The following is a 72,089-nucleotide window of genomic DNA, read 5'->3' as shown; positions in this document are numbered from 1 at the left end:
ATATCCTTTCTTAGGCTGGTAGAGTTTATTGATTTTGACTCTTAGCGCTTTCTCTCCACAATCTGTAATTTTACCTTCTAGATATTTTCTGCTCTAAAATGTCTTTCAGGTTCAAACTTTCCTGGGGGAAAAACTAAGAAGTTTAAACATAGCTAGTAAGAGGGTTTAAAAAGACTCTAGGGAACATCAGTTACGGTTAAACATCCCACTCCCGGTTTCAGCTCAGGTTAATATCTCATAGTTCGTAAAATCTAGCCCCACATTCAGCTCCCCACTAACAGCACAGAGACTGCTTGGGATTCTCTCTGTCCCTCCCCCACTGGCATGCACATTCTCTCAAAATAAATAAATAAACTTAAAAAAAAATAAAAAGGCCGTATGCGTTGAAGGCACATATGCCTCCTGATGGAATTAAAACTTAAAGGGGACTAGTAAAGTTGATCCGTTACTAGCTAGCACTTATGAGGACCTGCTATTATAATATTCTGTTAAAAAAATACCCAAGTACTGCAATCAGGACTTGTCCAGTAGTAAAGACTATGTGTTTTCAATATATGCTCACATATATTAACAAAATCCTAAAGAAAACCTATTCTATTACAAATCTCAAGAAAAGCAAATGCTTTAAAACTTAAAGCTTCTGAGTGTGAAATTTATTATCAAGGGAAAGGCATAATTTAGTAAGAATCTTACTAAATAAAATTTAGAGTGTCAAATGGTGATCCATGCTGATATTACTTAAAAGTAAGATCTTTCTGTCTCTGTCATTAGAGCATTTACTCTATCCTGGGTGACAGGGTATAAACTGACTTACAACACTGCCAAAAACTGAGATTTATACAGAAGAACTTGAAGAGAGAAAACAGAATGCGGTCAGAAAATCTCAGGAAGAACAGTGAAGTGAAGTATACCTTGGGACTTTACATCTCAGAGCTCATAAAATGAAAAATGTACATTTATGTTTTCTCTTAGCTCACCTAGAAAATGCAATATAAAAATTTCTAAAAGTAGAACATTTCATTGGTTCTATCATATTAAACTGGGAATAAAACAGTACTGTAGTAAGATTGTTGTAAAAGTCATCAAGGTTGTTGCTGAGAGAACTGAAAAAAAATCATAAAACTCCCCAAATTATTAACTATATTAACTACAATTAACATGTTGAAAGGCAACTTGGTAAACAGCTAAGGTTTGCCATTCAAATCTAAGGATACTACATCCTATGGCAAAGAGATTAATCCTATGTCTAAGGACAAATAAAAGTTCTGCCATATTAAAATGGAAAACCAAACCTTCAAAATGTCATTATGATCAACCAGTAATGCATTTTCCAGACAAAATGAAGATAACACTTCAAAGAAGATAACTAAATCCAAACTCACTGAAATGTATAAGATATATACAAGAGAGCTAGTATATAATAACTTAAAATAGAGATGCCAAAGACGAACAAAATGTGACTCATTATTAGAACACGCACAGTCAATAGAAAAAGATATTGAGATTAACTCAGTGTTGGAATTAGAAAACAAAGACTTAAAATACACATTTTAAGTAAGTCCAAGAGCTTAAAGGCAATAGGGGCACTTGGGTGGCTCAGATCGTTAAGTGTCCGACTCTTGATTTCAGGTCAGGTCATGACCTCACAGTTCGTAGGATCGAGCCCCCATCAGAACCTGTGTCACCATGGAGCCTCTTGGGATTCTCTCTCTCCTTCTCTTTCTGTGTCTTCCCCACTTGTGCACGCATGGTCCCTCTCTACCTCTCTTTCTCTCTCTCTCCCTCAAAATAAATAAATGAAAGTTAAAAAAACCTTAAATACACTACTACTAATAATAATAATCACCACAAGATACATGGACTTAATTTAGAATCAACAAAAAACAAATCAATTAGAAAAACCCAAATATCTGGAAATTAAATAAACACACACACATACAACATACTGTTATGATCTGAATGTTTGTGCCCCACCAAAATTCAAAGGCTGAAAGCCTAATCCTCAAGGTGATGATAGTAAGAGGTGGAGCTTTTGGGGATATTATTTTTAATTATAAAATAATAAACACTTTCCACCTTCCCCGCAAGATAGAGAAAAAGTTTCCGCTCTCATCAGTTATATTAAGTAATCCTCTGAATGTCCTAGCAGCCAGTAACAAATTTAAAAATGGGAGACATATACCATAGACGTAGACTGAAATATTAAAATGTTCATTTTCTCAAAATTCATGTATAAATGAAATGTAACCCCAATTAATTCTTCAATATGCTTTATTTTGAGAATTGGATGGTATATCCTAAAATTTATATGGAAATAAAGATAAAACCAGCCCAAACAATCTTTAAGTAGAAAAACAAATCTAGAAGATGTACACAACTTGATTTCGAGACTTTATATAAAACTACAGATATTGAGACAGTGTAGGAGTATGGAATTGGCAAAAGAATAGGTATAGATTTAATGGAATAAAATAGAGAATCCAGAAATAGGGCCATATATTAAAATGATTTGGCAAAGGCATCAAAACAATTCAATTGAGAATGGACAGCCATTTCTACAAATAGTGCTGAAACAATTAAGTGAACAAATAAAAAAGAACCTTAACATCTATCTCATATTACACAATAAAAATTAATTATAGGGACATTTGGCTGGCTCACTCGGCTAAGCATCCAATTCTTGGTTTAAGCTCAGGTCATAATCATGCTGTTCGTGAGTTTGAGCCCCATGTCAGGCTCTGTGCTGACAGTGTTTGGGATTCTCTCTCTCTCCCTCTCTCTCTGTGCTTCCCCACTTTCTCTCTCTCTCTCCCTTTCTCTCAAAATAAATACATAAACCAAAAAAAAATTAATTCTAGATGGATCAGCAGCCTATCCTTAAAACCTTGTCTGTCTGGAATCACGTGATAACTTCAACATCTCTTAAGCTTTGCACATTCAGACTTGTTCAGCAACAAGAACATCTCACAACCCAGCAAAGGAATAAACCATTTATTTAGCATCAGTCAGATTCTGTCAGACACTGAAGGCAAGATTGATAAGAATTTTCTTCATGCTAGATAGAGCTCCAATAAAACAAGACTGCAAGATCCATATCCTATTTGAAACTGAGACATAATGTTATCGATGTTATTCCAACTGTATTTTATCTAATATTTTAAAACAAAAACATATAAAGGGATACTGAAGTATGGTCAGAGATTATAGTTTAATTGCAAAAATATGAGCAGTTGCTGGGTGACAGAGGGGAGTTCTCTAAAAAATAATCTAAAGGCTTTCAACAGAATGAGTTATCAGAACAGAACTTTGGATAGAGCTCTTGGTGTCTTCATCTCCAACCGAGAGCATGAAAATATCTGGTTCCCCTGGTGTCTAGCATAGTTAGGTAAAGGAGTACAAGGCTGGTAAAGCAAATAAGCTTGGGAGCTTGGAAAGCAAAAGCAAGTACAATGAAATAATTATGGAGAACGCAATGCCTCATGTCCAATGCCAACAAAGACGAAACTCACAAAATGAATGAAATGTGAGAAATTTAGACAAAATAATAAAAAAAAATTAAACTGGAGCTTATCTTCTCCCAGGCACAGTTGTTTTTGTAAAGTGAGGAGCAGTGGATGTGAGACAATTGTGTACAGCAAGGGAAGAAAAGACGCTGAGAAGAAGGGTGGCTCCCAGTGGAATTTTACAAGAAAACAAATTCTGGCAACACTGTCGATGCAAATGTTTGAAACTATTTGGCTAGTTTTCTTTCCTATTCTTTCCCCATCTCTATGGCCACCCATTTCACCTCTCATAAAAACATCTTTATCAGCTTTTGTTTTCGTTATGGGCAACAAAAGCTGGGAAAAAGCAGTAGGAATGATTATGTGAATGAAAAAAGAATACATTTTGACCACGTGTGACAACACTCTCCGTATTCCATGGGGTATGATTCAGAAGGCAGAGGAAGAATGGGGAGAAATGAGACTTCATTGAAATATAAAATGAAGAAGGGGTATAGCTTGTGTCGTTTCCGTGAAGCAGGGACTGAAGGTAGAAAAATAATCATAACACGGGAAGAATTTTCTTAAACAAGCCATTTCTGGTTTTGCCCAAGCATCATGAATAGCAATGTACAGCTGAAGTTGTTTTTTTGCATGTAATGTGATAGATCAGAATATATTACAAATCTAAAAGCATATACTTAACTGTTATATAGACCTACAGATATGGAGTTGGTATTTTGAGATCTCTCCCTTTGCCACTCTACAACTAACATTGACTCAGAATTTTCTTACATCCATAAATTAAATGCTTGTTCTCAAATGAGTCAACTTCTAATGCGTCATTAATTCTAACAAGTCATAAGAAAACCTGTCTTTCCAATTGCAAGTTTTGGAAGCAGTAGTGGTGGTGTTTAATGGAGTTAGGGACAACTGAATTTGTACCTGACTCTCACACTGCTTACTAATTTGAACACACCTAATGCCACTGATTCCTTATCTGTTAGAAGAGGAAGCTGCCTATGTGAACAAAATGGCATATGAGTCAGGCACTGTTCCAAACGCCTAGCATGTTGTGGTCAACAAGACAGGCAACATCTTTATACTAAAAACCTAGGGGCGCCTGGGTGGCTCAGTCGATTAGGCTTCCAACTTCGGCTCAGGTCATCATCTCATGGCTCATGGGTTTGAGCCCCACATCTGGCTCTGAGCTGACAGCTCAGAACCGGGAGCCTGCTTCAGATTCTGTGTTTCCCTCTCTCTCTAACCCTCCCCACTCACGCCCTGTCTCTCTCTCTCTCTCTCTCTCTCTTTCTCTCTGTCTTTCTCTCTCAAAAAGTAAATAAACATTAAAAAAGTTAAAAGAAACCTAAATTATTGTAAATGAATAAGGCAGAAAATAAATAAACAAGGCAAGAAAAGACCCGTTCTGATAGATGGAACATAATGTAAAGAGGCCTGAAGAGGTACATTTGTTTCATTGGTAAGAAAAAAAAAAAAAAAAAGAAAGAAAGAAAAGAAAAGAAGCCTGTGATGGACAGAGGAAAGTAAGTAATGCGGAAAGTGATAGGAAATGGCGTGTCATAGAAATGGTCTGATCACACCAGGCCTTGTAGACAGTGATGGATGCCGTACGTTTGCCCCTCCCGACCCATTCTCTTCCCTCTTTCGTCTGTTGTGTGCATCCAGAAATCTTAACTGTGTAAATTGCCGTAGTGAGTTGATTTATTCTCTCCAGCTGTGTTTGTCCAGTTGGTCACTCTGGAAGGCGATCCAGAAGACAAGAAGAAATAAAGGTTCTGGTATTCATTCACCACCTCAGTTACTTCCCTAATGAGTCAGCTGCATCACTGTATGGAAAGTCCCAATCTCTGTGAGGTTGCCCTTGCATATAGTTACTCTTTCCAGATTCCCATAACTCCAATCCTTCAAGTCCAGGCTTGATGAGGCCCCCCTGCTGTTTCTAGTCTTAGAGCACTGTGCTATCCCCTGCTGGTTTACCTGAACTCTGACTATACTTATAACAATAATGCCATTATTCAATTATCTTTTAAATGCCAACGTTGAATGAGCTCTTTGTTTCCTGCTGGGACCCTATCTGGTACAAATATAGTAAAGATTTGGTTTTAATTATAAAATGTACATTGTGGGCCAAATGCACAAAATGAGAAAAATATGATTATTCATCATCGGAAAACACAAGGCACTCTTACTTCCAATACAGAAAATGGAGTCATCAACATAGCTTCTTTTCCTTTCTCCCTCAGCTGATGCCCAACCAGTGACCTGGCCAGGAGGTTGTATGTGTAGCCTTAAACAGCACAAATCTGAATATTTTCAAATAAATATCTTGGCTCTTTTCTCTTTCAACTTCCTGACTTGAAGAGGCATAATGACATATCAAAAGAACCACGAACAATAAAAGACAAGTTGCAGAGATTCTTAAGCGAGGTTTCACTTCCACACACACACAAATGCAAGACAACGAGAAAAATGATCTGTGGAATTAATTCTGCTCTATAAGTGTCCCCTTGCAAAGCTATACACACAAACAAACAAACGAAAAGCATTGATTGTCTGGAATACTAGAAGGCATTTGCAAAATGGACTACTAGAATACTTGAATTTATTACACCTAAAGGGTTTCTTGCTGCAAAGCATTGTTAAATCATCATTTCTTCTCCTAAAGAAAGGGAATATTGAATTTTGTAAGACAAAACATCACACATAAGTAGACGCCATTCATTTGAGAAATATACAACTTCTCTTGAGACAGCTCAGATTTGCTGGTTTCTTTAGTAAAAGCTATAAATAGGAAGATTCTCAATCAGAGTCTAGGTTTGTGCAAACACAGATAAAATGCTTGAGCTGTTCTCTGAAGCTGTATGAATTCCTCCTCCTAAAACTGCCTCCAAGTTAATACATTGTATTTACACAGGAAAACTGAAGCAGAGATTTGAAGAAGAATATGATGATGTTGATCCGAATAGACACTGAGTAATTGGATTATCTGAATACTTAAGATAAAAATTTAACTCTTCCTTTCGAGTCCATTTTGTATTTATTTATACTATTTTGTGAATGACTGATGTGAGGAAAGAGAGGTTTGGCAATCTCCTTTTTTTCTTTTCTTTTCTTTTCTTTTTTCCTGTAACTGTTTATTTATTTATTTTGAGAGAGAGAGGGAGACCATAAGTGGGGGAGGCGTAGAAAGAGAGAATCCCAAGCAGCCTCTACCCTGACAGTGCAGAGCTTGTCTTGGGTCTCCATCCCACATGACCTCAGGAAGTCATGCCCTGAGCCAAATCAAAGTTAATCAAGCTTAAACGATGGAGTCACTCAGGCACCCTGGCCATTTTCTTTTCAAATTAATTTGTGCAGAGAAGATAGATGAGGACAGGAAATTTGTTAACTTTCTATTAAAATGCAGCGTTTAGTCATGACTTTAAGAAAAGTCAGTCAAATTTACATATTACAAAGGAGAAATTCAAAAACTATATAAGAAAATTAAACCATACATCTTCATCAAGTCCAAATGCCCAAGAACTGTCCTTTTCTCTATTTATTGGAAGGTCATACAATTACTCCTTATAAAACAAATGATCTTTTGTCAATGAATTCACTGAAGCTATGAGCAAGGCCAATGGAAGCACATGTTAGATGCTGAGTCATTGACAGGTAAGATCTTTGTTGTTGAAGATGGTAGGTGATGGTGATTTAAGTAGGGTTGGGGGAAATGAAAAAGTTTAATCTTATTCTTTTGGCTGTTCAAGGGCACCTGGGTCTAGATATTCCAGTGAATCACATCAGTATACCTTACGCTGTATTGAATGCTAATGAAAATCATGGACAGTAAAGAAATTAACAAGAACAAAAACAGCAACAAAACACTCTCTTCATATTTCTAACAGGTTCTGGATATACTGGATTTCCTTGTCTATAAATCTTCCCTCTTTGGCCAAACAATCGAATCTTCATTTTTCAGACTTTACTCATTCATGATTAATTCAGATGAATAGCTGCTGTACAGATATTTTTATAAGAATAAAACCTCCCTAAAAGTAAAATTCATCAACTGAAAAAGCGAACAGTGCTCCAAAGTTTATCAAAAACTTTTGTGTCTCACTTCAGAGAAAAAGAAATATTATCCGAGTCACTAAACCAATAATTCATTTTAATATAAAGGGATTTTTGTAGCAGCTGTTACAATTTTAAGCAGGAAACACAGCAGAAAGCTAAAAAAAATAAAGCAAAGGAACTAAATGCCCTCACAGTAGAAGCATTGTACTATTAATAGCAAGGCTCAGTTTACAAAAATTAGGGCTTTGATAAATCCACTGCTAAGTTGTTTGTATGAATAACTACTCTGTTTTGACAACTAACATAAGTCATTTGAAAAGCTCATTCTGCTTACACCAATTGTGGATTTTTTCCCCCCTGTCATTTTGGGTTGTTGACAGGAAAAAAAATATGGCTACTAACAAATTCATCACGTAGGAATTTTGAGCCTTGGGCATATTCTGATCTCTTTCTTTTTTGCTTCCATGTTTTGGATACTGGTTGCAAAAACAGCCTCTATTCATCACCTGTCCCTACACATATGCCACTTGGACATGACATTGCAACTCTGCTCATCTAGAAGTGGACTTCCTTGCTCTACCCCTTGATTTGGACGAGAGAATGCAGGATAGCCATGAGATGTCCTTCTAAGCCTAGGCCTCTGGAGGCCTTTCAGGCTGCCACTCTCTCGGGATTTTGCTCACTTACCAAGGGGATAACACAGACCGGCCAGCTATAGGGTGGGAGACAACCATAGACAGCGCTGGTCCTCCCCGCCAAGGTCATCTGAGACCAGCCAGCCCCAGTTGGTTCATCCCCTGAATGTGTCAGAATCAGCCAGGTAAGACCTACATGTGCTGAAACTTCCAAAGACTCTTGAGTCTCTTGAGGAAGGATAAAATGTAGTTTTACAATTCTAAGTTTCACGTTGGTGAGACGTAAATAGCTAACAAATAAAGAATCTTAAATAAGCCGCTGACTTTGATAGTGCTAAGTCTCTCATTTTTATATAACAAATATTTGTTCAAATCCACCAGTGCCCAGCACTCTGCAAGGTACTCTAGAGGAAATAAAAAATTGTGTGAGAACAAGCCTTTGACCCAAATTAACATAATTCTTTGAGGAAGACAAAACTGAATGCCTTAGGTATGCTTTAATCTTTATGCAGACTTCAACTTTTTCTGAACCATGGCAATTCCCTCATGGTGATTCTGAGAACTCCACCAAGACTTTCTGACTTCCAATGATCTTTAGAAATATGCACATTAGAACAATCTCCTCATGGAAGGCTAATCTTAGAAAACAATATATGTCCTTATATTAAGACTAAGCTAAAGTCATTGAATTAATTGATAAACATAACTAAAGTCTGTTTTTTTTTATTTTTTTTTCAACGTTTTTTATTTATTTTTGGGACAGAGAGAGACAGAGCATGAACGGGGGAGGGGCAGAGAGAGAGGGAGACACAGAATCGGTAACAGGCTCCAGGCTCTGAGCCATCAGCCCAGAGCCCGACGCGGGGCTCGAACTCACGGACCGCAAGATCGTGACCTGGCTGAAGTCAGACGCTTAACCGACTGTGCCACCTAGGCGCCCCTAAAGTCTGTTTTAAAGTTACTGATCGGAAGTAAAACTTTATTACATTTCTTTTGCATTAAATATAAAAAATTAAATAAATTACTGTAGGTTATTTTATTATTCAAACACTTTAATCTTTATGTTACTGTTATTTAAATGTTAAATATGTTGCCATTCTTTTGGTTATCATTGCATCGGGGACTATAGTTCTCAGCATTAAAAGAATGTTGAGAGGGTAAAGTAAGACTTTTTCCAGGAAACTTTTCACACAACCAGAATTTGTAGATAAGCCTCTATGCCTGCCTACACAGATGCAAAGAGACCCACATCACGAGACTCTGGGTCATTCCACAACACTTTTGGTAGAACTGGAGACCTTCCAACCACCTTAAGAGTAAAAGAGTTAGTCTTACAAAAGCACTAACCCGCCCCACTAGAAAATATCCATGATAGAAACTACCTACCTTAAGTTATGCTACTTTCAACCAGTAAGAAGAGTACAAGGGAAATAACACAATGCTAAGGAAGGAGGGAAATGGGCATGTGTCACAGAGGATAGACATCTGAACCAGGAATAAAAAATCCTCAGTTTAGCCCAGCTCTCGTTTTCACCTACTGCGGAGCAAACTACAGAACGTCTCTAGCCTTCAATGTGCCCAATTTTTTGAGTTTTCTATAAGAAGCACATGCAACAAAATCTAAAAGATTCCTAAGATTCATAGGAAAGGACACAGATTATATAAACTCTTCTGAGGTAGACGCTTAAATTTCTGTACCATCCATCACCCAAATCACAAAATGCTACATACAACACAGCAGAGTTTAAACTAATTAACTGAAACGTATTCCAAGTGAAATTTTTTTATCTTTTGGTTTCATTTAAAGTTGAGTATCATTTGTACACCCCCCTCCCCCCCACCCATATATATCTTGCTATATAACTAATCAGGCACAGGTGCTTGTTCTAAGGCCTAGGTTTAATCAGAAAAATGAACTGTTTTTTTTGGTTTTTTTCTCATATGTATATTGCCTTTAACAATGCAACTGATTGTCTCACTCTCTTCAATATGCATTAAAACAGTCCAGATCAGGGGCGCCTGGGTGGCTCAGTCAGTTAAGCGTCCAACTTCGGCTCAGGTCATGATCTCACGGCCTGTGAGTTCCAGCCCCGCTTCGGGCTCTGTGCTGACAGCTCGGAGCCTGGAGCCTGCTTCCGATTCTGTGTCTCCCTCTCTTTCTGACCCTCCTCCATTCGCACTCTGTCTCTCTCTGTCTCAAAAATAAATAAACCTTAAAAAAAATGATCTTAGGAAAATTCTGCACATTCCTAGAATGGTTGATTACTATGGCTATTTGAATATACGCATAGCTTTTTTTTCCTCCAAATTATTCAGAATACCTTCTTTGCCCTTAGAGTTGTATTAAACTGCATAGGGATTTATTAAGAAAATAGTGTTAATTAAGTGAAGGATAGATAAGTGAGCAGAAACCTGGTTATACAGCATATATCGAACTTCTAGCATCTACTTCAGTATTATAACACGTAGTTCCTAACAAAAGAGTCATTGTGGGATCATAAGGAATTTATTTTACTGAGTAGATTTTGTCTATGTAAAAGAAGAAAATTCTGATCTAATCACTCTATCATTTAAGGGACACAGTCTTTAAACCTTGGGAAAGAGCCCTGGATTTTATCCCTCAGAACTGAGAAAGTCACCCATACAGTAGGTGTCCCGGAAGGAACCACACTTCTGTAGTTTCCAACTATTAGAGTCACTCAAAGGTGCCCTAATAACCAGGGACTCTAAAGCGTAGGATAAAATAGTTATTAATGTAGTCAACTCTACATAACTATTTTCTAAAATGACTTCTGTACAGCACGCGATTCCTCTGGCTGCAGACATTTCAGGTATTGTGTGTGGTACATAGGAAGGACCTTTTCCTGAGTGCCATCTGCATTCTGGCAATTTTGAGGTCTTAACAAGAGCTTTTACAATGCAGGGGTGTGGTAAATTGACAGATTTTGTGCATTTCAGTGCTTTTTTTCACAATGTTTGCGGTGTTCATTGCAATATAAGCTTTCAGGTTTAAAATGTGAGCTAAAATTCATCTTGCTGTGCAAATTAAACAAGCCTAGCAGAAAAGTCTGAGGGGTAAACAGAAAACCTGACAGAGGTTTTCTATCCAAAGTAATGGGAAACAGGACTTAAATAATGATTTGACCTAACGGTAGGAGTCAGACAGTAAGAAGTACAGAAAAATGTCCTGAAAATGTCCATATGCTCGTTCAATAAATCATGACAAGTGAAAGAATGCAATCAAAAAATCAAATTAAAAATATTGTGTTAATATTGTGTTAAAGACATGTCAGTACAGGCTAAGTGGCTGTAACAAATAGACCCATGAAGGTCTTACATTTCTTTCTGCCTTAACAGTCCAGGCAGCTGTTCCTGGATGGTGAGCAGCTCTCCTTCACGCAGGGACCCAGAGTCCCCGGCTATCCTTCCATGTCACCATTCATGTCACGAAGGCTGGTCTATTGTGCCCAAGGCTTGGTGGCAGGGGAGAGACGAGGGTATAGGAAGGCACAAGCATTCAGTTATAAGTTCAAGCAGAAAAGCAGCACACACTTTCTACTCTCATGCCATTAAGGACCCAGGCAAATGACTACACTGACTGCAAGAGAGGCTGGAAAATGTAGTCTTGTCGCGTGTCCAGGAAGAGGTTTCACGTCTTTGATCATCTCTGCCACACACGTCAACAAATTAATATCGATGCAATCATGATAAAATGAGTGTTTCTAAAAAAAAAAATGTTAGTCCATCAAAAAGAAGCCAAGACAACGATGAGCCCTAATTAGCACAATTTAACACTTATTGTCAGTCATTTGGCTGTCATCAAATATGCCAGGTGATGGACAAGGGAAGCAGCCATTTTAGAAACTTGGAGAGTATTTATGAATACTGCACCAGCGTGAACCAGAAGAGAAGGATTCTGCAGAGAAATGGGAGGAGAAGAAAATTCATGTCTTTAAGTCCCTGTACTTAGGCGTGTGCTTGAGTGCGTGACCTCTCCCAACCTCAGATTTCTCTTCTGTAAAATGGAACAGAACACAGTGAATCTAAAATTGGTTCCAAGAGTGCTTTGTTTATCAAAATTGAAGCAAGAAAAAGTGTGTGAAAGCACTCTGCAATGTCAACAAGCTGCATAAACTCATATAAGGCAGTGCATAAAAATCTGATATTTTAAATGATTATTATTAAAATTTTGAAAAAATAGTTGAATTGCCTCTGGTATTATTGATTACATGATTTAAAATTTTAACACAATCCCTTCCACACATATCCACCTCATAATAAATAGCTCTTTCTCTTTTGTTTTAAAAGTTACTAAAAGAAAATAAAATATTGGTATTTGCACTGATTTATTATTCACAGATCCTTTGAAAAAACAGTACATTAAATTTTTACTCCTAGCATTACAGCAACATTTTTAAACATTTTTGTTAATGCATCTGTCAGTAAAAAATTTTAAGTTTATAGTATGTGTGTGGACACATTACTATATATATCATACTATATGATATTATCTATCATAGTATATTTCATATGTAATAAGAAATACAATTTTTAAACTGGTGAGGTATAAATTAGAAAAAATATTGTAAAAGTTTATTTTATTTATTAGGAATAGAGGAAATGAATATGTTTGTTCTCCCCAACATATTGTTAGCAGTTTTTATTATTTATATAATAGGAGAATTATGGTTAATATATATCATATATGACTAATAACATATTAGTATACTATATATAATTGATGTATGTAGATTATTAATTAGCACTTAACTATTGTATATGAGACTAGGTATGTTCTTAAGTTTTATATTAAGAAAAAAAGAGTAAAGAAACAAAATATTGTATTAAGAAGCTTTTAACCTCTTCTTTTTACTTCACAATGAATAATCTTGTATATACTAGAAATATCAACCTATGCATGTTGTTACCTATAATTTTATATCCACATTATTAATATATTTTAATAAATACTACTTATATATATATTATTAGAATATATAATAAGTAGTATGCATTATTAATAATAATATTGGGGATTATGTTATTGAGTTTAATTCCTTCCTAAAATATTGGCTTAACCCTATAGGATACAGATATTCAAAAATCTGGCTCTAAAGTTTTACTGTTTTATTGTTTTATTGTTAGTGGATGTGAAAAATTAAAAAGATAAAGTTACAATATATATTACACAATGATACACACAAAAACATATACACACACACTTCGGAGATGCTCCATTGTTATGGTAGTAGATATAAATCCATTAAATTAAATTCATTATCCATTATTCAATAAGATGATAATTTTCAACTAACATCACATCTCATTAGTCATCGTTGCTTTTCTCTCACAATGGTACTTCGAAAGACCTTCTACCAGTAATAGGAAAAAGTTAGTCATGTTTTTACTGTTCACTTTTTGCATTTCAGTATGATTTTTAAATGACAATTTCTTTTTTAAGACTGTTGTTCATTTTGGGAAGAATATCTTACGTTGAACTAGCCATTTTCACTTAAATAGGTGAAGACAAATTGTAGTTTGTGGCAATACTTTGAAAACAAATGAAAAGCAAAAGCAATTCTGTGGAATTCTGTAATAATTAAGAATATCTTGACCATTCATCAGACAGATTTTAGTATCCTGGGCACCACGTCACTGCTGCATATAGGATATTGGACCAGGGAAGATCTTATATTTTACATTAAAAATCTTCAGCTTTTTTTTTTTTTTTTTTAGTTTTAGAGTAAATAATTAGAAGTTTCATGTTTTTCTTCCTATATCATAATGGATGATTTTGCACATACTTGAGTCTGTCACTCTCACATTAAGTTACCAATAATTTTAATTCCCTCAGAAGAATGCTCAGATATCTTATTCTAGTATAAATTTGGACCACATATTGTAATAAAAAAGGAAAATCTTTATTAACTCTCAAATATTGCATGAAATAGAAAATCCATAAATTCAAGGTAAGTACTGTTTTATATGTATCATAAAAGTACATGACTACTTAAACTCTGGATTTATTATGTTTGCTGAAAAATAGCTAACCTTGTAGAGAAACTTTTAACATTTTCTGCAGGATTCCAGAAAGAAATGAAAACTAAACAGACAATTTTATTTTAAAGTTGAGTGCTTGCCTGGGGAAAGAGAAGACATGGAAGAAACATATATGCATATTGAGATGTCTGAACTGCATGAAAACTTTTGATCTCTTCCTTGCCAAAAAAATCAGGATTCAAAATTACATTATGTATGAAAACCTGGAAAATATGCATTCATTCATTTGACTGTATTTTCATAAATCTGCAATCACAAGTGTTTAAATGATACACGTTTTCTACATCATATTTGTAGGAAATCCTAGCCAGGATATTTTACTCTTTATTTGGAAGAGAAAAATGGCTAGACTTACCTCACTAAAAGAGCTAAATATGGATGCCATGTTAAAAAAAAAAAAAACACTTGGTAGAATATCCTGAGGTCTATTTAAATGTATAGAATTTCTATCTTATCTTTCAGATAGATAGATAGATAGATAGATGATAGATGATTGATAAATGATAGATAGATAGATGATAGATGATAGATAATATAGATATGCATGTCCTTTTTATTCAAGAAAATTACTTTAAAAATCAAAATTGTTTTATAAAATATATTTTCAGGTGAAATATTAAACATTTAGAAATAAATACCTTAGCACAAAGGGCTTGCTCATTGCAATGACTAAGCAAGACTAGAATTATTTGGTTTTTGAGCAAAAACAGTAAGATGGGATTCTGCACAACTAGTCCAGGGTTTCTCCATCTCAGAGCTATTGACATTTTGGACCTGATACTTCTTCACCGTAGGCTTCTGTCCTGGGCACTGTAGAATGTTTAGCAACATCTCTGTCTTCTTTTAACTAGATGCCAATATTGCACCCTACTCAACCCAATTCTAACAAATTAAAAATTTCTCTTGACATGGTGAAGTATTCTCAATGGGGCAAACTTTGCCCCTGGTTGAGACCCCTGGAACAGTAGAATAGTATGTCAGAGTACTTCACCCTCCATATTCGTTTGTCTACCACACGTGTACATAGACAGAGACAAAAAAGGACATAGATCAAAGAGAACAACAATCTAATGGTTAACAACATAACAAAAACAAACCAAAAAAATAGCACATGAACCTACCTGCATACTCATGAAACACTACTCACAATAAAATTTCTCCTGTGAGAGTGATAGAAACTTCTGATTTCCATCAGAAGAGGAAATAAAGCAAACAAACAAAGAAACCTTCAAACATTATCTCCTGGAAAGATCTATTGCTACCACAATAAATTGTTTTCATATCTCAAAATGTCCACTAGTTATATAGGGAGAAAACATAATTTTGCAGTGGACATAAAGGGGTGATGATACACATGCTTTCAAATGCCATGTAGCTGAATCTAGAATAAACTAAGTATTACCCATCTACTAAATAATTCATCCAAGGTATATCTAAGCAAAAGCATTTCGCATCATTCCTCCTGGGTAAACTAACAAATAATAAATGTTTTGCAATATACGTTATAATAATCTGTTAACAACTGGCTAATTTTGAACCCCATTTGGTGACAGGCTACCTCCTCCGGAAAGTTCAAGATTCTGCACACCCAGTTACTTCTCAACCACAACAGCTTCTTTCCTCACACCTTACTTGAGAAGAAAAATCTGTAGTCTGAATCAAGGGCAAAAAAAGAGTTCTCAAGGGGTTAGAGCGAGACCACTATAGTAGGATATAACACTTAGACGAGTAAATGGGAGTCAAAAGTTCACTTTCTCTGTGGGTTTATTTCTCTTTCCCTCACTTCAGCTACAAAATGAGCAGGAAAGGTTTTAAAGGGAAGCCCTGCTTTCAGCATCTTTAAGGGGAAGAGGACAAAGGGATCAAGCCCCCATGAGGTCCCGACCACACACCAGCTACCCCTTTATTGCTGACTCTCGCACAGATTCATGAAGACTGCACACTCCCAAATGTCAATCTGTGATCAATAATTCTAATGTTGGCTCTTAATTTTCAAAATCGTGACAAAACAAATGCTTGTGGACACTGGATCTATCTTTCAGAACACAGGAAGAACTCAGCTGTTAAATGAGGCAGGACAGAAAGACACTGTCATCTTCTACATGCAATTGTATTTATTTGCTTGTTTGTTTGTTTATTTATTTATTTATTATTTATTTATTTATTTACTAAATGTTTATTTATGTTTGAGAGATAGAGACAGAGCGTGAGCAGGGGAGCAGAGAGGGAGACGTAGAATCTGAAGCAAGTTTCTGGCTCCGAGCTGTCAGCACAGATCCTGATCCGATGTTGGACTCAAATTCACCAGCCATGAGATCATGACCTGAGCCAAAGTCGGACGCTCAACAGACTGAGCCACCCAGGCGCCCCTACATGCAATTTTAAAATTATGCCTCTGTATATTTCTTCATGCCTTCTCTTCTGTATCTTTCCCTTCCAATGCCATTTATCTTACACATACTCTCTTTCACTTAACTAATCAAACTGTGGAGCTGAAGGAATTTTTTTAACAAAGGCTGCTCCTTTTTTGATCCATGTTTTTATCTCCCTATAGAACGTCCATTTTCCCTTAGCTGCCACCTCGATCAAAGGCTTTGCCTTCACCCTGAGTAACGTGGTCATTCCTGGTAACTTGAACATTTCCACGGAAGTTTTATTTCAAATAATGGCCTCTCAGTCCTTTTATCTCATTACCTCTAATGACCCTCTTGGCCACTCCACCTGAGCCGACGTCAGGAATGGTCATAACGGTTCCTCCTCCACAATAACTCTCAAGCTTCCTTAGATCCTATGGTTCATGATTGCAGTAGCATTCCTGAAAACACACAGTGAGCTAGTGCTTACTTAATGATCTGTGATAAAAGACATTGTGGTTCTTGATGATGAAGATGATGGCATCTATAATCCACTGTGGACCAATACTTCTATGAAATAAAATGAATTGTTAAAAACAAAGTTTAAAAATCTGCAAAGACAGTGTACAAGATAGCAATTTGTACTGTTAGTTTCAACAGATTATCAATGTGCTATAACGTTTGTAAACCTTCACTCCCATTTTCTGTGTTTTTTCTTGCCGTAACTGGTAACAAACAATTTGAAAACCAGAAACCAGTTTCTGTACTCCAGTTTGGATAAAATTACATTAACTCATCTTCCCTCTCCATCTTTTCTTTGCACTGATCTGGCAAATTCCGATTCCAGATGACCTGCCTTTTTTTCTATGATTCCAAAGACAATTGGAAATTGGAAGTTATCCCTCCCACTCCGAAAGACTTAACTTGTATTTTGGATCCTATTTGAATTTATCTTCTAAGAAATATTACACTATCATTTTCTTTTCCTTTCTGATTGTTCAACTTGTTATAATTATCTAGATCCTTCCCACTGTTTTTTTTTTGACATGTTCCCAACATTGTCCATCTTAAAAAAATGGTTTCCTCCCTCTCTCTCTTCCCTTCATGATCAAACTTCTTTAAAAATTTGGCTTCCTCTATTTCTATGACTTCAGTACCCTAATTCCTAAAGTCATTCCATTTGATTCCATTTCCACCGCTCAACCAAAATAGATATTTCTAAGGTAACCGAAAATTTCCATTCTGACACTACCTATAAAGATTTCAGTAGTGTATGGTAATACTAATTTATTCTTTCTAAGAACTTTTTTCTTTGGGATTCTCTGCAAAACTACTGACCTGCTGATCTAGCTCTTTTAAATTTATTTCTTTGTAGAATAATTCACTTCTATCCAGATCATTAAATGCCAGGTTTTCTTCTGCCATTTTCCAAGCTATTTTTTTTATGCTTTATCTATACTTCCTAGCTATCTCATCAGTGTATATGGCTATTTGGCTAATAATACCCCCAAATGCTTGTGAATTCCAAATTTACTTTGTACTTAATCAATTCTAAAGCAAACCTTAGTGTCACATTTTAATATATCTGATAACAAAATGTGTCTTACAATAGATGGGGTTTCATACATTAATTGGCAGTCCATTTTTTCTCAGTGACATGAATAGTGTGCATCTTAAAATCCATGTTTTTTTTTAGAGTTGCTATAATACACTTATATCCCCCTTCTGAAATCCAGACCCATATAACTACTCATTATTTCCACTTGAATGTCTAGGGTAGTCTTCAATAAAAACCCTATTGTTGGAACACATTATATTCCATATGAGTGATTAACCCTGGAGTTATATGACCTGGTGATCTAAGTAAATGTACTCAAAGTCAACATGTTCAAAACTGATCGAATGATTTACTCTTTCTTCCATGTTCATCCACCTCCCAACTGCCTCCAAATATATGTATTTATCCAGTGTTCATTTGTTCAGCAAATGTAAACTTCACCTGTCCATTTACATAAACCAGAAACCTAGATGCCAGTCTATATTTCTATCTCCTCAAATCAGGCACCAAGTCCTTCTGAAATCATCACCTAAATATTTCTCTAATTATTTTACCTTTATCCAATTCCTCTAATCTTTTGTGGTGCAGATGACCATCATCCTACCTGGAACTCTGACGACCCTCCAAGTGCTTTGGCCACAGCTCTTTGACCTCCTTTCACATCTTTTCTCCTTCCTGTGGTCAGAGTATTATCCCGCGGTCAGAGTATCACCCATGTTTAAAACACATTGGTGTCTTCCCATTGCTGGCGTCTTCCTGGCAGGCTTTGTGTTTTCTGGCTATTTTCTTTTGATCAAGCCCCATTTTGCCTTTCACTCATCCTTTTTCTCTAGATTTTATTCATTATATCCCCTGTATATAGTCCAGTTCCCAGCATATTGTAAATTCTAAGTAAGTATCTACTAAATACTTGTCTCAAAATGGCATTGGTCTAGAAAGTGCTCCCAATCTAAAAAAATGTGTGATTTTAAGACTGCCTTTAAAAAATACATATTGCATATTGTATTTATCAAATGGTATAGACCTCCTTTAGAAGACATTTTTTACTCATTTTATTTACTTGTTAAATTGTTGTATCTGTGCCTTGATTTTTTTTAAAGTTTCCAATCCTTCATGATAGAAAATAAATACACAATTATTTTAATAACATTATATTTGTTTTAAATTAATTAATTTATGATATGCTACCCTTTTGGAATAATAGCTTTAATTCTATAAATAGTTAAGTTATATTAAGACTTTACTGGTTTAATGGCGACTAGCAAGTGTTGCCCTGCCATATCTATATCCTCAGGTTTGTTTCCATTAGCATAACATTCTCACTAAATTAAGACCTATGTTAAGACTGAAGCAGTAAATTGACAGAAAGATAACTCGGATGGGTTCATTGGAATCATTTATTAAATGTAGTTTTCTATAAGAGAATGCAAGAGAATGCTATTATTAACAGAGGTATGGCCTAAAATAAAATATGGATTTTATGCTTTACACACTGAGTATATTTTCAATTGACAACTTGTCATAGAAGAAAAGTTGAGCTTTCAAGATATTCAGTGTACTTTATTTATGTACACAGAGAGCAATTTACCAGTTGGCACAATATTCAAGAGTGTCTGTTTACCTGGGTCAGTATGTAACAAGGCATGGGAACAAGTTGGTAGAAACGTGATAAATGCCATGTGCCACTGCATGCTTCAGTCTTACTTTATATAAAATAGAAACTAACTTCATAAAAGATTTTAAGCCTTTTTTTTCATCTATGAAAGTAGTCCTACTTATGATCTCCATATTAGAATTACCTGAAGGATTTGAAAATACGAAGTTGTTCTAGTAATAAACTAAATGACCTCTTCAGCCTACCTTTTGGCTAATGTCCATGATCATACTATTTTTCCTGAGGTGAAATCATCTATATAATGAAATTCCCTAGGTCCCTTGGACATAGGGTAATAATGAGAAGTATTTCTATACTTTTCAAATGCATCATGTTCACAAAGAGCATTAGCATTTAATCCTATGAAATTTTTCAATTTGTACACTTGTAACACACTAAAATAATTCAAATTGTTTTATCCTCATAGCAACTTACATGAATTATATTTCAGAACGTACTATAAACTACATTTTGAGTTTTTTTAACTATAAATTTGATTAATTTTAACTGTTATTCATCAAGATCATCTATAAACTCTAATTATACCTATATCTTGCTGATCACATATGTATGAATATATTATTGAATAATCTATTTATTTCACTCCCCAAGTACTTTCACATGAAATATACCTGAAAACAGACATATCTGTATTCCACTTTAATATAATATATGATTACTTCTATTTGATTTCCAAGAATAGATTAATAATTGGGACCTCACCTCTATATTTCTATATGCATTTATTTTTATAAGTCCTAAGTATTCATACAATAACTGACAGCTTCTGGAAGAGAAAGTCAAAATGGAAGAAAACGAAGGAAAGTAGCAAACTTTGTTACTATTCTATTTGGAGGTTGGGGAGAAAGAGTTGAATGCCTCATTTTGGCTTTAGAATAAATCATTTATTTTTCTCTTATATTTACAGAAAATTGCCTGGTTTCCAATGCTAGAATGCTGATACTGTAATTCAATCAACATGTGATTCTAGGTCTCTTTCCCTTACTAGTTAGAATCTAAAAAACAAGCATAATGATATTATAGATCATAATATTCCATATTGTATGTTATAAAAGATTATATCACTTTAAAGGTATAACTAATAGAAGTATATTGAGGAAATTATTACTATTAGAAACAAAATATATTATTACTCCAGACCTAAACATCAACTTCATGGATACTGCATATAAGTGCAGAAAACTTTATGATATTAACAAGAACCTTTGAAAGACTACATTTTCTATTTATGTATATATATACATATATATGGAAGGTGAAAATTAATAAATAATGAGGGATTTCAAATTTATCTGAAGCATGTTATTATTTTATTTATCAAAAGATCACAAGCTGAGTATTTAAAACTAGAAAACTAGGGTTTATGCAATGTTCATCAGACAATGCAAATCAGGTTTGAACGCATTTCTCTTTAACAATCAACCAGCTATTAATGTTATTCCTGATCCAACTTTTAGAAACTAATTTTTAATTGAAAATTTATAAGCAAAAAGAACAAACGTATTGGATGTGAGGACAATCCAGCCATGACTTCCATCACCCCATTGATAACCAGGGTTGATTTGACTGATCTGACTGGCTATGTGGGTGTCCCCTTCCTGCCTCAACACTCCGTGGGCACCTCTCCCAAAGCTGCATGCTAATTGGAAGAGAATGACCTTCTCTGACAGAGGAGGGCTGTTCTTTGATCAAGAATCTATGAGTAGCTGCGTTCCCTGCTATAATCTCCAAAAAAAACACCCTCTCAAATCCATTTATAGAACATAAGGTGGTCAAGTATCGAGGACCCCTGACACATCCAAACATCCAAATGAGGTGCTGTGTGCGGCAGTCTGCCTTTCTTAACAAAAGGAGAGACAGACAGACAGACAGACAGAGATAGAGAAAACAAATGTCTTGTACAGCATGGCAATATGTGAAAAATGTCTTTTATGCTTCTCTTGGTTTCTATTTCTTCTGAGAATATAGGCACTAATCCGAACTAGTGCAAAGGGTAATGAAGTGTTTTCTTATTATAGCCTTTGAAAATCTTTTTTATGCTCTTAAAAGAGTGAATTTTCATTTTCTGAGCCAGACAGTATTACTGCTACAAATTCTTACTAGTTAGATGTAAATTAAAGAAAATGGGCTCTGTAGAATGAAACCAATGACCTTGGCAAGGCCATTCCCATGAGCCACAAGGCTGTGTCTTTGACCCCTCTGTTTCACTTCAGAGAAGGCTTGCATTCAAACTGAGTTGTTTCTCTCAGACAGAGATTGGGAGTAGAGCCAGTTTCTGCCTCTGACATAGCACAGCCAGGCCATATGTAAGAACATGGCAGGAATTTCATTTCTAGATACTCTATCTCAAGGGGGAAGTTAGGCAATTGAAACAATATTGGTCTTCATCAAAGAAACTTATTTTACCTGCTTCATTTTTGGAAACAAAACACACTTTATATTGACGTATTGTGCCAATCTTTCATAAAGCCTATCATGTATCCCATAGCTAACCACAGAACTTAAGCCCATCGCACTTGAAGTAGGGTCATGTACTTTTTTCTTTTCCTCTGACATCGTCTTAACAGGCTCTGTCAGCATAGACAATGCAGCAATGTTACTACAAAACCCTTCTAAATCTTCTAAATCCTGAAAAGTTACCTTTTAACATAACTTATTCACCATCTCAATTTTACTTCATTCTTTATCCTCTGACAGTTAATTGTTCTTTATAATGCATTTTGGAATTATCTATTAACCAAGCTCTAAAGACTACTTTTCAAAATAGTTAATGCACTTAAGATGCCTATATTGTGACTGATTAGGGCTCATGAACCTGAGAGCCACCACGGACCAAAAGATTCTTCCACACCTCCTGCCAATCAGCTTTTATGGATAATGAACCAAGCTCTGGGTATAGTAATATGGTCTTCAATTTAATCATATTGTTTCTATTTTCTATTGTATATCTTGTAGATTTCGAGGGAAAAGGTCCATAAAACTCTTATATAACAACTTCTTTAACTTGCAAACACTGGATGAATGTTAAAGTAGTATTGATAAACACTTCTGCCTACAGTCATCTTTTTATAGAAACTTCACTGTATACAGTAAAATAGACTAATCTGCATTCTTACTGATGGAAATGGGTCATCCTCCTAAGCGACAAGGACCACTGCAATTACAAGCTTGCTTACCCATCCCTTCACCTTATATGGTAAATATTTAGATTGCATGGATCAATTAAGTCCCACATATATATTACCTTATAGTATATGCCCAGGATGAAGGAAGGAACACATTTAGAGAGGGGAGCACCCGCTCATTTTTAGATCCTGAATGACAGGTTAGTTAGGTTTGCTTGAAAGAGGCTTAAAAGGTCCAGCTCTAATATTCACCCATTGCAGAGTGACAAAGGCCATACTGCATCTCTAAGGTGTCTTCCTGGATTAAGCATGCAGCATTCTTGGGGATGTTGTTCCCCCAAGCAAGCAAGCTCCAAATCCCATTGGTATTGTTGCATCAGACAGCGTTTCCAAAACTGGTATGAAGCTCAGAGAAACACCAGGTAGAACGGGTGATAAAAGCAGAGTTGAAAAGTCAGAGGCTCTTGGGGAGAAGCAAGCTAGCATTTGTAGAGCCCCTACTATGGTGCCACAAACTTTCCAAATATCTCCTGCGGGACTTGGAATCAGTTATTTTGGGAAATATTTCTTTCTGTATTTTGCAGTGCCTTTCAACCAAAAATGTGTATTTTTTTTTTTTTGGCAAGCATTTACCGTACGACTCACTGAAAGTTGGCCACTCGAAATGCAAACATGGAAAGGTAACTTACCCATAAGCAGTTTATAGAAAAAAAGGAAAAGAGACATCTTTTTTACATTTTTTAAAAAATTGACTGATTGATTTGAGAGAGAGAGAGACAGGATGTGAGCAGGCAAGGGGCAGAGAGAGAGGGAGACACAGAGCCTGAAGCAGGCTCCACGCTCCAAGCTGTCAGCACAGAGCTCGACTCTGGGACTTGAACTCACAGATGGCAAGATCATGATCTGAGTCGTGGTCTGGCACTTAACTGACTGAGCCATCCAGGTGCCCCAGGAAAAGAGACATCTAAGGAGGCAATGAGGGATATGAAACATAGGGCAGGTGACTCTACTATGCAGTAAATATCTCAATCAATGTGTGTCCCCCAGACCAGTGCCATTTATAAACTGTTAACCTATCCATAAATTAAGCGCAGACATTGGAATGAAGCATGAATAAGTTTATTTTAACTTTTAATGTTTATTCATTTTTGAGACAGAAAGACACACAGAAAGTGGGTGGGGAAGGGGCAGAGAGAGGGGGAGTCACAGAATCTGAAGCGGGCTCCAGGCTCTGAGCTGTTAGCACAGAGCATAAAGCAGGGCTTGAACTTGTGGACCATGAGATCATGACCTGAGCTGAATTCGGATGCCTAACCAACTGAGCCACTCAGGTGCCTCTGAAGCAAAAGGAAGGCAAAAGTAGTTCAAACAGGGAAATAAATCGTCGTGTGAAAATGACATAGGAACCCAAAGTTTAATCCCCTTTCAAAATTATGACAATTTGTAAACATTCGAGTCAGGATTCAAACCCACCTTTAACAATCAAGTTTGTGCTTGCCCCACTTTGGTCAAAGTAGCCTACTGAAATTGATGGGCCAATGGATCAATGATTCCCTCCCATCCTGTAGAAGTGAGTTTAGAGTAGGTTCTGAACTGCTTTGTTTCTCTAGAACATAACTTAGTAGTCATGCTGCTTCTGTTGGGTAAAAATACAGTTTGAAAGGAAAAGATATGTTCAGGGGAAAAAAAATCTCCAGAAAAAAGGAAAAAACAAAAAAGACCTTTGCAACTGCTGAATTTCCCTGAAAGGCAGTTTCTGACATACTTGAAGAGCTTGTAAGGGGTTGTGTTGGTCACAGTACTTTTGACCACTCGAAGTATACATAAAGCAGAGAAACATTTCAGTTAATATGGCATAATAATGTATTTTTATGAATATAGTACTAATTCTTTGGGTCCAAAGGTTAATTTTCAATGTTGTTTTCAATCTCATGAAATTATACATGTTTTAAGGGAAAGTTGCCTGATCGTTTAGCTAGTGAAAATCATTATTTTAGACTCATAGGATGCTGTGTGTTTCAGAGTGTCACCTAAGCATTTTTTTTTTCCAGTGGGGTGGCAAGATGCCATTCAGATATAAAATCAACAAACTTGTAATAAACAAAATGTAACCTAATCACTGATTTCACTTGGTCACACATTCAATAGCAAAGTCCTTGTCAGAACCACATCGAACGGTGCATAATTAATCCTGACTCCTGAAAGGCATGAAGCCATCATTAGCTGGGTATAGAAATATTCTACATCTGTAATCTCAGTCCCTGAATCAAGACAGAGACAGTTGTCTTCATTGTAGGGCAAGAGATTCCGTGTGAAGTAGAGTGAGGGCAACCAGGGAAAAATCCAGGCCTGGAATCAGGATCATAGCTCAGGACTGGGTATTGAAGGAAGGAAGAACTGAAGCCCTTCTTGAGGTTATCATAAGAAAGAAGGGTTCCAGAGCTTCCGATGTCCATGGGGTTTGAGACTCAGGATCAGAGTAAGGACTTGGGTGAACTCGGAGTCGCCACGGAATGTGATCAAAATGGTTAGACTTGGATGCAATGCAACTTTATGTGATGTGGCTGGAGGAAGGACCCAGCCTGGCGATGGAAGTTCAGAATTCTGAACTGAATTCTGCAGAATGAAGAGACCAGAGCCTCTGCCCCCAATTTCTGTGGATGGGCTTTGCAAGGAGGACTGTCCAGTGTACTGGTTCTCAAACTTGTGCCTGTGCCAGAATGAATAGATGTGCTTGTTGAAAATGCACTTCCCTGGCCAACGCTAGAGAACCTAATTCATTCTGTCTGGAGGGAGCCCAGGAGCCTTTACTTTACCAAGACTCCAGAGTAATTCTGAAGGAAATTTCTGACGAGAAAGCATGGCTTAGAAGGTAAAAATGAGCTAAAAGAAGTCGTAGAGGCCATCTCCAAATTGGTGGCTCCCAAAGCTGTAACAAATATAGAATCGAATACAATTTTTCTTGAGGGCATATATGGGAAGACAAAGTTTACCATTCATTAGCACCTCCCCTTATTTAGGTTATAACACAGAGACACCACATTATGATGCCTCTGAGTTTTAGAAGCTATTAAAAATTGCTAAAATTTATTTGACTTTTTTCAACTCAATTAACTGTAAATAACAAATTATGTATGTGACAGAGAGTAAGGGAAAGGGAAGTTAATTTTAAAGTAAAAAAAAGGGGGGGGGAGCCTGGGTGATGCAGTCAGTTCAGCCTCCAACTTAGGCTCAGGTAACAATCTCACAGTTTGTGGGTTCGAGCCTCGCATTGGGCTCTGTGTTGACAGTTCAGAGCATGGAGCCTGCATCAGATTCTGCGTCTCCCTCTCTCTCTGCCCCTCCCTAGCTTGCACTCTGTCTCTCTCTCTCTCTCTCTCTCTCTCAAAAATAAATGAACATTGAAAAATTTAAAGTGAAAATAAATGGGGGGTTCAAATCCCATTTTTTTCCTTAGAGAGCGTATCATGATTTACATGCTATTTAACTGCTCTACATGTCAGATTCCTTGGAAAATGGAAATATTGTACCTCTTGAAAATAATTAATGTTAAAAATTGGTAGCACAGGCATAAGCTTCTATTGCTATATATGGTACATAAAAGCATTCCAAAATTTTTTTAATGGATTGATGAATGCAAGAAAAAAAAAACATTAGGATGGGAGAGATGCCTTTTATGGAAACAAATGAAAGATTGACTAATATGGTGTGTTAACTTTCAGTTTAGTGGCACGCATGATGGACCATTATTATTTTGGATTACCATTTTTTCCCTTTTCTTCCATTTTTATTTTTCCCTAGCAGAGTCACCAGTGTAACTTGTCTCCATTTTGTCCTGCTTTGCTTTCATCCCCCACGTAAACTGGGTGTAAATCCTTGAACGTACAATTTAAACATCACCAGAGTCACGTATCCTCTACGTCCAGTGCTGTTTAACAGGAAAGAAAACTTAATCCTTTTATGTGTCTTGAATTTTGAATATCTTTGCCATGTTCTTCGGGCCTGTTGCGAATCTCCAGAGTACGGACTGCAAGTAGTCCCAGTGAAGTTCCCAATTACTGGGGCTGTCTTCCATGTTAACCCTTCATTTGGCCTCATTTACAGGCATCGCTGGCTCATCTTGATTTCGCTGGGAGGGAGGCAGAACTGGCATTTTTCTTGTCACATTCCATTTATTTCCCAGCACATATTGCAGCATACATTAAGTTCATTTTCTGCAGAGTTGTTATTGAGGTGTACAACCACGCACAGTTGGATGGCCTTGTGCTCTGCAAATGGGACAGAGATGAATAAGGCAGACAAAAGGACGGCCATAGAAAAGGTGACTTTTCTAATCTGTAATACATATTTCACCCTGTTCAGATCCCCCAAGTTTTCCCCAGAACTAGAAAACACACTGTGACTGGTGGGTGGATGGCACTTTTTTTTATTTATAAGCGATTTCACATATATGATTTAATATTCATAACAACACTTGGACATAGGTAGGGATCCAATGTTCACTTTAGAGAGGCTGAAAACCCAGGCTCAGAAAGGTTATATAAATTGCACAAAGTCAACACAGCTAGTAAACCGCATGCAGAACCTATGTGAAATCTTAAGAGTATTATCTATCTCCCTCCCAACAGCAGGGTCGAAAGTAGATAAATAAAGAAAAGGAAATATTGCTTGGGTCTTCCATCACAGATTGCCTAATCAAAGATTGGTTGAAGGAAAGTAACAAGTTGAAAGTTCAAAATTAATGGAATGGCACTTTGCTTCCCTTTTGGCTATCAATTCTTGACTTCACAGTTACCTCAGATAACAGCTGTAGGCAGTCTCTGGCCTTGAAATCAATACCATTGACGTACCATGAGGCCAAATCTCGGGTCTTTAACACATTTTGTATACTTAGCTCTCAGTCATGTTGCTGAACTAATGTTTAATGGTGAAATTCCAAAAAGTTGTGTTTGGATTTGGTAGGTGTCTTAGTTTCTAGCTATGTGTTTGGAATTGTTAGGTGTCTTAGTTTCTAGTGTTCTACTCTGTCCTCTGAGGATATTTTCCTTCAGTGTGACTTTTAGGACCACCCCTGAGTGGAGCTGGGGTGTGGCAGCCCTAGATTTATGGCTAGCTGTGACCCAGGCCCAGGTTTTTCCTTTGTCCATCATTCAGTCATAGGAACCTTCCGGGAAGCCATAGGTATGAATTGATGGAGAGGGATCAGTAGAAAAAGGAAGATTCTATTGTAATCTTGGCCCCTGTAGATGTAAAATACTCATATTTTTTGATGTTCTTAGGCCTGATTATGAATCCATAGTACAATGGATTGCTGCACCCTACCCGTCACAAAAGTACGACTTGTTGAGAATCTAAGGTCCCACACTTCCTTGTTGTCCCATGTCTGGGCATTCTGTCTCAACAAAGACCCAATTGAAATGGAGAATAGTTTAAGCTGTAAAAGACATAGCTTTGTTCCAGAACCCTACAGATCTCTGTTTTGGCTCCTGTATTAAAACTTGCAAGAGATTCCATACGGTATCCTTATCCGCTGCATTGTATGTGTTATATGGTCTAATCAACACAGCAACTTGTGCCACAGTCTAGACGCAAAAGTAGTACTCATCTAAGTTGTGAAAAAGGGATAAGAACAATGTTACCAAATGCAATGTGGCATGTAGTATCTTCAAAATCCAAACGTGCCTCTTTAGTTGTAGAAGGTAAACAAGGAGCAACTTGTTTTTTCTCTTAGAAAGAATGCCTTCACGTGCCTGGAAGTACTGTAACCCTCTAAACTTACCTTTAAATCTTTACAGATTTTATCTCCTATGCTTTGGCATGCATTTGTCTTATTAGGTAGCTAGACTGCATATCAGTTATTACTCACCATGTCTGGTTAGTAAGATGTCATCAATGGAGTTGATGCTGCATAGAATTTTAAGATGTTAAAATTCATTTTGGACCATAGTTTGACAAAGCGCAAGGATGTTAATATGGCCCCAGAGCAGGACAGAAAAATGGATTACTGTATTCCTATGTAAATTCAAACTGCTTTGTGGATATACAAGAATGTTTTTAGTAGACCAGTTACCAAGTGCCAGAGGTTATACTGATCACCATGAGATCATGACCTGAGCTAAAACTAAGAGTAAAACACTTAACCAACTGAGCCACTCAGGAACCCCAAGACCAAATGTTTTTAAAAGTATTCTACTTTTGGAACACTTGCATAAACCAAATTTCACTTAGAAATTTAATGTACAGAGCAGGCAAAGGTGGAGCTTCTCAAGCCAAATTAGAGATAGGGCTGGCTTCACCCTGGCAGTTCCTTGATGAAAACCTAAGGCTCTGAGAAATAGAATTAGAAACCATGTCCTTGAAGGAACAAAGAAACAAAGATCCCTAATATAAGAAGGTCAAGAATAGCCAGCTACCCAGTATATGAATCTTAAGAATTTCTTCTACCACATACCCTCTGGGTATTTATCTAGCCTCTGCATAAACAATTCTAGAAAGCTAATGTTCCTACATGGTTAAATTCCCTAACAATCCTTCATTCCAATGAGCCAATATTTAGATCAACACAATTTTCAACCTTAAGCAATGGTCCGAGAATGTTACTATGATACGGTACATGGAGTTGGTCCTTGCTATCTTTCAAAGTGATAAGGATACAAGTATTATGGATGCGATTTATAGTTTTGGAAGGTATGTATTAAATTGTGTCCTCTCCCCACAAAAAATTAAATTGAAGTCCTAACCCCCAGTACCTGTGAATTTTGACCTTATATGAACATATGGTCTTTGCAGATTTAATCAAGATGAAGCCATACTGTAGTCAGAGGGCCCCTAATACAATATACCTGTTTCTTTATCGGAAGACTGCTCTGTAAGGGCATAGAGATAAAGGGAGAATACTGTGTGAAGATGAAGCAGAGATTAGAGCAAGGCATCCAAACACCAAGGGACACCATGTGTCTCTGACCATTACCAGAAGATAGGAGAAAGGCATGGGAGAGATTCTCCCTCACAGTCCTTAGAAGGCATCCACATTACTGACCTTGGTTTTGAACTTTCAGCCTCTAGAACTGACTCAATTTGTGGTACTTTGTTATGGCAGCCTTAGGAAACTAATACAGAAAGTTAGTCTTTCTTTCTACCTTGGTATTTAAAAAAGTCAATTGAGGAATTATATCAAAGTGATTGAGACAGATTTGGAGCTTAAAAAAATTTGGCTGAAATAGTATTTTTTTTACCTGTTAACTGCTGGATTTTGGACAAATACCTTAACTCTAAAAATCTCAAAATATGGATTATATTAATTTAGAATTATAATAATAGTGCCCACTTTTTAGAGCTCTGTGAGATTAAATGATTTAATGCATGTAATACAGTTAACATATAGTTAGTACTCAATAAATATCAGTTATTACTATTATGGTGATTATTATTATTACTATAAAACCTTTGTATTTCAAAGAAAGAATGGAGACATTTTATCTGGCATTGACTCACTACTCCATAAATATTTATTTAGCATCTTTTATGTTATCCAGGAACTACATTAGGAGTTTAAAGCACAAGATACAATGACATCATATAACTGACATTAATAGAGATGATATTCTATTGAGAGAAACAGCAAATTTTAAGCCAATAAGTCGAAGGAAGAATTTCAGAAAATTTCAGATACTAAAATCTGTGACAAAATAAAACCTCTGTGGGGTGACAGGGACAGACTGGGAATATGGAGAAGGCAACTATGGACTTTGAAGTGGAGAGAAAGTGGACTTTGAAGAATTGTCTGTCCTGAGAAAACTTTTTAAATTCATTAATGTCAATTTCTTTAAAAAAAATGGTTTTGTGTATTTTTGAAAAACATGATTTGGGTAGTCATAGGCCCCAAATAGAAATAGGTCCTATTTGAAGCAAAGAAATGTAACCAGAAGAAGTAAATTTAAGGTGTAGGTAAGAAGGGGTGCATTAGGATGAGACAATAGGTAATAGAAGACAAAAATAAGTACATCAGCGGGGCTTCGAGTCCTTTCTTTCCCTCTGAGTAGGGAAACTGGCTTTGGTTTTGCTCGCTGAGTCTTTTCCATCCCACTGAGAAGAGTGCTGCTGTTTTTAGAATAGGAGGATTTGGCACCATTAAATCCAGAGATTGAGGAAGTGGCCAAAACAAAAAATCCATGTAGGTTTTGTCCATGAGAAAAAGAGTCAGAGAGGGTTAATGAGACTGCTGAGACTCTTTCCAAAGGTGGGAGTCACAGGGGCATGGATGTCACAGGTGCGCATGGGAGAGTGGTACGTCAATGAGGTGAGGTGAAGGTAGATGCAGAGTGAAAGGGTAAGGAAACTGGAATTTTTTTTTCCCCAGGAGTATGAGCATTTAGAGAATGGGAAAGAAGGCAGATTTTAATAAGATTTGCAGTGAACTAAGTACTTCAACGTGTTTTGGACTTTTAAGAAAAGTAAGTAAAACCATGATTTATTTTGGGGGGTGTGTTTCTTTAAAGGCATCATAAACTTTGGGCAGGGGCCTCGAGGACCATAGCATCCCCAGGGTTACAAAAGCGTTATCAGTGCTTCCTCCAAAGACCCCATTCCCATCCATCCGTTCAGTTGATGGTCTGAGTTCTCTGGATGCTCCAACGCTTCTGTTGGTGCAAATAAATAAATAGATAGATAAATAAATAAATAAGTAAATAAAAGCCCCTTAGAATTTAAGAAATTTTATAGTTCGTCAAGTAAGTTTGGAATAAAATCTGTTTTCTTTGCGTTGCAGCATAGATGAATCAGTTACCTTTGAGCTGCTTCTGGCAATCTATCGCACTTTAGGAGTTTCCAGTTTGTCCCATGAAACCCTTGTTTGAGTCTCTTGGATATCTGGCATCCAGATAATCCTTTTCTTAGCCATGACTCCTATTTTTGCAGGGGAGTAGTTTCATCCTATACTCCAGACTATCCTGCACTCTAAGCCTGGGGCTGCCTTGGACTTGGCTGTTCATTTCAAAACTTTGGCTCAATATCTTTTCATCAATCTTCATTTTGGCTTGCCCTTGCTCATATGAAACTTCTAGAAAAACCTAAAATCATCTGAGACTCCACGCAAAACTTATACCTTCCCTGAGCTACATATTTGAAGCCCCATGCCTGATGTGCCCACCATTTTCCAGAGTTGCTGACCATTGATCCTTGACATCTAGACTGAATATGCTGACTTCTTCCGGAACTTGGTCTCTAACTGCTGGCCGTCTCAAAGGGTCTCCAGCCTTATATACTTTTCCCTGCGTCCTCAAAACTGTTCTCTTAGCCTTAACACTTAAGTATCAGTCCCATTTTCTTTACATATTCCATGCCAATGGCTCTGTCACGTGGTCTCCCCCAGCCCAAAGTGCTTGACGAATACCGACTATGTATCGAAACACAATTGTACTAAATTAGAAATATGGAATGGAAAATAAAAAGTGATTTTTTTCACACCCTTATTGATATCCAAAGAGCTTTAAAGATGAAAAAATAGACACTGTTATTTGTAAGTACTAAATCAACTTTAATGGAAAGCTGATATTTCTTATGCATGTCTATACCTTTATCACCCTACAAAAATTTCTATACTTAGAAAGTGATTGGCTATCGGGGAATGGAACTCATCGACTGGGATTAAAAAGCCCTCAAATTCTCAAGTCTGTTGGCTTACTGAACCAACTGAACGATTAACCATTAAATTATGCTTGAAATCCTCCTATGGTTTCCTACTCATAAGAACAAAGATTTTCATTGTAAAATATACTTACAAGTAAAGCATATATATCAGCAACACTGTCTTTTAACTCACACAGACAGCTCTTCAACATAGTCTCTGATTACTTTGCTTTTTCCACCCTATTCCCTTTTACCTTTGTAAAACAGATTTCTCTTCTGAGCAAGATATACCTTGTCTCGATATTTTTTTTCTGCATGAATCTCATGTACGAATGATATGCATGGCTTTACTACAATATTCATTTATCCTTATTCTGATCTATTCCCATCCCAGGCCCACCAGGTTTTTTGTTTGTTTGTTTGTTTGTTTTTTACATTTCTTTGTTGTGTTTCAATGGATTTCTTTGCTGAAATCAGAGGTAAGATGAATGTGAAGCCATTGAAGTGTTCACGTATTGCAACATCTGTGTCCCTAGCCTTTGTCCAGAGCACACATCCATTGAGCTTCCTGTCATATAGGTAACCTTATTCCTTCTTGGTGCACTGATAGTAATTTGTACCTAATCTCATCAAATTTCCTACCTGGATCCAAGTTGGGAAGCGTAGACTCAGCGTCCGTCTTAACGCTGTCTGCAGAGGAATATGGTGAGAAACAGCTTGTGCTTTGACCTTGCTAGCCCTTTAGTAAATTACATGCAAGGGTAAAGAGGATGATTTTCTTGCTGATAAAACACATTCTTTAATCTCCTTTTTCCAACAATATATTTAATGACACCAGAGGGCATAAGCCCTCTGTTGCCTAATATAGTAAATGCATAATTAAACACATAAAATTAAAAAAAATAGCCTTTACAAAGAACATTATGTTTTATACAGGAAGAGGAGACTTCAGAATGGTATACAAATCTTTCTGTCCTGCAGGGAAATGCACCTGCAGCAGCGTTACAAAACTATGGATGTCAGGAGGGACTTGTTCCCACTACTGTATGTGAGATGCTTTACTTGTAATGCTGTTATAACAAACCCTACGCTAATGGTATAATTATTCCCATTTTACAGCGGGAACTCAGAACCGGGAAATGACTCACCAAGTTAGAAGTGGAATCTGGATTCGAAAAAAGTCTGGTTAGTCTAATAGCTCTTGTGTGGTTAAACTGCAGCCCACTATGAAATTCCTGCAAATAAAATGGCTATTACGGTTTTCATCTCTTTGAAAGCAAAGATACAGTGTCCCTTAGGGGTTTTAGATAAATAGGCAGGGTCTCTTAAAGTTACAATCATAGGGCATGAATTAGACATACTATTAAATATATGTGTACATATGTGTCTACACATTTATTACATATTCCACTATATATTTTAATATTATTTTATATATGTTTATATATATTTATAGTTTTATATATGTATATATATTTATAATATAACTATATTATATTAACATATGTTAATATTATGTCTTTGAAACCTATGCCTTATAATTGCAACTTTCGGAACGTTATTATACACTAAAATGTATTGTTCTTGTAGCTTCCTGACCTCATGACGTCGAGTCCTATTCAACAGACCCATTTTTCCTCAACCTAAACACAAGATATATATTAATGGGATTCATTTTTAAAAGTTTACTCCTATGATTCTCTGGGTGTGTTTCTTTGCTCTTTGTTTCTTCTTGCCTTTTTTATCTATTCATACGTTATCATCTTCACTTAAGCCTCTTGAGGCATACGTATTTCAAAATTAACAGAACATTAAAGTTCTGTTTCACAAGGAAATGGGGGGATAAAAATAAGGAAAGTATAAGGAAACCTACATATATGTGGCACTCCTCCCATCTTGTGGGTTTCCTGTGTTATCTATAGACCTCATTTACTTTTTCTTTTCATTTTTTAATCTAGGGTAGGGGTGATTTTTGACGGAGTATTTTGAATATTTTGGCTCAGCTCCTATACTGCCAATTATTTAAACCTAACATACTCAATAATAAACAAACAGAAAACAAAATGTAATTTATTCTCAAGTAGTTCAGAAAAATTATATCTACACCTGTGTCTATAATCTATAGCTATACTGGGGCACCTGGGTGACTCAGTTGGTTAAACGCCTCTTGGTTTCTGCTCAGGTCGTGATCTCTCAGTTTCCGGAGTTCAAGCCCCACGTCAGGCTCTGCACTGTCACTACAGGACCTGCTTAGGATTCTCTTTCTCCCTCTCTCTCTGCCCCTCCTCCACTCACGCTGTCTCTGTCTCTCTCAAAGAAATAAATAGACTTTAAAAATAATACTCTATAGCTATACATACACCTGTATCTTATGCCAATACCTTTTCAAGAAAAAGAAGAAAGCTAATGGCAAATGAATGGGCCAAAATGATAACAATAGATAAATTTGGGTAATATTCTATCCTTATTCTTGCAATTTTTCTTTGTTTCAAATTACTTGCCAATACACAATGTATCTCTCTTCTCTCTTTCTCTCTCTCTCTCTCTCTCTCTCTCTCTCTCTCTTTCTGTCTCTCTCTCTCGTCTTCATAGATACTAGTCCAGCAGTTACCCCTTCTCCCACTGTATTATCAGTCTTTCTTCCTGTACTGAATTAGTTTGAAAAACCTCTCAATGCCCCCCATCCCCTTCTTCTCAGCTATTGCATACTTTCTTATGGACCTTGCCAGAAAAAAATTCTTCTAGAGGAGAGTCTGTACTTGTTCCCATTTATTTCCCCCTCATTCTATCTTAGAACATTAGCTTTAACATAATATAATTAATAATTAAAACCCAGCTCCTGATGTTCCTTTCTAACCTATCTTTCCAACTGTCTTCCCATCGAATTAATGGTAATTCCATTATCCCATTTGGCCAAGATCCTCTGCACATGTATTGTCTTCCTCTTTTTCTCACAAAGCACATTAATCTATCAGCAGACTTTATAAGTTCTAAAATCATATATCTATATCTATATCTGTATCTATATCATCTATATCTATCTATATCTATCTAAAACCTTGACCATTCAACTCCTCCACTACAACCTGATTCAACCACCGACCCCTTGGGTTACTTCCATAGCCTTCTAATGGGTCAGCTAAGCGTGGGTGGTTCAGTCAGTTGAGTGTACAACTTTGGTTCAGGTCATGATCTCAAGGCTCGTGAGTTCGAGTCTCACGTTGGGCTCTGTGCTGAGACCTCAGAGCCTGGAGTCTGCTTCAGATTCTGTGTCTTCCTCTCTCTCTTTGCCCCTTCCCCTCTCCTGTTCTGTCTTTCTCTCTCAAAAATAAATAAACATTAAAAAAATTAATGGGTCAACCCATCTCAATTCTTGATTCTCTGGAATGTGATCTCAGTACCGTATCCTGAACAATTATTTTAAATAAGTAAGACCAAGTCATCACTCTATTCAATACCTATAATATCTTCAATTTTGAGGTCCCAAAGTCCTTACAAAAGCCTAGGAAGCCCTTTAGAATCTGTCCGCCCCTCTAGCACTCTTCCCTGGGCACACCCTGACCCACACCTCTTACCTGATGACTTTAACTCTTGTACAGAGACTCCTTTCTTCCAGCCTCCCTAGCTGCCTCACTGTCCTTCAATCATACCAGCATGCCCCTGCCTTGGTACCTTTGGACTTCCTTTATTTTCCTTCAATTTTTCTTTCCTAAAGATTTGCACACATGAACATTTTTCATAATTTCGTAAAAATTTATTTTGCGAGAGAGAGAGAGAGAACAGGGGAGGGGGAGAGAGAGAGGGAGAGAGAAAATCCCAAGCAGTTTCCACACATCAGCACTGAGCCTGACTCGGGGGTTGAACTCAGGAACCATAAGATCATGACCTGAGCTGAGACCAAGAGTTGGACGCTTCACCACTGAGCCACCCAGGCGCTCCTACAGATGAACGTTTTTTAAACTTTACTCAAATATCACCTTTGTGGTGGTCAAGTTCAAATTCATGACACTGCATCATACACTCCACGTGCTCCTTGTTTCCCCTCCTTTTTTCCCATCATAATATTCCAATACAGGCTATATGTTTGTTTATATCTATTTGCCCACTGAGGATATATCCTTTCTGTGTGCCAGGACTTTGTCTTTCTGGTTAGCCCAGAACTGTGGCTGGCTCATTGAAAGTGATCGATAAATATATCCACAAAGAGTAACTGAATCCTTTTTAAAGACAATCGTCCAAGTTGCTTTTTCTGATGATTGAAATTAAAATAAGTAACTGTACAAACTGTACATTTGTATAGTTGATTAAAAGGAGATCCATATGCTGAAAAAAAAGATGTAACAAATACATGTGTTTGTGTTATTTTTCTCACAAAACTTAAACTTATCAATTCTTCTCTCTTTGAGGTATGAAGCCTCTAGAAGCCTCTTGGCTACTTTTACAACCCAGGACTGTCCTTTTCAAAGGACCTGGGGGTCATGCTTTTGAAATACAATCATCAAGGAAGATAGAGCCTCTATTTGCCAGTCTGTAAGAGGGTAGAAACTTAACTTCAAAGAGTAACCTACTCCAAGTTGTAAAAAGATACCTTGTAAAGATGGAAGAAAGTTTACTTTATTTTGGGTAAAGCCAGTTAGTAAACTAAGATGCCCTAATATCCCGCCTGCAACCCAGGCTTTGTCTCATAAGAGCTGATTATCAGGACTTGATCTTTCCTCTGTCTCAGGTTGCTGGCGATAGTGTTGGAATGAAATCAATTTCTTTATTCATCTTATTACAGTCTTTGGAAAAGGGTGGCTCACCAGAAGACACTCCTGGGATCTACTTAACAAATGTTAATTTAACAAAGTTATAGCACGGGTCCATTAAAGAAAACTCACTTAAAATATTTTTTTCTGAAACTGATATAAAAACTCATTTTTCATAGAAATGAAAATCATTTAGCCCCATATTCCATAACCAATATATGAAATCTGGAAAGTGCTAAATTATATGTAGCTATGTTGGAGAAAGGTTTTTCCAAGCCTTTCATTTTTAAATTTGGCACTTAATGAATTTGGTCCTACAGAAATGAATTTTCTAACTCATTCTCATCAAATTATTGGTGAAGGTTTTGTGAAGGCAGAAAGTACATGGATTGTGTATGAAACTTCACTGACAGTCGGAAAATTGAGTAGTTCAGACACTGTTATCCCACTTTTTTGCTCTCTCTCCTACTTTTTCATCCATCTTCAATATAAACTCCACTGGGACTCTTTTAAAGATTTTTTTCAATTACGTATTTATCTCAGAGACTATCCCTCTAGCCCTGTAATCTCCACTTCCTTTTATATCACATTCACTTTCATTCAACTATTTGATTTTCATGCTCAAATTCTCTGAAGTGAATGGTTTCTTCATATTTCATGATGTGATGCTATACCAGTGCATTCACAACCTAAAATTAAATTTTCCATTTTAACTCTATAACACTGTAAGTGCCCAGATAATCTTCCGTCTATTATTCTTTCTTATTCCCTTAAGGTATTAATCATTTTCAACTGTCCACTCCTCCCAGCTTTCTCTATTAGATTTTTATTGTGATTTATTTATTAACTTGCTATTGGCCAGGAATTAATTTAATATTGCTTTCACAGGAAGAGACAAGAAGGGACAAAGATGTAGCATTTAAAATCAGTAGACTTAGTTTGTTACTGATGTGGCTACAAAAAGAATATACAGGAAAAAAAATGTTTTCTACTTATTTTGTGCTATTATGTTTAGACCTGAAAGTGAGTGTTTTCACTCATGTAACTTATTACCTATCACCTTGGAGATCTGACTCCACCAGCTTTTCGTTATTTCTGCCACTTGCAGATTTGAAGTGGAAGGAGGTCTTTAAAACGGACCAGAGGATTTTAAAAAAAAGATTAATTGGTGTTTCGTGTCACACAGCCAGGTTATTTGTGCTTTCTGTGTCTTTGGGCTATTTTACAACTCTGTAAATTGTAAAAAACTGCTAATAATACAAATGAGTTTTGTCCACAGAAATGCTAAGCATTTGTGTCCAGTAGAATGCAATTGATTATTGCTTTGTGGATAGACCATTTTTTGCATACATTTGCAAATCTATTTAAGCATTCTCTCACTGAATACAAATGTGTGAATTTTTAAATTTTGTTTGAACTAATTTGTAACCTCTTACTGATTTCCTTATTAACTCATGAATTGAATTAAATCACTGGCAGGTTCATTTCATATTTGTATGATATTCATCATTATGCCCTCTTTTTAAACTTATTCTTGAAACAACAGTAAAGAAAAGCAGTTCATTGCCTAATGTTAAGTCACGTGGCTTTGACCTAAGAAACATGCTAGCCAAGCACTAGGTTTATAACCTCCTCCATGATTCAAGTATTAAGGTTCCCTTCTCCTACTGTTCTCTGGGCCAAAAGGTAAGGAGATGTCAACCCTATTACTGTTATGAGGAATAATTCCAATAACGTTCAATATTTAGAGTGTGTATGTGTGTACATGTACACATGCTTTAAGACGATATTGGAAATCAGCCTTCTTTATGTAGCTGCAATGTTCAGCCAGAAAATTTGGAGCCAGCCCAATCTCCAGACTTTGGAGGCTGCTTGAATCCCATTGAGAGCTAATGTAAGCGTCTTCCAACAAAAATGCAATGTTACTGACAGTGCTAGAATTCATTATAGCTTGCTTTACAGCAATTAACATTATACAGATTCATCCTTAGTTTTTATAACATTAATTCCATTATTCATGTTGATAATGTCTATTGCAGAAGCTATACAAATGCATACCACTCCCCCAGACTTAAAAAAAAAAAAAGACCTAACTTACCAAAGCAACAGAATGGTTGTCAAACTAACATTTAACATTTTTATTTTTCATAAAGATATTTACTTTGACTCTTTTTCTTGTATTCTTTTTTTAAAAATTTACATCCAAATTAATTAGCATATATTACAATAATGTTTTCAGGAGTAGATTCTGGTGATTCATCCCCTGTGTATAACACCCAGTGCTCAACCCAACACATTTCTTCCTTACACATTGATTCTTTTTATAGAGTTAATAAAATACTTTCATTTTGCAGGTGAAGAATGTTATCAAGAAACCATCCTGTCCTTTTTCTTTTGCTCTATGACCTCTCCCACTACGTTAAATCTCTGTTTTTCAATTCTGCCTTATAAACATCTCATAAAAACTACACATTCTCTCCATTCCCTGCCACTGGAATAAATCTGGCCACCTGGACTTTATTATCTGGTTTCCTATAAACACCTCTCTTACTCTTCATCTCCTCTTTCTGATGATTTTATAGGTTCTAGTCTTCTAAAACACATGGTCCAGACTCTTCATGTTACATATAAGATCTTTCTTGTCCTCTCCTCCAACTATTTTCTAAATTTCATCAAATGTACCCATTAGATTTTAGAGCATCTCTCACCCAATTCACATTGCAGCCACTTTCAGAACAACCAGATCAAGACATGATGCTCATCTTATACTGCAATCTTCATACACTGATAAACTAAACAGTCTCAATGTTTACTTCAAGTATCTCCAATTTTTATTTTTTTTCTTATCTTATTACTTTACTTACCCTTCCCCAGAGGTTCTCACACCTGATGTGTCACCTTGGTCCTCTAGGAAGCAAATGTTAAAAAGAAGTTAGAAGTAAAACCTTGTAAGGGGTCCCTGGGTGGCTCAGTTGGTTAAGTGTCTGACTTCGGCTCAGGTCATGATCTTACGGTTTGCGAGCTTGAGCCCTGCATCGGGCTGTGTGCTGACAGCTCGGAGCCTGGAGCCTGCTTCAGATTCCGTGCCTCCCTCTCTCTCTGCCCCTCCCCTGCTCATGCTCTGTCTCTCTCTGTCTCTCAGTAATAAATAAACGTTAAAAATTAAAAAAAAAAAAAAACAACAGAAGGAACACCCGTGAAAGCTAAAAGGAGCAGGAAGCAGAACAGGCCATATCAAGGCACCAGAACGCAATGGAGATCAGAAACCTGTGAGAGGGAAGGAGAAGGAAGATGATTGTACAAGGGAATCTCAGACTGTGATCCAGACCTGACAGCATATGAGACAACCCTTTGAGAAACTGCAGAGCAAAGATTACCCATTGTAGAATTTCTGTATTGAATAAAAATGGCCAACCCATACCTCCACCACACCTAGTCTGGACTTGGGCTGCTCAGGTGAAGTGTGGTTGGCTTAAAAACTGAGGTACGTCCCAAGGCTGTCAACGTTGTCAATGTTGAAGCTGAAGAGCAAATTCTTTGTTGAAAAAAGACTCCACCAGCACACGTCCTGAGACCATACCCGGCCAGCCTAAGACTTCTGTACTGTGTGATTTGGTACATTAAAAAAAATGTTCTCCCATATTGATCTGGCATGGCATTTTGTCTGGCTCATTCTAGAGACATATCTCTTAAGTCTGTAGATAGGTTACACTCATACTATCCCTACAAATTGGAGGCTCTCTCAATTTCATAGTTTTTATTCACTTGAATGGTTACCTGTTTAACCCTGACAAACCAAAAATCAACCTTTGGGATGATCACATGAACACTTTGGTGTGCAACTAAGTCGAACTATCCGCTGGTCACCTTCCACGAGAAACTGAAATTAATTCAATGAAAAATACATCTCTGGTAGCCCTATGTGGTAGAGTGGAACAGAGTTCACACTATTCACTACCCATCACTACATATTTTTATTCCAGAGCCCCTCTGTATGGAAATATTATACCTCACATCCACTGACAAACTTAGATATATGACTTACTTTAGCAGATGAAATATGACAGGAAGTGACATGAAGTACTTCTGAAGAAATGTCTCCAAAGCTATCAAAGTTTAACTATTACTCCTTATATATTTTTCTCTTCTGCAAGACTACAATGATAGAGACTCAGATAGGGGCTGTCTAAATATAAAATTTAAGAAAAGATGGAAAAGACGAACAACAAAGAAATCATGTATAAGCGTCTCACAATACACAGAGTGTGAGGTAAAAAACAAACCTTTGTTATTTTAAAGCCATTGAATTTTTCTGAGCTGTTTGCTACTGAAGAATACCCTAGCCTAAGAAGATTGATGCACTTTGCCTTCACTGGTCAACGTTGGGGTTTCAGTATGGTGGGAGCCGGGGTTTGTATTCTGGGGCTAGTTTCTTGCTATCCCATGTCTCTTCAGTAAAACAGAATAAGAATAAGACTTACTTTGTTTGGCTCAAACTCCATGTGGTGTCATAAACAGATGAGTTCAAACATGTAAGAAGAAGAATTCCAGAAGGATCCCTGGAACATAATGGAAGCTTCCAAGATGCTATCTGTCAGGTGCCACGGTGTCCACCAATGCTATTGGTTCTATCCCTGGTCTTCCTATCACTACCACAGCCCAATCAAAAACATTGGCTCGATCCTAATTTCCCAATTCTATCACTTACTAAATTTAGCATCTGGCATAATTTCTTTAAACAATTGAGCCTCGGTTTTCCCACATAAATTACTTCATATACATAAGTGTTTTATTAAATATTTAGATGACAACGAGTATATCAGACTCCTCTGGTGACCACCAGAGTCATTTTCCAAATGGGTTCATTTTCCAAATATTTTGATAAAGCAGTGGCTTCATTTTGTTATTAATTTCTAATGATCATATCTAGTGATTTTTTTATTGTTCCCCCCCCCCCTTTACTCTTAGACTGATAAAGGCAATCTGAACACTCTCAAACCTTTCAGTTCATCTTTTTGAATATCCTAATATTTTATTTTCATACGTTTTCATGTATTTCTTGCTCTAAACAGAGGTCTAAATAAATCGTTTTAAATATCAACATATCTGGTAGAAAGGAAATTCTACAAAGTTGTATGCTAATTTGGCAAACACTTGAAAGTATCTGAATGGTCATAAGTGATGGCGCTTCAAGGAAAACTCTTTCTGGAAGCTGTTCTTTCTACTGTCATATTTTCAAGGCTGGAGAATAATACTCTGTTTCATTTCTTTTACCAGGAAGTTAAATAAAAAGACAACCTTTGTTTCTTAGGAATCCTGTAAATTTTATTTCCTTAATTTTCCGATGTCTATCTATACTTGCCACATAAAGCGTCTTTCATCATCTGTGCATGACCTTGATATTCATTGCAACCTATTTTCCTGAATTCCACACAGGTTACAAATACATTGTTACCAAAAACAAAGCGGAACAAAACAAAACCATATTTTTCAACATAACATCATTCATCAGCGAGAGAAAACAAAGTACAAAGTCTGATGTGAAGTTAGCTTTTCTGATACTCTTGTGTCTCTTCCTATCATATAAATCTTTTGCCCTTTAAGTTAGCTTCTATGCTAGGCTTTTTAGATGTTAAATGTTAAATATTTTCCCATTATTCTCTGACTTTCTGGCCTTCTTGACTTCAATTTCTCTTCAAATTCATCTACACTCTACTAATGTCAAAGTTACCTTCATAAGAATTAGAATTAATTATTACACTTTCCTGAGTTCAACCTCCATAGACCCCCTAACATTAACAGGCTAAAGGTAATAGTACTTCACAAGAGCTATTTGTGAAAAGCTTTCATGAAGTTGCTGTTTCATTTGATTCCTGTGATGCCACCTACTTCTGCTTATTCCTTAGATCCTTCTGGATTCCTTTCCTTAGACCTTTAAATATGGAAAGTGCGTTCTCCACAATTTTGTCCCTTCTGTCTGCCCTCCAACTTTTGTACTTTTCCCGTAGAAATCTCAACTGCTCACCAGCTGTTTGGGGTTAAGATCGTCTACAGCCCTAAACATTTTCCCAGGTGTCACTTCTGTGTTTTTTAATGATCGGGCCAATATCTCCTCATGAATGGTCTAAAAGTGCCTCATATTAATTGTGTTGAAAAGAAAAGTGGCAGAGCACCTGAGTGGCTCAGCATGTGACTCCTGATTTCGGTGCAGGTCATGATTTCACGACTCTGAGATCAAGCCCCACGTGGGGCTTTGTCCTGGGTGCGGAGCCTGCTTAAGATTCTCTCTCTCCTCCCTCTTCTTCCCCACAGTCTCTCTCTAAAAAAAAAAAAAAAAAAAAAAAAAAAGAAAGAAAGAAAAAGAGAAAAGAAAGAAACAAAGAAAACGTGCTTCCCATGTACCATCCTCTTCACCCATTGCCCCACCAAAAATATCATCTTCTTTTCCTGCTTTCCTTGGATCCATTATTGGCATTATTGGCACCATTAGTGTCTTACGACATAGATTTCAAATTCTTATTGAATTGTGGAATTGGAAGAAATCTTATTATCCAAGCCATCTCTCAGAATGCCTAAATTTCCTCAACAAAATTGACTTCTGTCCAAAGTATCTGTGAACTCAGCAATTATAGGTTAAATTGTGTGTTTATGTATTTTCTCAGTACATTTCAAGCTTTGCCATGAAAGAGAGTTAAAGCCAATGGACTAGAATCATCCTTTTCTTTTTTTCTTCACTATCTTTCTTTCTTTTTTTATTCAATTATTTCCAAATTCTGTCAATTCATTCTCCCCGGTATTCCTCAAATGCAAACCTTTTCCTTTTCCTTTTCCTTTTACACCATCCTCAATTTTAGCCATATTCCTGGATATTCCCTCTGTACTACTGCCACGCTAATTCGCATATAAAAGAAAGAGACCTTGAGGTGCCTGGGTGGCTCAGTTGGTTAAGCGTCCAACTTTGGCTCAGGTCATGATCTCACGGTCCGTGAGTTCAAGCCCCGCGTCGGGCTCTGTGCTGACAGCTCAGAGTCCACAGCCTGTTTCAGATTCTGTGTCTCCCTCTCTCTCTGACCCTCCCCCATTCATGCTCTGTCTTTCTCTGTCTCAAAAATAAACATTAAATTTTTTTTTAAAAATAAAATAAAAATAAAATAAAATAAAGAGACCTAGCCAATGAACATTCAGGACAACAATCCGAGATGCTGGAGAGAGAGAAGCTCACAGAATTTTCTTCCTAGTGGTATTAGTTTCTTATTGCTGCTATAAAAAATTACCATACGTTGTGCCTTAAGACATATTTGTTATTGTACATAAAAGTGTACAATAGGTCAGAAGTTCTAAATTCAATATGTTTTTTTTTTTACAGAGGCTTTTTGGGAGAATCCATTTATTTGCTTTTCCAGCTTCTAGAGGCTGCCTACAGCCTCAGCTTATGGTTTCTTCCTTCACCTTCAGAGCCAGCAATGTAACAACTTCAAATATTCAACTTTCTGTGTGTGTGTGTGTGTGTGTGTGTGTGACTCCCTCTGTCTCTCTCTGTCTCTATCTTACTCACAGGCTTCCTATAAATTCCAAGTTGGTGAGAAGATATGACATGAAAATGCTGTGATCTAGGCTAAGAAACTGGAGGCTGTATCTAAGAGATGGCAGAATTCACCACCAGGGGTTTTTATGAGCCTAACAGGACTCTGTTTAAGGTGATTTTTCTAACACCTTAATTAATTTCTACTATTAATTCCTGGACCAGAACTTTTCCTATGCCCCAGTCTCCCAGAAGAAACTCTTATAGCCACATAGATTTGTTATCATTTTCACCAGAACTTTCTGGATATCCTCTTGTCTAATTGGGGATGCTGTATATGGTATCTTCTTTCACTTTTGAGTAGATTTTAATTCCCTCTAGAATTTAGATATTTGTTTTAATATCATTCGTCTAAGTTTCAATTTTTTCTCATATCTGGGGGCAGAGCTCAGAAATCCAGACTTCTGGAAAAGCCTTGATAACTGTAATAGTCCCTTAATTCACTTTTCTGTCTTCAGTATCTCCCCAATCTTTGCCTCTTTCATGTTTCTGCTTGTTTAAACTGCTTTGATAAAATGTTTCATGTCTCTTTCTTAGGAACAATTAAGGGTTTCCTACAGCCTCCCAAATGATATATAAACTCCCTGTCATTGAATTCAGGACCCTCTACGATCTGTCCTCAAAACTAACTTTAGAGATTTAACTTACGTATTTCTCTATACAGAGCTTACTTCTCACAAGGGAGATACAGCACATTTTTAACTTCTGCTCGTCATTTAGTTCGTATGTGTAAAAGTACCATTTGAAAACCGTGTACAATCAATTGTATGAGGTAAGAGTCACTGCACCGTGAAATGGGGTCTCCTCATTACCCATAATAATTTCTGCTCATGAAGTTTGATAGGCTGACCATAAATAAGGTATTCAGGTGGTGTGTATTTCTTTGGCTATACATTTATAAGCTCATGTAGCTTTCACCAGTGACTCGTTCCTTCCATACAAACCTTTGCGGTCAGGTGAGAGGTCAATGCCACATAACACAGTAACCTGAAAAAATGCCTTCAGATTCTTCAAAAAGAATAAACTGCTCTCCAGAGGTCATTTTAAATGTGGCCTAAATATTTCTATTCACATTTTGCAAGTGGTCACTCCTAAAAATAATCGACCTTGCTGGAAATTTTCATTGTTTCAAAAGGTGAAGCGATGGTAGAACTTTCTATTGTATCATTATATGACTCTTGGACAAGAGCTCATCTCTTTCTTTCTTTCTGTCTTTCTTTCTTTTACTTTCTTCTTCTTCGAGAGAAAGAGAGAGTGAGAGCACACATACACACACACATGCACACACGCACACACACACGAGCAGGGGAGGAACAGAGAGAGAGGGAAAGAGAATGCCAAGCAGGCTTAACATGGTCAGCAGGGAACCCAAGGTGGGACCTGATCTCATGAATCCTGAGATCATGACCTGAGCCGAAATCAGACACTGAGTCAGTCGCTTAACTGACTGAGCCACCCAGGCACCCAAGAGCTCATCTCTGAGATCAAATTCTTTGGCTGTTCTCTGAAAATGCTTATATGTGTAATAGATCTATAAATAAAAGCATTAGGTTTATTTTTCCCTCATGCTGTTCATAGATCATAGTACAAACTGCCAACATGCCATTTATGTCCTTATCTTTACTCACTGATAGAACCAGAACTGAACCTGAGAGAGTACTGTAAAAGTTTAGTTGCCCACGCTATTCATCAAAATGTCTGTCTGGAAAAAAGAAACTCGTTGCCATGAGAAATAATACTTTGGTTTTTCAGACCTCCACGGAGAGAAAATATCCAGCGTTCACAAAATTCAGGCAATGTAAATTAGCAATGTCTCCAGTTCCCCTTGTTCAACAATAGTAAGTACTCAGGGAAGTGTGTAAGCATCCTTGGAAAATAAATGGGAGGTTGGTGACTTCTGCACAAAGTCTCCTCTAACTAAGGAATGTCATTTAGTTAAAAATAGTATCAGTGACTGAACTTAGGGATGCATTTGTTCTAAACTAATTTAAAATGTTTATTTAAATCTGGGATAAATATCATAGACTACATAGTAATTCAAAAGGTCTAAAATGTTGTTTCTTTTTTTTAAATTTCTTTTTATTTATTTCTGAGACAGAGAGAGACAGAGCATGAGTGGGAGAGAGGCAGAGAGAGAGGGAGACACAGAATCTGAAGCAGGCTCCAGGCTCTGAGCTGTCAGCACAGAGCCCGACCCAGGGCTCGAACTCACAAACCGTGAGATCATGACCTGAGCCAAAGTCGGTCGCTCAACTGACTGAGCCACCCAGGCGCCCCTAAAGTGTTGATTCTAATACAAGAAAAATTATTGGCAGAATTATTGAAACTAAATGAAATGGAAACCTTTATGATTCTTGAAACAAAGCAAGAAAGGAGGAAAAGAGAGGAAAAAGGAAAAAGGAGGTAGTGTGCCATATTAGACAACATGCTAATTATAAGTGTCTTGCTTTATTAGTTTTATGATAATTGAATTAAGTCACAATTACATAGGAATTTTTTTCTGTGTAATCTAAGCAATAAGTGATATTTGTATCGATCAGGCCCAAAGATAAACTGATAATATTGTTTTTTTAAATTATTTCCCATGTATCTAATAAACTGAAACTAATCAAAGCATTAAATAAAATATGTCCAGTTCCAAAACCTTGACCTTGAAACCCATTGTGTGTGTGTATGTGTGTATATATATGTGTGTGTGTGTGTGTGTGTGTGTATACATATACACATGTCACTGAGCAATAAGAAAGAGTTTGCAGACTAGATAGATTCATAGGTGTAGATAATTTTAATGGGTAAGAGATTTTCATGACCTGCCTGAAGACAATATTGATGGCTTTCCCAAAACTCTCCCAGTGAGAAAGAGAAAGATACTGTATTGACAAAAATTTTCTACCGAAAAATTCATGGCATTGCTAAATTGATAGGGACATTATTTTAAATGCAAAATAGATACATTTCCTTATTTGAAAATGTCTTCAAAGAGCAAACACTTTTTTTAAAAACAGACATATTTAAGAGCACCTGGGTGGCTCAGTCAGTTAAGCACCTGACTCTTGATTTCAGCTCAGGTCATGATCTCACAGTTCGTGAGTTTGATCCCTGTGTCAGGCTGTGCGCTGACAGTGCAGAACATGCTTGGGATTCTCTCTCTCCCTCTCTCCATGCTCTGCCCCCGCTGGTACTTTCTCTCTCTCTCAAAATAAATAAATAAACTTCACACAGAAACATAACATTGAATCTATACTACTTTAAACATATACAAACTCGGTTTCAAATTCCAAGAAAGAAAATTAGAAAAAGATATTTAAGACGGAAGGGAATATTAAGACTTTCACATATCTTTAGTATTGTTAGCTAAACTTTTGTAGGATAGTGGGGTTACTTTCAAGATAGACAGTTCATTACCTTCTCAATTGTGTAAATAATACCGCAAGCAAAAATTAGAAATATCCCTTAATTAGGGCAATGCTATTTTTATTTATTCTAACTTTATGTTTTTTCAATAAGTAGATCCTACTTTATATTTTTAGATGTCATGTTTTAAATCTAAAATGATTAAATGGTATTTATTAATTTGTGTCTTGTAGCTGAATAAAGTTTGGGGATTTCAAGGAAGTTATATATATACCAAAATCACACAACTACTGGAAAAGGAAAACTTTTTTTGAGATTATACCAAAATATTTACTCAATATCGATGTCACTACAAAAAAATCATATGAAACATACAGCCATTAACATTACATATCTCTGCTTCTTACAACATAGCTTACATATAGGCAAAATTACTCTTTGCTTGCCTGTCCTAATCTATGAAGTATTGCAAAAAACACACCCCCTCCCATAGCTTTCCATTGTACGCTTAAAACATAAATGATTCCTCCCCTTTGGAAAGGTAAATAAACTTTCAATTCCCACCTCCCTAAAAACGTTTACTCATAATTACAAATGCTGAAGTTTCAGCAGTGAAATACCAGAAATAGACTAAGAACAACTGGTCTTTTCTTTTCATCTAAGTCATGCTATAGAAAGATACAGTGGTGATGGTAAGAAGGCAAAGGCTTTTCACTAAATTGTGTTGCAACATGTTTCAAAATCCTGTGTCAGATGTTTGGACAGGTTGCTTCCATTAAGAAGTACTGATTTTAGTCTACAGCCATACCACCCTGAACATGCCCCATCTCCTCTGATCTCCTCCGATCTCGGAAGCTAAGCAGGGTCAGTCCTGTTTAGTATTTGGATGGAAGAAGTACTGATTTTAAAAGGCAACAATTTAAAATCTTTTCACACACACACACACACTCACACACACACACACACACACATAAATGGTCCACAAAACATTTTCCTTTCCTTCTGAAGATTTTAGGAGGCAAAATGAAACATTAACCAGTCTTTTCCTATTAAACTTAAATGGCCAATTGAGACAAGCAGTTCAGAGACCATTCTTCCAACACTGATTAAGACTGTGGTGACATGTGCCAGGGAAGCTTTCGTTATGCTTTCTGAACTTTGGGGGCAGACTTGGTGACCTTGCCAGCTCCAGCAGTCTTCTTGTCCATTGTTTTGATGACACCCTTAGCAACTGCCCATGCCATGTCACAAAATCCCAAACCCAGAGGAGGATAGAGAAGGTCTCTAAATGCTTGGGCTCTCCAGGAACCATTTCAATAATGGCAGATCACCAGACTTCAACAATGTGGGGCCATCTTCCAGTTGGTTTCTCCCCATAAAGTCAAATACATTTTCTACTTCATCTCAGCAAAATTACAAGCAATGTGAGGTGTGAGACTTTTTTGCATTAAAGGAAATTCTTATTAACCATATATTGTTCATAAATGTCCCTTTTTAAAAAAAGAAGTCAACTTTCTAGAAGAGTACAATCCTCATGAATGACTTCAGCTTTGCATCATGAGTCTTGTAGTAAAAAAATCATTTTTTTTACAGTATGATACTTTCCAAATAAACTCTTAAAATCATCTAGTCTTACCTTAGATGTTACAATAAAACAGATACGAAATAGACAACAAAGTATAGTTTGTGTTTACAAAAAAAGCTGTACGTACAAACAGATTTAGGTTATAAATGTATATGTGCACCTGAATAGGTGCATACCCAGCATTAATTTGGTCTGGATGCTTCAGAAGAATCATTTGAATCTTGAAGTCAGCTGCTTCTCTTGGTGGGTCATTTTTCTCTGTCACCAGCCATATGTCCCAGTAGGTATGTTTGACAGATGCCTTCTTGACACTGAAGCCTGCATCTGCCCCCAGAAAGAGCTTTACTCAAAATTCCATGGTGTATTTTAACAGACTCCACTTCATTTGTAATGCTGACTGGAACAAAGGTGACCACCATGCCAGGGTTGAGAACACTGTTCTCTCTTCAGCCCACAGGGACGGGACCCATAGCACCAATTTTGTAGATATCCTAGATGGGCAGAAGAAAGATCTTGCCCTTTGGACATTTGTCAGCAGAATGCAACACAGAGCTTCCAGCAGTGCCGTTCCATGGGCATTTCCATCTTTATGGGTGGCTTTCCATTCCTTGAACGAAGGTGTATTAGTACTTGAGTCCAGCATGTGGTCACCGCTTCAACCAGAAATTCACAAAAGTGTTACTGTATTGAGATTATACATGATATTATGCATGAAGATAGAGTTAGCTTTTCTCTTGGCCGTGGCTGTTCCAGTTGTTCCATCGTATCACCAAGAAAGTCTGGAACCATGGCACTAAACTTGACTTATGAGAAGTATGCTAAATAGCAGTAGGACTAATTACCTGTTATTTAGAGCCCACCCAATCTCCTCTGATGGAACCCTGTAATAGCTCATCTCATTATTATTAAAATTCTATAAATAATAATAATAATTTTCGGGCACCTGTGTGGCTCAGTCGGTTAAGCGTCCGACTTCGGCTCAGGTCATGATCTCGTGGTACGTGAGTTCAAGCCCCGCGTCAGTCTCTGTGCTGATGGCTCAGAGCCTGGAACCTGTTTCAGATTCTGTGTCTCCCTCTCTCTGACCCTCCCCCGTTTATGCTCTATCTCTCTCTGTCTCAAAAATAAATAAACGTTAAAAAATATTTTTTAAATAATAATAATTTCTTCTTCTTCTTCTTCTTCTTCTTCTTCTTCTTCTTCTTCTTCTTCTTCTTCTCCTCCTCCTCCTTTATATAGCCTGGTTTTAGTTGAGAACTTGCCCCTAGGCTCTGCTGAGCCCAAAGTGTCTCACACATACTTTGATGGTACTTTTGCATAGTCTGATTTGTCTCTATACAATTGTTTGTAAGTACCTGCAGTACCCAATCCTGTGTGATAGCTGCAGTTGGCATTGTAGGAGGAATAAATGAAATTATCCTTTGATGCATGTTCGCGTCGCAGACCACCCTTGGTTTGACGTCGCACACACTGACAGAAGACAGTATTGATGTAAGGTTGGAGACATAAGGGTGCCTGCGTGGTTAAGTGTTTCTTGATTTTGGCTCACCGCTTATGAGATCAAGACCCAAGTCGGGTTCAGTGCTGACAGCACAGCTCCTGCTTGGAATTCTCTCTTTCCCTCTCCCTTTGCCTCTCTCTTTCTCTCTCTCTCTCTGTCTAAAATGAATAATTAAATGAGTAAATAAACATTAAAAAAGTTGGAGAAATAACTCAATTAGGCTTTTTTTTTTAAGTTTTAAAGAGAGAAAATTATCAAGAATTCTCATGGATTCCCTGGGCTATTTCAGTGAAACATGGAGGAAAAAGAAGAAGAAAAAAAAAAAAAAACAAGGCTGCCAAAAATCCTTTTTAAAATGCAGAGACCTGATTCAAAAATGGAGTCAAGAAGGCATATCACCCTTTGATACTGAGATTCTTCTGAGGCTGCAAAAAGATTAAGAATGCTTGTGCATTTGGACTCATTTTAATGATGATACCAAAGTATCACTTAATTTTACATCTTTGACCAAGTGTTATTCATGCTTTGATAATAAGGATTCCTTTTGGACTCCTGCTGACCAGGAGGAGGGCAGGATAATTGACTTACGAGAAGGATTGTTGGGAGGGCAGGATAATTTGTGGTAGACTATTAGCTCAGGTCCTCCAAATGAGATTCAATTCTGGGAAAATATTTGAAATTATTTTGCAAAGAGAAAGCAAGATTAAAGCACTGAATAACTTTGAGACAATTAAACTGGTGAAAGCATTTCTATAGTTGGTTTCAAATGAAATGAAATAGGAGATAGATGAAGTCGCTATAAAAATTTTAAGAGATTACAGTAAATATTAGATGGTCTGGCTGGTCCATCAACTCCTTAGACTATAAAACTACTGGAACAAATTCACTCAAATTTTCCTCACCTAAATGAGCTTTTAAAATGTGATGATAACACAAATATGGAAACTATGGTCTCTTCAGAACAAGTACTGATTAAAGTGCTGTGAAATAAAAGACAGAAATACGATTCTGTGTGATGGGTTGATAAGGGTCCCTTGACACAGGAATATGAGAGATCTGAGAAAAATTACATTGATATGGGTTAAATGCCTGAGGATGATAAAGAAACTATTGGATACTATCGCTCAATGTAGTCATAACCAAATTGGCTAAGGGAATTATTTGCTAATAAAATAGTTAAGGGACTGACATGCTTCTGTTAGGGAATATGGTGACCCAATTCTGGAAGGCTTACATGTAGAAATGACTCAAAGTAGAAATTGATGAAGGAGAGCATTGTATTCTAATGTATTACCCCTAAGGTAGTACCCCAGACAGTACTATGAGAATAGATATGATGTCTGAATGTGAGATTTTTTCCCCATACTTAAACCATTAAGAAAAAGAAAGCCATGTCAATCTGCTGTTGACTTGTTTAAATGTGATGTACTAAATGGACATCCTTAGAATTACCTAAACCTACTCAGGGACTTTATTTATTTATTTATTTATTTATTTATTTATTTATTTATTATTTTTTTAATGTTTATTCATTTTTGAGAGACAGAGCATGAGCGGGGAAGAGAGAGGGAGACAGAATCTGAAGCAGGCTCCAGGCTCCGAGCCATCAGCACAGAGCCTGACGCGGGGCTTGAACTCACCAACCATGAGATCATGACCTGAGCCGAAGTCGGACGCTCAACCGACTGAGCCACCCAGGCGCCCCCTCAAGGACTTAATTTAAAACAGTGTAGGACATTTGGGTGTCACCAAGGGATTTTTGCTTTATTTAAGAATATTTTAGTTTTATCTGAATTAGTACCCTAAGAGACAGGTTTAATATTCCAGTATTATCTGTGAGGAAAGCTAATAAATCCTGGGGTTTACTTGTAAGGTATGAAAGAATTAGACAAAGTGTTGCCTTAGTAGTCTTCCGTATTCAGTATGGTTTTAACAACTCAAACTACACACCATGCTAAAGGAGATCAGTATTTTGTGAACAATTTGGTTAGTTGTTTTTTGTTTTGTTTTGTTTTTATCCCAGTTCTTATATCAAAAGGAAGCCAAACTAATTTGTATTCGTGTGGCATGGAACCCAACAAAAGCTTACTGTATTCTCACACGGATATAGATCCTGCTGATTATTGACCAAATCTGCCACGAAGAGACTTAGATCTGATTAAACGAAAAAAAAAAAGACTATTATTCATCATATTGATGATACGATGTTGACAACTCAATCTAAAGGTCAAAGAGGCTAAAGTAAATGCTGATAAATCAAGATAGCCATGGTAGCGTCACGTATTAACCGAGCTAAACTACGAAGTCAAGCACAAATGATAGGATTCTTAAAAATTACCTGGGCTGGGGACACTACAGATATACCTCAAGGAACCAAAACTTAACTTATTTTCTCTGCCATCTCCAAAATGAAAATAAAAGTCATGGAGATTGATTGGGTTGTTGGTCTCTGGAGAAATCACATACTACAAGTGGGAATTTTACTAGTCTCTTTTCACAAGAGTACCAGGGAAAAAGATGAATTTTAATGATGTTATGCACAACAGAAGACACTCAGCATTTCAAAGAATTCAGTCTAATGGCTTACCCAGTCTATTCCTTGGGGTGGTACAAACCCAATGCTCAAATGATATAAGTGTCAGCCACTTGCACTCATGCTGTCTAGAGCCTTTTGCAAAAGCTCATATCTGTTACCCAGCAATAATAACTGCTGGGATTTTGGAGTCGAAGTTTGCCAGAAGCTGTTGCCATATAAATTCCCTTTGAAAGACAATTTTAGGTCGGTTACTGGGTTTAAAATGAAACTGTTTCTGCTATGGAAGGACATGAAATTATTTTGAGACACAAAATACCTTTTGTGTCATGGATTATATCAAAACAACATTCCAATAGAGAAAGAAACACACAAAGGAGTTGGGAATCATATATTAAAAACTATGCCGCCACAGTACCCATCTCATCTGTGAACAGGTGGCTGCCATACCTTTGGGTTCTATATTAGATTTACCTGAGGAATTACCTAACTCTACAGTTGAATAGGTGTGTCCCTAATCATCAGTTAATAGATTCTAACTAAGCAATAATGTTCGCATATGGTACTTCCCAGGATACTCAATCTGAAATGCAGCTGTATTGTAGCTGGTCAATGGTTGCAATTTGCAAGAATACTTAAAAATAAATCCACTAAGTTAGCAGAATCAGGAGCAGTGTTCCTTGTGGCATCTGAAGAACTAGATACAAATTATTATAAAAATAATAAAACAATATAGTTTTGTGCCAATTCTTAGGCAGTGGCCAATGAATTGGCAATATGATTCATAAACTATGTCTTAAATTATTAGAGGGTAAAAACGGTTCCCACATGTGGCAATATTTTCATGAAAAATTAGTTTTAAGAGGACAAATCAAAGATGTGTATAATGAAGTATGTGCACACACGCATATGCACACACACACACACACACACACAAACATTAGAATGGAACTAGATCTAAAAAACAATGTTCTTTTTCACTCTGTGCAAGTGATCCCTCGAGTGCACGAAGTGAGTGGTTATGAAGCCATTCAGACTCAAAAAAATGAGAGAGAAAAGATACACCTCACCGTCCTTGAAAACTCAAAAATCTAATAATTCTCTTTGTTCAACAGGACCCTCAGAAAACAAAAGCACCTAAAAGTACCCCGAGGGGATCTGGACTGACCTGCATCTAATTAGGGGATGATACTGGCAAGTTACCTATGGCCCCAGTTGTGGGTCTTGACCGCAATAAATATTCATTCTGGATTTGGAATTGTATACTTAGTAACTGAAGCAAACCTCCAATGCTATCGCCTGCAACAGAAAATAAACAGTTTTTAATGTTCGCACCTTTAAGTTATCTGAACAAGTAGCCCACTTTACAGCAAGCGGAGTACAACAATGAACTAATAAACATCATATCCAATGGGCTTTCATGAATGTTCCATCCCAAAAAGTAGTGGACTGTTTGAAATTTGGGGTGAACTATTGAAATATCTGGTTATGAAATTGGGCGGTGATTGGAGACTGAAAAAATAGCTTGAAAGAGAAAAGGATTTATGTGTTAAGACAATATGTGAAGGTAAATGGGGTTTACCATTGGATAGACTGATGGGACATAAAGGAAAAAAATAGGGAATAGATGGTGGAGACTGATGTAAGAATGGATTTACATGAACTTATTCCTTTCTCTTTCTTCCCCACCTCCTCCTCCTCCTCTTTCTTTCCCCCTCTTCCCTCTCCTACTCCCTCCCCCTCCCTCCTCCCACTCTCCCTCCTCCTTCTTTTCCTCTTTCTTTTTCTCTTCCTCCTCCTCCTCCCCCCTCCACCCTCCCACTCTTTCTCCTCCTCCTCCTCCTCCTTTTTCTGCTTCCCTTCTTCTTCTCTTTCTCCTTCTTCTCCTCCTCATTATTCTCCTTCTCCTCTACCTGGTCCAGCAGTTCTGGGACCTAGATTGCATTTACTAGTTCCAGACAAAAAATCAGCTTCTAAACATGACACCATGACAATTCTAAATATTAAATACTTGAGTTCTTAAAGAATAATGGGATGGTTGTTCCTTCCTGTCGCCTAGCTAAACTGAGATTAAGGGTTCTGCCTCTTTACTACCTAGTGGATGAGCCGTTTCATTAGCCTATACTTTTGCATTCCTACATGATATATCTGGGAATGGACACTGGCAGGTCTTATGTTGTGGCCAGCTGTATGAGTCAGTACCTTTGCTGAACTTGACAGTTCTACCCCAAGGTGAGTTTCTGGTGGAATTTAATAATAAATGGAAATAAGTGGGCATAATTGCTGATTGAACAGGTGCAAAAACTTGGTAACACTAAAAGGAAAATGTAACAATACTATGGTGCTTTGATAGCAAGATAGTCATACTCTTGTCTTTATTCACAGATGCCCATAATGGTTCAGCTATTTCCTGTCAGAATCTCTTTCTTTGTTTGAATGTGATGATCCAGGATGGGTCCTGGTGGATTTAGTAAGCATTCATTCTACATTATCCATGTGATGGGACATCTCAATGATTTTAATAACACTCTGTGGATGAACATTTGAGAGAACTCTAAAGTTGATTCTTCTCTTGTTTTTCGTTTTACATGTTATGGTAATCACATTGGACAGCTTTGTGGGGGGTAAGCTACAGAAAGTCTTACATTTCAAGCTCCTACAAAAAATTTTGTTCAACAACAGAGCCATGGACCATTATGTAACTATTGACTTACATTATAATATGTTGAGAAAAATACCTAGATAAAATAGTCTTCAAATATCTTTGGTGATCAACTTACTGTAATATTCTCTGTCCCAAGATTTTTGAGAGTAGAGGCCGAAATCAAGATAAAGAATACTTAGCAAACTGAAATCACTATTAGTTTAGAAAAGACTTGCTAGGCTCACAATAGTCCCAATGCTCTTTGAGTATACCTATGAGGAATTTTTCTGAATACTCCAACTAAACTATAGTTGTAAGTAACAGCTATCCACATGACATTCTGCTGAGGAGGTCATATTTTCTGGTTCCAGGATAGATTCTCAAACTACACTTAATGAATAAACTTACTGGCAACAATATGTTTGGTACATCAGACAAAATTGTCCGAAACATTCTAAGAGCAGCGTGAGTGATTTTGGCTCAAGTCTAGAAGTCATCGGATAAACCAAACTCATCTCTAATGAAGAGAGATATACTGAGGAAAAAGAGTCATGAACTTCTGTTGCCATTTAGAATGTACAATATTCCAGGAGAGAGATAAAATATAACATGTGGCCTGTATAGAGGATATGCTTTTGGAAAAATGGATTAAAAAAGTCAACAGGTTGTTAGCATTCTAGGAGAATGCTGCACACACTGATGTGAGAAGTGTTATCTATATATACTCCTCTAGGTGGAAATAGCACAGCTCAGGGAAAATAGTGTTTGAACTTGGCAGAAAAAAGCGCAAGGAACTTATATGAAACTTTTGGTCCCAGTAGGTCATGGGAACCCATTTATGGACACCATATTTTGCATAAGTGTTCCTTAACTTTGAAAGCATCATGAATAAATTTAAGAAGCAAATTTACACAATATGCAGTTAATTAGACCTGACACTTTTTAAACATGTCTAGGATTCTTACTAGAGGACATAAAATGGTGATTATTTGAGGAAAAGTTCTATTGGGAATCTATGAATGTGTACACTTGCAGTATGAGACAGGAAGTATAAAACATGGAATCTGGAATTAACTGACAGCTGGCCCATTGAATGATTTAATAATATCTATAACAATACTGGTATTGATGACCCTATTGAGAGATTGAATTGGTAGGTTGACCACCTGTTTTTCCAGGGGAAGATGATTGGCTAGAGAAAATGTAGTTTTATCTAATAATTACTACATTAAACCCATATATCGATCACTTGCATATATTTCAAATTTCACCACTGAAAGGAAGTAAAAGGATTGTGAACTTGGGAATGACACACAAATTTGAGTTGATATATTTAGTAAATTAAAATGCGTCTGTCAAAAGCAATACCTAGGGGTGCATGCGTGACTCGGTTGAGATTCTGACTCTTGATCTTGGCTCAGGACATAATCTCACAGTTCCTGGGTTTGAGCCCTGCAATGGGCTCTGCACTGACAGTGCGGAGCCTGCTTGGGAGTCTTTCTCCCCCCTTCTCTCTCTGCCCCTCCCCTGCTCACACATTTTCTCTCTCAAAAATAAGTAAACCTTTTTTAAAAAGAAATGGAAACCCATTTTTTTTTAAAAAAAGGAATTCTTAGGTCTTATTGAGTGATATAGTTAGTATTTTGATGCTTATCATTCAACTTTTTCTATTTTATATGTATTTTTAAAGGCACAATATGAGAAGTGGTGAGGTTGAGGCATATGAAAGTGAGAAAGCTAGACAAAGTACAAGGGACTATCTAGGAATGGAAATAACCTAAAGCTTTTTGGTGGTAATTTTATGATTATCACCAGAGATGCATGGAACCATGATATTCACCTATGGCCAAAGAAGGATGGAAATGTCTTGTTAGTGAATTAGAATACAATGCTTAACGTTCAAAACTCTTATGTAAGCAGTAGGTCTAGGTTTGTCTATATATGTCATTAAAAATAAGCAGATAGATGTGTTACACCTGATTTAAAGGATTACACAGCCTAGTTTCAGCTACATGAAAATAAACAGGGGAGCAAAAAGCTTCCTCAGTAAACTTGTAACATGGGTCCCTTGAGAACAAGTCATCTAGAGCACATCTAGGTATTTCATCTTCCAAAGACAAAATATGCCCTCTGCAACTGAGAATGGGTCCTGGAAACTTTATCTGGACGTCTTGGGTCTCCCTCATGTTTGCACTTGCTTCTTTCTCCAGCCATCTCCTGATGTAGCATATCCTTTACCTGTATTAAAGTTATACCTGAGTATTCCTCTGGACTGTTGTGAGTTGTTTCAACTATCTTTTCTTGTATAATTGCCAAATCTTACAAGTTCTCTTATGCTCTATGGTTCCTCTTGTGTTTTGGAAATATGTTCAAGTGATTTGATACATAATCCAAATCATTAATTTAAGCACTTAGACAGAAGGCCGTAAGAAAATATCAATGTTCTTGGTTTTACTAGAATAGCGTGTAAGAATAGGATTTGAGCAGTGATGGATCCAGGGAGGAGTGGCCTTGGAAGTACTCTGCTCTGGACCCAGGAAATGAGAAGGAAATTTGGGCAAAGAAGATTAAAAAAAAAGAAGAAGAAGAAGAAGAAGAAGAAGAAGAAGAAGAAACCTTATGAAGAGTTATTATTCTTTTTATCTTCAGTTTGCACTCTTCATTTTAAACAAGGTCTATGATAAATTATGCTTTCCTGCTGAAGTGGCTCCATCTCCTACATGATAAGCCCGGATTCTATCCCTGCTTGTGGCAGTAATTAAATTAGCCATGCCACCTTAAGATAAGTCATTTTTCTTCCCTGCGATCTCAGTTTCCTTATATATAAAAGAAGGGAATTGCAGCCGCTGGGTATCAGTACCTCTTCATACCCAACATTCTACAGTATTTTGTGTTGTGAAACTCATGCATGTCTAACCCACAGCAACGCACCAGAACATTGGAATAACTGTTTTAAAGTTTTTGTATTTTGGCAAAGAGAGAAAGCATGAGCAAGGGAGAGGGGCAGAGAGATAGGGAGAGAGAGAATCCCAAGCAGGTTCTGTGCTGTCAGCACAAAGCCTGATGCAGGGCTTGATCTCCCAATCCATGAGATCATGACCTGAGCCAAAATCAAGAGTTGGACACTCAACTGACTGAGCCACCAGGAGCCCCTGGAATAATTTTTATTCATTCTGGTGTATAAATGTTTCTACACTAAGTAACCTAGTACATTAACGTCTATATTTTCTTGTTATCACTATTTTAAAATCCTATTTGAATCATTCTAGGTCAGAACAATGTCTTCATTTACTTTAGTGATTAGGTTTTATGCTGAGTGATTAGAGATATAAAATGTATAACAGACAGCTTCTGCTTTATTTGTCCATTGTGTTGACAGAGATAAGTCCACCCTCACCATTCATTCATCATAAAAGAGAAAAGTAAGAAACATGGAAAATATCGAGTACATATATAATCCTGGTGTATTAGAATTTTCCAAAAAAAAAAATAAATAAATAAATAAACCAACAAAGCAAAACAAAAAACAGAACCAATAAAAGATACAGTAAAACCTTGGATTGTGAGTAACTCCTTCTGCAAATGTTCCACAAGATGAGCAAACATTTCTAATAAAATTTCAACCTGATAAACAAGCAATGTCTTGCAATATGAGGAGTACACAGCACTGAACATCACATGATCACAACTGAGCCAATGGTTCTTCCCTCTCTCTCTCTCTCTCTCTCTCTCTCTCTCTGAGGGTTTGTGGGTGATCATCTCCCATGCTATGATGCTTGGTCTCCAGCCACGGTGCTTGGTAGAAATCAGTGATTTTTCCGAACGTTGGAAGGTGCCCACAACTGGCATTGGTGTATTTTTTTTTTGTCACTTCCAAGCAGACTGTATGGACAGTCCTTTGCTTTTCCATACAAGAGTAAGCTTAGGAATGCTTTGCTTCATTCTAGGTCAGGCTGCCTGCAGATAGAGACACTTTCCTCTGCTGCCTCATTGCCAGTTACATGAAATACAGCACATGACAAGAGTTTGTCAATACTGTACTACAGTCAACCTCCATGTGAATGTATACAATGGCCCCCATGCAGAAAAAAGGTCAAAAAGAAAGCCGGTACGATCACAGTGGAAGTTAAGAAGGAAATCATTGAGAAGTATGAACAAGGTATTTGAGTGGCCGAAATTGCAAGATTTTATAAGAAGTTTACATCTGTATCTCATCTGCAGAGGAGGAGGAGAAAAAGGTGGAGGGATCCCTCACTTCAAGTGAGATAACGGAATGTGTAAAATGTAGGAAACAGTGCAAAATTTTGTAGAAAAGCACCACCTGGAAAGGCCGTAGCATTGTAAGAGATGAATCTGTTTAACAACAAACAATGCAATGCCACACTTCCACGGAATCCTCAAAAGGAAGCAAAAGCATCATTGGATAGATTCCTTGTTAAAGTTGCACGAAAAGAATAAGATTCAATTGAGCCATCGATAGCAGTGATTCTGTTAGTGATAGTGAAAGTTGTCCTACACAATAACTCTCCTCTCTCTTGTTTCCCTCACACCAGCCGCGAAGGTCTTCAAAGATATGTGCAGGTTAATTTGTTTATTTTCCATTATTTTGTATTTTCTTTCCTACTTGTACTACCTTACAGTATTGTGATCATTTTTATATGAATATTTTTGGGTTGTGAAACGAATCATCTGCATTTCTAGTATTTCTTATGGGGAAATTCGCTTTGATACACAAGTGATTTGGATTCAAATATGTGTCCCTCACTTCCTCTCCAAAGTGATTAGCTTCATTTAAATCCGATATACATGTTTCAGGTACATCTAGTAATTTCATAATTTAAAAATATTCTTCCTTAAATTTTAGCCTGCTCCTTTGATTCGGTTATTATTCTTGAAAATTAGTGTCATTGTATCTTAACAGATGAGGCAAGAGAATTTCTTATCTGCTTTTAGTATGATTAGAGGAAATTCTAGTTGAAAATTGCACATAATGACTGATAAAAACTGAACTGATCTCATTTTTTTATTCCTTGCTAGTTGAAGCCTGGGCTATTAGGTGGTTTGGCAGGTGCTTTAATTAGTGACATACATATCTTAATAATGAAACTATTAGTAAGTTCCCTTTAAATAGGCCATGGGAAGCTAGTTATTGCTGAAAATAAAATATTCAACATTACAAATACTTAGGCTACTTTTATCCTGAAATTATGTTTAATAGTTTTGTTTGTTTGCTTTACAAACTTCTATCAGTAAAATAGAATGGAGATTTTAAAAATGAAATAAAATTGCCCATTATTATGTTAGAAAACTTTCCAGAGCGGACGTTTTATCTTTGAACCCAACACTTAATTCTTTACTATGGAAGTGTACAAAAGAACATAGCTATTCATAACAGGAAGCCAAACTTTCTATTATATTATCATCAAGCCTAAGAAATTTGTAAAATTAGGTCCTTCTTTTTAATGTTTAAAAATGCTTTTATGTTTCAGATTAAACCAAAGCCAGCGCATTTATTTTCAACATTTCAAAGATACCATGCTTGCAAAACAAAGGAGATCACAGGCATGCTCTATTTGGTTTTTCAAAACAAGCACTGATTGCATAACACATTTAATTACATTTAGATATCATTTGTAACAAAGCAGTCATTACATATTACCTATTAATTATACTTTGTGATTGTATGAGATAAGTTTACGTGTTAACAATTCACGATACAAAAGACCAAATTATCTTATTTACATTTTTCCCCATCGAGTCTTCTGCATCTGTGATTATTTCTGTTCAGAGATAAGCCAAAAACGTAACTTTTCCGGAGGGGTAAAAGCAGTAGTTAGCCATACAAGATACCCTCTAAAGTTCCAGGGATATAAATTAGGATTCTAATAAATCCATAACACTTCAATATTAAGGTACAATTTACTGAATTACCATCTACATGTTTTATTACAAATGCATGTTTTGTTAAGATAAAAATAATTATGAGAGTCTACATGTACAGAATGAGTTAGGATGTGATTTTCTGAATGTACAAAGGAAATGAAAGTAACAAAGGCTTATAATAGAAATTAGACTAATGTCTTATTGATAGAGGGAAACGTATTTTCCCTGTGATTTCATAACTTGTCTTATTACCCAGAATGTACCATTACCCTACTATATTTAGGATCCTAAAACAAGAATAAGAGAGCTACTTTGTTATCATCCATTCTGAGGCCAGCGATAATTCCTAGTTTGTACCTCATAGGGTATTCTTAAGGATTGTATTGGAAAGAAACTGAAACACACTTGTTTCACTCTAGTTAATATGAAGAATAGTATATTAAAATGAAAGTACTTTTTTTAAACAATCTTTTCGTTTCTTCTGTATGGTAGATTAGAAGCGTCGGTAAATGCCTTGCTGCTCCTCTAAGTGAGAGGTGGGCATCACATGTTTTTCCTCTCCTTGAATCTGGGCAGGTTTTAGTGAATTCTTAGCTCAAATAAATGTAGCTGAACTGATCTTTCAGGAATTGCGGGGACTCTGCCAAAAGGGACATTTCAGTGTGGGCCTCTAGGGCTCTTGAAAGACTTTCTCTAGAAATCCCAAGTTGCAAGGTATGAATCCCAAAAACCCTGGGACCTTCAACAGAGTCTCCAGCCAGACAGCTTTCAACCAAGGTGCAAACCAGATCATCCGGACCCACCCATCTGCCAAGTGAATCTAAAGAGTGACCTCTCTTGGTGCCATGCAGATTTTCCAATCCAGACAATTAGAGTCTATGATAAATGTATTGTTCTTTAATTCCTCTGGGTTTGGGTGTTCTTAAATGAAACAAGTTATTTCGTTTTTTGGACGACTGGAGGTTATCCAGGTTAGCTATATAGGAATCCACCAGGAACACTTGAAAATATCACACATTCCTCATATGTATACAACGGCTTCATTCCCATCAAGTGGTTTAATCACACCCCTGTCACAGATCTAACAGTTAATACTTGAGTTGGATGGTATCTGGTAACCTGTTAGGTTAAAATATACCTCAGAGAAGGTGAGGAAAAACTGGTGAGGATTTTTTTTTTCATTTAAACACCATGTAATGCATATTGTACAATCACGGAATCTTCACATACACTGAAACCAACGAATTTTTGGCTTACAAAGAATGTAAACATAGGTGTGAGTGTGGCTGTGTGTTTACGTCACAACAAAAATTTCATGGTTTGACATATACGTAGGTTGGTTTCGACAACATTTCTATATTACACGTACTTTTATTAAGTTACTACATTTTTTTAAGATGATGTTCTGGATCCTTCCAGTTGGGCCTACATTTACGTCAGCTTTTAGAGTAGACTTTACCAACTCAGGCCTCTCTGCGCTTTTGCAAATGTCTATTCCTAAGTTTAGATAGTGTCTAAATAGTTTCCTTTGTTATCTTATGGAAGAGGTGTTTGCAGAAGTTTTCTAAAATACAATAGTTCTCCTTATCCACCCAGGGGTACATTCCAAATCCTCAGTGGATGCCTGAAACCATAGAGAGTATCGAACCCTATATATACTATGTTTTTCCCTGTAATACATACCTAGGATAAAATTTAATATATATAAATTAGGCACAGTAATTAATTAACAACCATAAGTAATGATAAAATAGAACCAGTATAACAATACACTGCAACAAAAGTATTTTGAGTGTCATTTCTCTCTCTTTCTTTCTCAAAAGATCTTATTGCACTGTCCTCCCCCTTTTTATGATGATGATGTGAGATGACAAAATGCCTATGTAAGGAGATGAAGTGAGCTAAGTGACAAAAGTATTGTGATGTGGTGTTAGACTACTATGGCCCTTTTGACTAGACATCGGTTGGATGATCATCTGCTTCTGGACTGTGGTTGGACCACTGAAACCACCAGAATTGAAAACATGGATAAAGGCGGACCACTGTGTGCGAATTTACAGGCATTGGAAGAAAGGTAATTTATTCTGGTACTGGATGCATTTATTGATGATATATAGTATTTTTGTGTGTAAGGGAGAATATGCATTTAATATCTTAACTTCATCTACTTATATCTACTACATCCCTATTCACATTTCCATTTAAAATTAATATGTTAACATACCAAGTTACTGTATTTTGTCATGACAAATCCATACCTTAAAATAATGTAAATAGCGACAACACAAATCTCTGAGATCAGAATTGAGGAAATAATCCTGGTTCATATGATGGAAAATGACTTCTTTCACTATAAAAATTTGTTTGGTGCAAATTTCAGTTGAAATAAAGACTTTTGCTGAGATTAGAACTGATAAGATTTTAAAGCATAATAATGGAATCTGTCCATGACCTTAATTACAGTGTTTATAAACCAAGCTCAGTAATATTCAAATTACTATCTCTATATTAAAATGTATACATTGTAATTACATCCTGTGAGGCTACTGCCTAGACCCAATGGGGTGGCTATTTTCAAACTGTAGTTAATCATTTTATCCTTTGAATAGTAGGGATAGAAGGTATTAGAATAATTTTATTTTATAACACGTTTCATTTATAACATGCTGCTATTTCCAAATTGATACCTTTTTTATTTTTAAAATAAAAGGACAATTCTAGTTATAAACTGAGCTCTTGTTAAACCAAATCACATAATAATTTGTGTGGCCATAAAGAGAAATAACAAAGTATAAATTTTAACTGACCAAATATTTCACTTTCAAATGAAACATATATGTCCTTTTGAAAGAAAAATAGTTTGTACTCTGTAAAAGAAAGTTTATATACATAGAAAATATTAAATTTTAATTGTCAATTATAAGGACTAAAAAGAGGAACAACTGTTTGGTAAAATTATTTTCTCTTCATTGAAATCACAGTGAAATACACATTCATAAAATCTAAAATGAGAGTGAAGAAAATGTCATGTTGCCCTAACCTAGAAAGCTTTGTTACATTAGGGATAATATTCTCCAAACATGTCAAAATGTCTCACTTTTTATACTTAGGTGAAGTTGTTGATTTATGATTTTTTTATGATTCACCATATTTAGAAAATTAATATCCTACCACATCAATCATCAGAACAATTGTTAGGGCTTCAACTGAGTTTTGAAAATGTACACTTATACACATAAAACCTGGGGAAGAATGTGCAGGTGACAGTCTCATGCAATTAATTAACAAGTTTCTAAGGAACAAAATCACTTATCAAGTTGATTTTTGTGGTGGAAGGTGTTCTATCATTCTAGTCAAGTGATAACTGAAATTGTAAGAAAAGCATGTTAAGTTAAATAGCTTAATAGAGACAAATGAAACACATAAACTAGATAATAGACTGGAAGAAGTTATTTTAAGCTCAAAAGATAAAAAAAACGGAAAAACAATGTCATATTTAATTTAATGGATGCGGTCGTGGCATCCATGTCTAATTCTGGCATCGATCCAGAAGAAGAGATTTGAGAAGAAAGAAGGACTTTCGATGAAGGTAATAACTGAGAATCTGTTGTAAACTGGCAAAAGATAGGCATCTTTAGAGTCTGGAAGCCTGATTTCCAGGCATGGAAAAAAAAATTGAAAAGGGTGTCAAAAAAAAATTCCTAAAACACTGAGGCAATGAGATCTTAATAAAAGACTGATTACCTACAGAGATATAGTAGATTTCACCATTGCAAAAATAGGACCCAGAAGTCAGTGAAATATTGTCTTCAAAGTGTTGGGGGGGAAAATGTTAAATTGCAATTGTTTACTTAGGTCAACTACAAATTAAGAACAAATCTGAAATACCTTTTTCTTTCAATTTTGTTGTTGCTAGGGGGACGCTTGAGGCATTCTACTGAAAGGTATGGACTTCTGCTCTGGCTAATACATGTGCGTGCCAGAGTTGCATAAAACAAATTTGTATATGTCCTGAAGCCTCTTCTCTGTTCTAGGCAGCACAACTTTACCTGTGAATCAAGCTACTGTAGTCTGTATGAATACACGCGGTATATACGAGAATGTGTATACTGAATACCTACGCCACTTTCTTTAGAACACTGTAGCCCTTTTTTTTAATTACCTGTTCTGATTTTATTTTTTCATTTTTATTTGTTTTTGAGAGACGGAGAGAGAGAGAGAGAGACAGAGACAGAACATGAGTGGGGGAAGGTCAGAGAGAGAGAGGGAGACACAGGATCAGAAGCAGGCTCCAGGCTCTGAACTGCCAGTACAGAGCCCAAGGCAGGGGGCTCAAACTCACGAACTGTGAGATCATGACCTGAGCTGAAGTTGGACGCTTAACCGACTAAGCCACACAGGCGCCCCAACCCTTCTGATTTTACTAAAGGCATCATCCATTGCTTCACACATAGGCTAAAACAATCCATAGATTTACAATATATTTCATGCTTTCTTCAAACACTCTCAGGCCCTGGCACTCTCAATTTCCACTAACTCAAGCAAAAGATGCTTGCCCTAGATTCCTATGTAGACATGCAGAAACATAGTCTTTAGAAGCCAGACTGTATAATTACTGGTTTGGGGCAAGAGATTATCTACCTGTTCTCTTCTGTTACTAGTAATAGCTTTTGACATCTCAAAATACAAATCCTTAAAGTTGTGTGTGTGTGTGTGTGTGTGTGTGTGTGTGTGTGTGTCTGTGTGTTTTAAGACAGAAACTTGTAAGGAACAGTGTTCTTTAACTTTTGAATATATATACAACTCAGAATGGCAAAAAGATCTATAATACTTCCCCCTAGCTGTTGAGCACATTTTGAATTTGACACACTTATAAGGTCTTTGGTGCAATAACCTTTGCCCCAGTCTTTCCACCCAAACTGGAGGGTGAGAATTGCATATTGCTGATGGCAGAGAGACTCTGAAAACAGACTGCTGGCTTGAATAGCGTCTCTGTATCACCAGTATCTTGTTATTTGAACGAGGACTTCTTGTTTCAGTTCTCAGGTATGCTTTTTCCTCTGTGAATAGGTAGACTCACTTTTCCCACTTGCAAATAAGAATAATGATAGTAAATACCTCTAAGATTGTTGTCACTATCGAAGATTTACATTATTTCTATCATTTAATACAGTTGCTGAAATAAGTACCCCCAAAACAGTTATCACCCATTATTATTTGTGTAAATACTTAAGCACTGATATTCTACTTCAGTTAGAAGTGCGGCTCAGTTATTTCAAAACAGCATTAGTGTAGACTATGGGATACAAGGAGTGAATTTTAAAGGTAACTAGTTTCAACTAAGTTGAATACATTTACTTATACACAAATATATTTTAGTTTTGTAGTTTGGGTAAGTAAATACGCAACTTGGGAACTATTCACACTCAGAAACGTTTTGAGAAAAATATTTAAATATTACTTACATTATTACTATTACCTATCAGAAATATTTAATTATTAAAAAACGTGTTATGGTACATGTAATGAAAAGCTATTGTATGTAACATTTCAAATCACAAATGTCTTGTCTTGTTTTTCATGTATTCATATGAAGAATAATAGTTGAATTAGAATTTTATATCTGGAGGCACCTGGGTGGCTCAGCTGGTTAAACAGCTGATTCTTGGTTTCAGCTCAGGTCACGATCTCATGGTTTGTGAGTTCCAGTCCCTCAGTGGGCTCTACACTGACAGTGTGGAGCTGTAATCCTAACGGACTTAAACACTGCAGATCAAATTATGCACTGAACTGGCTACGATAAACTAAGAAAAATGTAAGTATAGATTTTAAGCATGTATTTATTTTTGAGACAGAGGGCTAGCACGAGCCGGGGAGGGGCAGAGAGAGAGAGAGAGAGGGAGACACAGGCTCCCAAAGTCTCCAGGTTCTGAGCTGTCAGCCCACAAACCATGAGATCATGGCCTCTACCAAGGTTGGATGTTTAAGTGGCTAAGTCACCCAGGCACCCCAAAATGTCGGACTTTTTAAAAAAGTTTATTTATTTTGAGAGAGAGCGAGATGGAGGAAGGGGCAGAAAGAGAGAGAGACAGAGAGAGAGAGAGAGAGAGAGACAGAGAGAGAGAGAGAGAGAGAGAGAGAGAGAGAGAGAGAATCCCAAGCAGGTTCCCTGTTATCAGTGCAGAGCCTGATGTGGGACTTGAACCCACAAACTGTGAGATCATGACCTGAGCTGAAGTCTGACACTTAACTGACTGAGCCACCCAGGTGCCCCAAAATGTCAGTTTTGAATAGACATTACTTGTCTACTGGAAAATTTCTCACATTTTCTAACACCAAGCAGCAAATCATATAGAATTCTACTATAAATATGGAATTTCTGGCAATTAAAGAAAGTAGATTGTGTGAAATATTCTTTCTTTAATATTTAAAATTATTAATAAGCATAACAATCCATACAGTTTTATCATACAAATAAATGCATGTGCTATATACTATATTTATTATATTATATAATTGATTTGTTTGTAAACTATGAGAAAATAGGCAGGGGAAACAAGAGCGAAAATGAACTAGTAGGTCTTCACCAAGATAAAAAGTTTCTGCACAGTGAAGGAAACAATGAACAAAACTAAAAGGCCGCTTTTTGAATGAGAGAAGATATTTGCAAATGACGTAACTGATAAAGGGTTAGTATCCAAGATCTATAAATAACTTACAAAACTCAACACCCAAAAAACAACCCCAATAAGAAATGGGCAGAAGATATGAATAGACATTTTTACAAAGAAGAGATCCAGATGGCCAAAAGACACATGAAAAGATGCTCAACATCATTCATCATCAGGGAAACACAAATCAAAACCACAATGAGATACCACCTCACACCTGTCAGAATGGCTCACATTAACAGCACAGGAAACATCAGGTGCTGGTGAAGATGCAGAGAAAGGGGAACCCTCTTACACTATTGGTGAGAATGCAAATTGCTGTAGCCACTCTGGGAAACAGTACTAAGTTTCCTCAAAAAGTTAAGAAAAAATAGAACTATCCTATGGCCAAGTAATTGCACTACTAGGTATTTACCCGAAGGGTACAAAAATACAGATACGAGAGGGCATATGCACCATGATGTTTATAGCAGCATTATCAACAGTAGACAAATTATGGAAAAAGTCTACATGTCCATTGGCCATTTACTGATGAATATATCACATCAGTGGCGAATATATCACAACTGTGATATATCACATCTTCTTTATCTACGTATCTAACAATCTATCTAATGGAACACTACTCAGCCATCAAAAAGAATGATATCCTGCCATTTGAAACAACATGAATGGAGCTAGAGTGTATTCTGTTAAGTGAAATAAGTCAGAGAAAAATACATACCATACGATTTCACTCATATATGGAATTTAAGAAACAAAACAGACAAACATAAGGAAAGGGGAAAAAAAGAGAGGGAAGTAAACCATAAGAAACACTTTTTAATTTTTTTAATGTTTATTTATTTTTGAGAGAGAGAGTGAGCAGAGGAGCAAGGGGCAGAGAGAGAAGACACAGAATCTGAAGTAGGCTCCAGGCTCTGAGCGGTCAGCACAGAGTCCGATGTGGGACTTGAACTCACGAACTGTGAGATCATGACCTGAGCCAAAGTCCAATGCTTAACCAACTGAACCACCCAGGTACGCGAAGAAACTTAACTATAGAGAATAAAGTAAGGTTGCTGGAAGGGAGGTGGGCTGGAGATGGGCTAAATGAGTGATGCGTATTAAGGAGGGCACTTGTTGTGATGAGCACCGGATGTTATATGTAAGTGATGAATCACCACATTCTATTCCTGACACCGATATCACACTATGTGTTAACCAACTAGAAAATAAATAAAAACTTAAAAAAATAAACTAAACAAAATATGACAAAATAAAGATGAATATTTCATGACAGCTTTTATGGAAATTTAATTCACAGAAGCATTAAAGTATTTTTATAGTTTCCAGTTTCAAAAATGGATACAAAATGTCAGCAAATTTTTAATAGAGTTCACTTCCACGCTCTAATCTACTCACATCTGGACATTTAAGATTTTAGCACAAATACAAAGTATACTATAACACAACCTACAGAAGGCACTTAATTGATGTGAAGAATCTCTAGGACAAATTTCAGAAGGTATATTTAAAGGCTTATCATCAAAATAATTTGAAGTCACGTTCAGCATATTTCACTACACCCCATATGAAATGCAATTTAACTTGTTCTAGATCATTAAAATCATTATCACGAACATTATTTTCTCTATTACACTGCAGATGTTCTGTTCTCAAAGATGGGGGAGGAGTCAAAGACATTACCCTATTTACTCAAGAGCCTCAGGCTACTGGATGTAGGAGAGTCAATGTCTTGTTTAATACTAATGAGCTAGGCTATAAAAATCATCCTGTGTTTGATATCAGAAACATCTCCACTGTGGATATCTATCTTCCTATTTTATGCATGGCCCATGGAGATGGTCTTTCCACTTGCCCCACTGCCTCCATCTCACTTTGTTCTTCTATTGCTGCATCGCATCAATGATTAACCTTCTAAGATCCTGCGGCAATTTTGTCACAGTCATACTTAAAAACCGTCGGTCCCTGTCCCATTTTCGTCAATGCATAAACCAATGAGCTCTTAAGAGGGGATGCACATTCTTCAATGGATGTGAAAGCTCCTCCTGGAGGCATCCACATATTCTTATTAATATTTTAGATTTATTATTACTAAAAGAGATCATTAAAAATTGACTAATATTTAACAAAAATTTTTAACGTTTATTTATTTTTGAGACAGAGAGAGACAGAGCATGAATGGGGGAGGGGCAGAGAGAGAGGGAGACACAGAATCGGAAGCAGGCTCCAGGCTCCAAGCCATCAGCCCAGAGCCCGATGCGGGGCTCGAACTCACAGACCGTGAGATCGTGACCTGAGCTGAAGTCGGATGCCTAACCGACTAAGCCACCTAGGCGCCCCCAAAATTGACTAATATTTAATATATGGTATTGTGTAATTTTTTATTACTAGAATGTAATAAAAAAGTTTGGTAAGTCTATAAGACCAAGTGCAAATATATTCGTTTTTCTTCTGTTTTTAACCTTGCCTGTAAACGTTTGATTATATAAGAAATCTTCACACAGAAATCAATCTGCTCACTATGTTACTGTTCATTCAACTACACACGAATTTGAATTGTGCAGATCCACTTATATATGATTTTTTTTCCAAATAATTATACCGGAAATTTTTTGGAGACTTGCGACAATTTGACAAAACTCACAGGTGAACTCTGTAGCCCAGAAATATTCAGAATAATTAAGAAAAAGGCATGCCGTGAATACATATGTGACTTCTAGCACGTTTTATTATTTACAAACATAATATCTCTTATAATAAATTAAAATTTATCAAAACTTATGCACACACCTAAAGGCCGCACATCATCTTTTTCATTTTTGATATCTACTGTTGGTAATCCGTATAACATCTGCACTGTTTTGCATCATGGGACACAAGAGGGATGTAGGTACCGACAGACAATTCATCTTGGAAAGCAGATTATGTAAACTTACGGTATCAATAAATACAGTATGGTGCTGGAAGTGTACCATATTTTTCTCTT

General features: G+C 36.7%; 1 pseudogene; it reads right to left on the bottom strand.

The window, feature by feature from the left end:
- Positions 1-25,387: 25,387 nt before the first annotated feature.
- Positions 25,388-50,565, bottom strand: LOC128315372 (elongation factor 1-alpha 1-like; annotated as a pseudogene).
- Between the last annotated feature and the right edge of the window lie 21,524 nt (positions 50,566-72,089).

The sequence above is a fragment of the Acinonyx jubatus genome, chromosome C2, assembly GCF_027475565.1.
Source record: "Acinonyx jubatus isolate Ajub_Pintada_27869175 chromosome C2, VMU_Ajub_asm_v1.0, whole genome shotgun sequence".
NCBI classification, from domain to species: Eukaryota; Metazoa; Chordata; class Mammalia; order Carnivora; family Felidae; genus Acinonyx; species Acinonyx jubatus.
This window is presented reverse-complemented; position numbering and strand designations above follow the sequence as displayed.